Below are 70207 nucleotides of genomic sequence, written 5' to 3' on the forward strand. Positions count from 1 at the left end.
CTCCGTGCTCTGCCCCAGCAGCCCCTGTAGTTTCTCATAGTAGGTGGGACTGAAGAGAGCTTGATCTGGCAGTTTTCAGCTCCAGAACACAGCAAACCATGGGGCAGAGGTGCGGAGCGTGTGGAGATAGAGCCCGGCACTGGACAGATAATAAGAGACAAGACTTACCCATAGGTAGTAGCAATGACTCACCTCAGTTGAAATGGGGACAACATATCAAACAAACGTGGACAGTGACCTCTGTCTCTGGTGCTGGGGGGGCAGAGGGTAGGATGTGAACCAAAACAGAGACACTGGGCCACAGACAGGCTGTGCACCTGAGACTAGAATTGAGGAAAAGGAAGAGTAACAGGTAACCCAAAGAAATAATTTGAATATAGGCTTTTATAATGCAGATTTATCCTGTGCTACAGTTTGAAATTGCATAGAAAGCTATAATATAATCAAAATAATAAACTATTAATAAACCCTGTAAGATCCTCTAAGGTCACTTGTCTCTGTTAACCTACAAATATGTGGTTCTGGGTCTGTTAAAAGGAGCCTCCATCCCTTTTACGTCTCTGCAGGTGCATAGGAACACAGCCCAGTAGGGAGGCTGTGTTGTCCACCCAAAGGGGCCGGCATTGTGGTGTGGTGGGTAAAGCTGCGACTTGCCACACCAGCATCCTATATGCACGCCAGTTCAAGTCCAGGATGGTCCACTTCCAATCCAGCTCCCTCCTGATGTGCCTCGGAAGGCAGTAGAAGATGGCCCAAGTGCTTGGGTCCCTGCGCTCATGTGGGAGACTCAGAAGAAGCTCCAGGCTCCTGGCTTCTGCCTGGCACAGCCTTGGCTGCTGCAGCCATTGGGGAGTGAACCGGGGGATGGAAGACCTCCTCCCTTTCTCCCTCCCTCTCTAACTCTGCCTTTCAAGTAAATAAAAAAATATATTTTTCAAAAAATCCACAGACACTGCTGTCCACAGAGCGATTTCCTGAGGCGATGGTCCACGTTCCAGCTACAGCCTTGAGAAATGTTAAAACCGAGAGAAACACTGGGTGACTATGTCTCACAGAAGCTCTCCAAGTTCCTGTGTGGCATACCTGCAGCTCAGTGACGGACAGCTGCGGGGCTCCCGTGTCCTTGAACTCTGGCGTTTCAGAGCCATGCTGCTCGTCCTGGGTACTGAACACCAGACACCACGGGGCACTCTGCCTCGGCAGGTCTGGTCCCGCCGCCTCGGACACAGCACGTTCCGCTGGCGTGAGAGGCGTCCCTCGTGGACTCTCACAGGTAGAGAATGCCTTGGCAGAGGGACGCGGTGCTGTTCCTGAGCTGTCCTGCAGAGTTAAGGGGGCGGTGCTGAGCACACTGACACTCCCCGGGGCCGGTCTCCTGTTAAGTGTTCCCACACAAAACAGGCAGAAACAGGAGCAAAGGACACCAGGGGACGAGGGTGGTGCTGTCGCCGAGGTTGTGGTGGCGATGGCGGCCGTGTCCTGTTTGCTGTGCTCTCAGGTTTGGGCAGTGACTCTGTGTCCACGTTTCATGAGCGTCTTCCTGGGCTGGCATTTTACAAAGGCTCTGAGGAAAAGAAAGCCCGTGTTCAAGATCTGTTGGTAGAAGCAGCTGCTCCAGTTCCTGCGCATGTTCAAGTCCCAGCGGGGAGCTGCAGCAAACACATCAGAGTAAGTTCACGGGAAAACTGATGGTGGATAAATGTGGAGGAGGAGGGAGAGTGGCAGAGAAGCCGTTGACGTCCCAGGGAAACTAAAGGGCCAGCGAATGGCCCAAGCACAGCCCGAGACCCCGAGGGGCTTGAGCAGTACTGCTGCAGCAGCAGAGGGCAGCGCCAGCACCCTGGGCCGGAGCCACAGTTGCCTTCAAGGACCAGGAGCACCTGCTGTGCTCACTCCTGCTTTGGGAAATGATGACTCAGCCGAGGGCTTCCCCAGGCACCACTTCATTCAGATATTTAAGGAATGCTGCCGACGATCTAAAAGAAATTGTGTTTTTTCTATTGGGAATCTTTTTTCTGTTTAGCACATATGTGTGTTGCAGGTTGTTTTGGTGTTTGGCATGGGTTAAACAAGGGAGAACTTTAGACGTGATCTTAGGGGGTGCCTGGGATGAAACCTGTGCTAACCCCTGGGCCCCTGCAGGACGGAAGCCGTGGCTGTCTGAGCCACTGCTACCCCGTAACCAGGGCATCTGCCAGGAGAGCCGGGCTGGGGACCGGCGCCCGTTTCTGCCACAGCGCCAGTTCCCCTGAGCTGTGACTGCTGTCTGCTTGCCTGTCCTTCCACCAGTCCTAACGACTCCAGTGGAAAACCAGCGAGAACTAAGCCTTACAGGGATGTGCCAGGATCTCCCTCCGGAACTTTTCAAGTGATTTTTATAGGTGTAACAGTTATCACACAGTGGCTTTTGGTCATTGTGTTGTTTCATTTAAAAGTACCTGCTGACTACGTTTCTAAATTGTGCTTCTAACCATATTCTATAACGGCTTTTTGGTCTGAGTAGTGATTGTATTTTTTTGTCTGAGAAGTGATTCTATTTGCGGAACATATAAAATACACCCTGCTCAGCATATTTCTGTACATTTCCTTCTTATTGTTCTTTATGGCATTTGCTTAATATCTCTGTCCCTATTTATAAATGTCATTTTTAATTTACTGTTTTAGGTGTGTTTCTTATAGACAACAAACCACTGCAGGGTTATTTATTGAACAAAATTGGAGCAATTTGGCCGATTGATGTTTCAATGAGAACTTAATACCTGCTACTGTGCTACTGATGTTTAAAAAAAATTTAAATATTATTTATTTGAAAGTCAGAGTTACAGAGACATGGGGGGGATGGGAGAGAGAAAGAGAGGGAGGGAGGGAGGGAGAGAGGGAGGGAGGGAGAGAGCAAGAGGGAGGGAGAGAGGGAGAGAGGGAGGGAGAGAGGAAGAGTGAGGGAGGGAGAGAGGGAGGGAGAGGGAGAGGAAGCTCTGCGACATATGGCTGTCTCACACGAGAGAGGGAGCTGTGATAGACGTCTGTCACACAGGAGAGACGAATCTGTGACAGACAACTGCCACACATGAGAAGGGAGCTGTGACAGATGGCTGCCATACAGGAGAGAGGGAGCTGTGTGAAAGACGGCTGTCATACAGGAGAGAGGGAGCTATGTGATAGATGGCTGTCGCACAGGAGAGAGGGAGTTGTGACAGATGGCTGTCAAACACGAGAATGGAAGGTGTGAGACAGATGGCTGTCACACAAGAGAAAGCTGTGTGACAGACGCCTGTCACACACGAGAGAGGGAGCTTTGATAGATGCCTTCACACAGGAGAGAGGGAGCTGTGCGACAGACGGCTGTCATACTGGAGAGGAAGGTGTGCGACAGACAGCTATCACACACAAGAGAGGTATCTGTAAAAGATGGCTGTCACACAGGAGAGAGGGATCTGTGACAGCTGGCTATCCCACTTGTTAGAGTGAGCTGTGACAGATGGCTGCCACACAGGAGAGAGGGAGCTGTGCGACAGGCTGCTGACACACCGGAGAGAGGAAAGTGTCTGACAGACGGCTGTCACACACAATAGAGGAAGCTGTGTGACAGATGGCTCTCACACAGGAGAGAGGGAGCTGTGTGACAGATGGCTGACTCACACGAGAGAGGGAGCTGTGACACATGCTTGTAACACACGAGAGTGGGATCTGTGACTGACGGCTGTCACATAGGAGAGAGGGATTTGTGACTGACGGCTGTCACACAGGAGAGAGGGAGCTATGACAGACAGCTGTCACACGGGAGATATGGAGCTATGACAGAGGGCTGTCACATAGGAGAGAGGGAGCTGTGACAGATGGCTGTCACAGAAGAGAGAGGAATCTGTGACAGAACACTGTCACACACGAGAAGGGAGCTGTGACAGATGGCTGCCATACAGGAGAGAGGGAGCTGTGTGACAGATGGCTTTCACACAGTAGAGAAGGAGCTGTGACAGATGGCTGTCACACATGAGAGAGGGAGGTATGCGACAGGCGGCTGTCAAACAGAAAAGAGGAGGGAGTGAGACATACAGCTGTCACACTTGAGAGAGGGAGCTGTGATAGATGGCTGTCACACAGCAGAGAGGAAGGTGTGAGTCAAATGGTTGTCACACATGAGAGAGGGAGCTGTGAGACAGACAGCTGTACTGCAGGGGAGAGTGATCTCTGATAGATGCCTTCACACAGGAGAGAGGGAGCTATGCGACAGATGGCTGTCACACAGGAGAGAGGGAGCTCTGACAGAGGGCTGTCACAAAGGAGAGAGGGAGCTGTGACAGATGGCTGTCACACACGAGAGAGGGAGCTCTGACAGACAGCTGTCACACAGGAGATAAGGAGCTGTGACAGACGACAGTTACACAGGAGAGAGGAAGGTGTGTGACAGACTGCTGTCACCCTGGAGAGAGGAAGGTGTGAGACAGACGGCTGTCACACAGGAGAGAGGGAGCTGTGACAGACGGCTGTCACACAGGAGAGAGGGAGCTGTGACAGACGGCTGTCACACAGGAGAGAGGGAGCTGTGACAACAGCTGTCACAGATGAGAGAGGGAGCTGTGAGATAGATGACTGTCACACACTTGAGAAGGAGCTGTGACAGACGGATGTCACACGAGAGATGGAGCTGTGATAGACATCTGTCACACACGAGAGTGGAGCTGTGCGACAGACGGCTATCACATAGGAGAGAGGAAGATGTGTAACAGACGGCTGTCACACACCAGAGAGGGAGCTCTGTGACAGAAGGCTGTCACACAGGAGCCTCTGCGTAAGCCAAGAAGCTGGAACAGAGTTGTGCTCCATCAGAGAATGTGGTGGGTGCTGGCGCCCAGAATGCCCACACCCCGTCTGGGTGCTTGTTCCTCTCCCAGCTGCTGCACTTCTAATCTAGCTCCATGCCAGGAAGCAGCCGGCACCCCTCGTGGGGAAGAGACCCAGACCTGAGTGGTTGGAGCGGCAGACTGCGGCCACTGCTCCCGCACGCCTCCCGCACGCCTCCCGCACGCCAACCCCAGAACTCCTGCGACAACAGGACCCGACACGCAGTGTCCATTTGGCCAAGTGTCTGTTGACTGAGACTTGTATGTCCAAAGTGACCCTCTAGGTTCTGGGGCTGGGGAAATTAACACACAGAGTTCTGTTTTCATGAAATCTAGACTGTCCAGTCTTCTCCAGAAACGAGGGAAACTACTCCCACCAGCGCCGTGGCAGGAGAGCACCCGTGCCCAGCCCGTCAGCACTGGGCTCCGTTTCTCTCCTTCCACTGAGGATGGGCCAGGTTGGGGCGTGCTAACAGCCATCAGGGCGTGAGCCTCCAAGGCCCATCTCTTCTCAGGAGACTTGTCCTTGGCAGGGGATCCGTGGCTCTGTTCCTCATCTTCCCCGTGCACGACCCTCAGCGACGGAGCCGCGCATCCAGCTTCCTCACCACGGCGGCAGGGCTCAGGAGGGCTTCCCAGCAGCAGTCAGTGCTGAAGAAACCGTGGGGACTCGGGGGGCCCAGGGGACCCTGCTACGACACCCCGCCATCCTGCCAGGATCTCTGTCCTTTACACCAGCCTTCCCTCGCCTGGCTCCCACGTGTGGTCATCTCAGCACCTGTCACTTCCATGGGGTCGTGCCCGTTATTGGGTCTGTATCTACATGTGGTCCCAGGGTCCAGTCCTAGCCAGGTGCAACCCGGGTGGGGGAGAGGCTGCCGCTCCCTGGGGGGTGCAGTTTCCGGGAGCACGTGCTTGCAGACGCTGGGCTCAATCCCTGGGTGGAATGACCAGGCACGGACCACACCGATGTGGACAGGGGCTGGCCTCGGGGAGCCTCTGGGGAGCACACAGAAAACTGCACCCCAAAAATGAAGGGGAGCAAAGCCCTCCCTCCCCCAGCACAGCTTACGCACACTGTGGTCACACCACGTGTCCGATGAGAGTCTGACCTGCCTATTTACTTAAATGATGTTGAAGTTACAGCATTAACTTGCTTTTTCTGTTTGCCTAATACTTACATATCAGTAAATTTACTAATTTCTGGCCTTGAAGCCCTTTTTGGTGTTTGAATTCTTAAATTGACTGATAACATTATTTTGTACAACATGATGTTTTGAAGTATATGGGTGCTTTGAAAAATTCATGGAAAAATGGAATTAGAAAAGTTTTTTATGGTAAAAATATTTGAAATTCATACATCGTCCCAGCCCTGCTAACCTCCATTCTGCTACCTACTTGGGCTGCTCATAGGAATCTACGGTTTTGGGTCCCCGAGGTGAGTGAGGCCTTGCAGAATCTGTCTCTCTGAGCCTGGCTCATCTCACTCACGCTCACCCGAGCGTCTTGTCTTAAGTGACAGAATCTAGTGCCTTCCTACCCACTGTGTGTCCTCATGCAGGGATTTCCTTAGCCATCCATCTGGGATGGACAGTTGGGTTGGCTCCATGCCTTGGCTCTTGTGAGACGGGAGAGTGAGTGTGCTTCAGTATATCGGTTTCCGCTCCCCGCGAGCCCCTGCGTGTGGGGCTGCTGACCGTGGGCAGCGCCGCCTCAGCTGTCCTGAGGAGCCTCATTTCCGCCAGCAGGGGCTGGGTGTGGAGTCCCAACAACGATGGGCAAGCGTTCTTTTCATTATTAATCCTTCCAAGAATAAACCTTCACCTGTCAGGTCATTTTATTTTTCAATTTATAAGTTGTGATTGTATTATTTATGCAGTTTTGTGTACATTACAGAAAGATTAAATCCAGCTAGTTAGCTTACCCATCACTTCATCTCATTTCCTCTTCTTTTAGGGGTGAAGCTTGCAGTCTGCACCTGCAGCAGTTTTGGGAGCAGGACGTGTGCTCATTAGCTGTGCTCACCACTGTGCGGTAGGTCACTGGGCCTGCCCCTCCTGTCTGAGATGCAGTGCCCTCACCCTCGCCCTCTCCCCTTGCCCTTGAACCCCAGGCTCTCGTAACCACCATCCTGTTCTCTGCCTTTGTGAGTTTGCCGTGAGTACGTGTGACGTAAGCATTGTGAAATGCATGAGCAAGCCAGCACCCACAGCGCTGTCATTCAGGATAAAAATATCAGCAGAGGGGAAAAAACAAAAGTGAGCTAACACACCAAAGACATGTGCCTGGGTTGCCCGAGCAGTGTCAGCAAGTGACTGCGTCCTCAGGAGTCAGACCGGCCGGCCGTGGTTAAGAGGCAGGCATGGCGGGCTGTGGGGTTGATGACTTACACAGCCATCACCAAGCAGTCACAGGACTGTAGGAGATAAGAGCGCTGTGGGTCTCAAAGCCCTCCTCAACGCCTCTAAGACGTCTCTGTTTCTCAGGCTGTAAATGAAGGGGTTCAGCGTGGGGGTGACGACTGAAAAGAACACAGACACGGCCTGGTCCTGGGCGGGGCTGTGTGTGGAACCGGGGGTCATGTAGGTGAAGACAGTGGGACCGTAGAAGAGGCTCACCACCGCCAGGTGGGAGGAGCAGGTGGCCAGTGCTTTCTGCCTCCCCTCACGGGAACTCATGCGCAGGACAGTGAGGAAGATGACGGCGTAGGAGGAGAAGATGACGCCAAAGGGAACCAGCAGCAGCACAATACCCACCCCAAGTATCGTCAACCTGTACGTCAAGGTGTCCCCACAGGAGAGCCTCAGAATGGCCATGACCTCGCAGAAGAAGTGGTCAATCTCCAGGCGGCCACATTTGGGCAAACGCATGGTATACACAGTCTGCACTAGGGAATTGAGGCTGCCCCCCACCCAGGACCCCACGGCCATCGACAGGCAGGTCTTCCCGTTCATGAGGACAGGGTACCGCAGAGGGCGACAGATGGCCACGTAACGGTCGCAGGCCATGCAAGTCAGGAGCAGGCACTCTGCTCCCCCCAGCACGAGGCAGAAAAACAGCTGCGTCCCACAGCCCGTGCTGGAGATGGTCTTGGTCCCCAGGAAGAAGGCGGCGGCCGTCCTGGGGACGGTGGTGGATGTGAAGAGCAGGTCCAGCAGGGCCAGCTGGCTGAGGAGGAAGTACATGGGCTTGTGGAGGTGGGTGTCCAGCGTGATGAGGACGGTCAGGGTGGCGTTCGCGGCCAGGGCTAGGACGTAGCTCAGGACGGTGAGGCACATGAGGATGCCCGGGTGTGGCACGCCCGGGAAGAGTCCCAGGAGCACAAACTCCGAGCCTGTCGTCTCATTCCCTCCGCTCATGGGTCCAAGTCCACGGCCTCACTTGGAAAGGGACGGGTCACAAAGACCGCGAGTTCTAGGAACTGGCACCGCCCTGCTCCGTGTAAGCTGCAAGCCTCTGCCTCAAACCCGCGCTCAGGCGCCTCTGACGTGCCCTCGCGGAGCTGATGCAACGGAGCCCGTCCTGCATTCACCTGTGTACGGAGGAGCAGAGGGGCGCCCCGTGAGCGGCCGCTCGTCCCTCCGTGACTCCCTGCATCCCGCAGCTGAGTGGCCTCGGGGGCGCGCACACAGCTCTCCCAGCCTCGTTCTCCCCGTGCTCTGTAGCGGCCTCATCTAGTGTCTCACCCGAGCCACCTCTCTTTCGTCCGGGACACACCGGGTCTGGCCTGCCCCGGCTCCTCCTGAAGGCAGCTGTCTGCAGAAAACTGCCCACGAGGTGCCGGGTGTGTCCAGGCAGCTTGCCAGGAGCCTGGCCAGCCAGGCCAGGCTCGGTGTGGAGAGGGCAGAAGGCAGACTGCTGGCAAGGAAAGCCCTCACGGTAGAAAGAACGCTCCCCCACCGCCAGCTAAGTTCTGCCTAAGCCGCTTCCCTCTGGGTGCGAGGTGCTTCCTTGGGCAGTAGGGCCCAAAGGTGCGTCTGTGCATGTGGGCGTGTGCTTTTACCTTAAATCTGGACCTGAGGAGTCCCTTTGCTTGTCATTGTCAAGGCTCCTCTGACCTCAGTCTGCCCCAGCAAGGCCCCCAGACTCACCCCTCCCTGCTCCCCCACTCACCTCTCCCTGTTCCCCACTCACCTCTCCCTGTTCCCCCACTCACCTCTCCCTGTTCCCCACTCACCTCTCCCTGCTCCCTACTCACCCCTCCCTGCTCTCCCACTCACCCCTCCCTGCTCCCTAACTTACCCCTCCCTGACCCCTACTCACCCCTTCCTGCTCCCCCACTCACCCCTCCCTGTTCCCCCACTCACCTCTCCCTACTCCCTACTCACCCCGTCCTGCTCTCTACTCACACCTCCCCTGCACCCCTACTCTCACCTCGCTGTACCCCCACTCACTGCTCCCTGCTCCCTACTCACCCCTCCCTGCTCCCCCACTCACCTCTCCCTGCTCCCCCTCACCTCTCCCTGCTCCCCCCTCACCTCTCCCTTCTCCCCCACTCACCTCTCCCTGCTCCCCCACTCACCTCTCCCTGCTCCCTACTTACCCCTTCCTGCTCCCTACTCACACCTCCCCTGCACCCCTACTCTCCCCTCGCTGTACACCCACTCACTGCTCCCTATTCCCCTACTCACCCTTCCGTGCTCCCCACTCACCTCTCCCCTCTCCCTGCTCCCCCACTCACCTCTCCCTGCTCCCCCTCACCTCTCCCTACTCCCCCACTCACCTCTCCCTGTTCCCTACTCACACCTCCCCTGCACTCCCACTCATTTCTCCCCTGATCACTACTCACCCCTCGCTGCTCCCTACTCACACCTCCCTTGCCCCCACTCTCCCCTCGCTGTACCCCCACTCACCGCTCCCTGTTCCCCCACTCACCCCTCCCCTGCACCCCCACTCATCTCTCCCCTGCACTCCCACTCACCCTTCCCTGCTTCCCCGACTCCAGGCTTTTGTGCCCACCTGAGGTGCCTGACGGCATTCTGTAAGATGCCCAGTGGCCCCAATGACTTTACCAGACAGGGCCCTGGCCAGCGCTCCCCACATCTGCCTGGCTCACACGTGTGAGCAGCCACACCGGTGCTGCAGGAACTGGGCTCTCATTTACGCACCCCGACGGAAGCGGTGCTCTGAGCCTGGCATCCGAGGTGTGGAGGAGGAGGGGTGAGGCAGGACAATCAGGACACGGAGGGCAGCAGGGCCGAAATCCCAGAGCCTTGAGTGGGATGCCGTTGCTCCTTTGCCTTTCATTCTTACACCCATTCTGTTCTCAAGATCACAACGTGTTTCTCATTCATTGTAGTAATCAGGGTCGGGGAGAGGTGAGTAGGGAGCAGGGAGGGGTGAGGGAGGGAGCAGGGAGAGGTGGGGGGGTCAGGGGAGGGGTGCATTAGAAACATTCAGCCCTGTGCATAAACAAGCACCTCAGTTCTACCCCTCCCCACCAGGAAACCGGGGGAAGCTTTCTGGAACTGGATCGCAGTAAGGACTGCACGGCGCCGTGAGTGTGTGCTGTGCCAGGAGAGGAATGCTTAGACCCTCAGCATGTATTCCATGTCATGTGGTTGACCACAGTAAACAGAATGCTGAGTCCAGCACCTGAGACAGCATTGCTCTCAGTTTGCTAGTATTTGCATGTATGATTGCATGTGTGCATTTACACATATGTATTTGCATGCATGTTATTTGCAGGTGTGTATTTGCTATTATTTGCATGTGTGCATAAATGAGTAACAAAATATGAACACTTAAAATGGACAGCTCTGACCTGCTGCTTCAGAGGCAATTGACAAAAAGACCGCACCAGACCATTTTCAGGGGGCGGGCAAGAGTGTGCACACAGGGTTCTGTGGATCCACAGCTCAGCACGGCCTCGGCGTCGCAGCTGGCCACGTGCAGACACGGAGCACTCCGTTCTAACCTGTCACAAGCACACGCAGGGGACACCAGTGCAGAGCTGTGAGGTTGCTTACCTGGCTGGCCTTCACCTTGTCAGGGAGGGGCTGTGAGGACACGGAGCGGGGGTCAGCAGGGTCCCTGCTGCGTTAAATACCTTCAGTGCTCTGGCCTCGGCCGAGGTCTGTGCACCTGCCCTCACTCTGCAGTGGCCTAACTGTTGTCGCCGGGCTCAGCGGCTTCGGCAGCGCCTCTGCCCTCTGGCCACGGGGCCTGCGGGGGCTTTATGCAGCCTCGCTGGTAGAGCCGACAGGGACTGCCGACAGGGACAATCTGCGCAGCTCTCAAGTCAGCGGCTCGGGCTTGAGCACAAACCCCTATGGGATCCCTGAGGGACGATGACCTGCGGGACTCCAATTAAACATGGTAGCCTAAGGATATTTTTAGTAAGAGTTCTAGATGAACAAACAATGCAATGCACACACCGTTCTGTCAACAGTACGGGGCGTTTGATGAGCTCGGCCCGTCGGCGTCGCCTCCTCTGGAAACGCCGCCTGCTTTACCCTGTCCTGTGAGCCCGCTGCCCTCACCAGGGCCGGCCCCGCCGATGGTTCTCACACTGACCCTGCACCTCACAGGGACCCAGAAACCAAACGCCACTCCTGCTGGGTGTCTCCTTCTTTGGAACCTTGGATCTTGAAGCACTGGGCACCCGAGATCCTACTCTTAATTGTGGCTTCCCGCCTTGCCACGAGCAGTGCCCGGGCATGTGGCCCCGTCAGGCAACGCGCAGTCTCCCACCCGGGTTCCTGCTGGCTCAGCGCGGCCTCCCGTGCAGCTTCACGGCTTCCTCTCAGATCCGCAGCCAGCGCACCTGCCGACTACCTTTTCTGATACTAACACTCCACAGTGCATGTGCTTAATTTTACTTATTTGGAAAGCAGAGAGAAGCTATGATGTCTTCCATCTGCAGGCTCGCTTCCCAAGCACCCACAATAGCCAGGGCTGGCCAGGCTGAAGCTAAGAGCCAGGGACTCATCCGGGTTTCCTGCATGGGTGGCAGGGATCCACGTCAGTGAGCGGTCACCTGCTGCCCCCAGGGTGCACAGAAGCGGAGGGGGAGCTCCAGCCCAGGCCCCCAGGCTAGGGGTGCAGGCGTCCCAGGCAGCGGCCTCTTTGCCCGTCTGATGTTCATGCCGCATTTGTACTTCATTCCGGTTAACTTTCTCATTTGTGTAAGCTTTTTTCCAATCCATTCACATTTTCTGTGTTTTGTGCTATCTTTGGGATTCAGCATAGAATTTAGCTAATTTCTCAGTTAAGTCTTTCTCAATAACTGGTTGAACATATATATATATATATATATATATATATAGCTATGATTACATTTGTAATCCTTCTGTTTTATATCGCTAATTTCATATTTTATTTAGTATTTTTATAACTTCTATATAATCTGGATACATTAATCCTGTGTCACTGGATGTGCTGATGAGGAAAATGTGATGTACACACGTGATGTGGAATAATTAAGCTGATGATACAGCGTCAGCACTCTTTTACGATGAGGTGGTGATTTGTTGAAGCCCCACCGTCCGCGACCCGTGAGTGCAGGCACCCTGCCCACAGCAGGCCCGGCTCACTCTCGTCTCCCTGAAGGCTTGAGCCTTTTGGTCATCAGCTCTCCATCCCCTCTGGTCACCATTGTCCACTCCCTGGGTGGAAACCTCTTAGCTTTCCTGTGTAAGTGAGACTGTGGGTCTGTCCTGTGCTGGGCTTTTTAGAGTTAACGTGATGCCCGCAGCTTCCTCGTGTTGTCACGAATGCCAGGATGTCCTTATTTGTAAGGCTGAAGAGTACAGCAGTGCGTGTGCATGTGTGCGTGTGTGCATGTGTGTGTGCGTGTGTGCATGCGTGTGTGCATGTGTGCATGTGCGTGTGGAGTGTGTGTGCATGTGTGTGTGCGTGTGCATGCATCTGTGCATGTGTGTGTGTGCATGTGTGCGTGCATGTGTGTGTGTGTGTTTATTCTTTGTCTGTCAATTGGCCCCGAGACTGACTCCTTACCCGGCTGCTGAGAACAGTGCTGCAGACCGTGGGAGCGCAGGTGTCTCCTCAGCGGCCCGACCCGCGTTCCCGTGAACGCATGGGCGCTGGGGGCGTGGCTGGGTCCTGTGCTGGTTCTGCTCCGGCTTTCCGAGGAGCTCCGTGCCATTCGCCGCAGCGGCTGCACTCTGTACACTCCCCGGCGATGTGAAGCGTCTCTTCAGCTGTGAGCACCCAGCCTTTTCATCGCAGAATCCTGGGGACACAGGATGAAGGCCAGGGCTGCTCAGCTGCTTCCGGACACCTGCTCTGCCCCTCTTGGCTCCTGAGTGGGTGTCGGGGCTGCCTCACGGCTTCCAGGGCAGCAGCAGGGTGCGGGTGGGGCCACCCAGCTGTTTCCTGCAGCCCCTGCAGGTGGAGCCCCTCAGGGTGGGTCACCCAGGGGCCTCCCATGGCCCTAGTCAGGTGGGTGGGGCCATGGGCTGGTTCACAGGGCTGGGTCAGCAGAGCTGCACCTCTAGTCAGTCGTCCTGTTGACCTCCGATGACTGTTGCTGATGCTTGTATGTTGATTCTGTATCCTGCAACTTTACTGCCCTTACCGGCTCCAACTGGGAAACCCTTTTTGATGGAGTCTTTAGAAAGCTCTGCGTATAGCTTCATTTTTGCCTGTTAACAGAGACAGCGTCACTTCTTGCTCGTCCATGTGGATGCCTTACACTTGCTTCTGTTGCCTGACTGCTCTGGCTAGGACGCTGTGTTGACCACAGCAGGTGAGAACCAGGCCTGTGGCTTGTTCCTGATCTGCAGAGGAAGAGCTTCCTGGTCGTCACATGGAGTAGGAGGCTGGCTGAGAGCTGGCCGCTGCGCCCTCTATCGTGTTGAGTACCTCCCTCTGTACTTAGTTTGATGACAGGTTTTTTAATCATAAAAGAATATGGAAATGTGTGAAGTGCATTCTCTGCAACTGCTGATACTGTCATGTTTTTATTTTTCTGTTAGTGGAAGGGATCACACTTCCTGACTTACCTATGTTGAACTCTCCTTAAATTACAAGGACAAATCCCACTTGTCATGGTGAAGCGTCTTTGCTAGTATCCTGTTGAGGATATTTGCATATACGGTCATCATGGTTAATGATCCGTAATTTTCTTTTCTTGTGATGTCGTTGAATGGCTTAGGTATCAGGTGGTTCTGGCTTTATGACATGAGTGTGGAAGCGTCCCCGGCTCTGCCACGCCTTTCAGAAGAGTTCATGAAAGCATGGCATTAACTCTTTAAAAACTTACCCTGAAGCCAGCTAGCCTGGGAATGTCTTTGGAGGGTTTTAGTGATTTAATCCTGTTACTCATTATTGGTCTGTTCTGATGTTCTGTTCATGTGCAGTCTTGGCAGAGAGGTGTCTAAGAATTTTCCACCTCTTCCAGATTCCCCCGTCTGACAGCGCACACCTTTGCACAGTGCCTTCAAGGCCGCTGTGTCTTTCTGTTGCATCCGTTGTGATAGCTCCCCGCATTGCTGAGTCTGCACTTCTCTCTCTGTGTCCTCTGACTGACTGCAGTGTTGTCAGTGTTTTTACCCCTCTTTGCATTGTTGATCAGTTCTGTTGTTTTATTTGTTTCTGCTCTGACTTCATAATTTTCTTTCTTCTACTTACTCTTGTTCATTCTTCTTTTTTCTACTTTCTTGAAGTGGGATTTTAGTTTGTTTATTTGAGATATTCCTTCTCTTTAAAGTATTTGTTTTATTGCTTTCTATTCTTTCTTGGAATTTCTTTTACTGTATCCCACAAATTTGAATATCTTGTATTTCTGTTTTTATTGTCTAAAGGTTTTTTTTTAATTCCTTGTAATTTTCTCTTTACCTTATTGTTTATTCTGTAGCATTTGTCTTTACGTTCACAGATTGTCAATTTTCTATTTTTCAGAAGAATGTAAACCAGACCTAGGAAATCCGATGTGAGTCTATGGAGTATGTTTAGTCTCCTTACTAACTGAAGAATCCAGAAGGCAGCAGCTATCTTATTTGCCCTTACTACTCTGTTGTTGAACCATTTTATTTAGTTAACTAGCTAATTCTTTTTTCTGATTACATTTGCCCTTGTGATGTTATATAGGGTGTGTTGGTTGTGGTTAACTTTCTAATTTACTTTCTAGATTTCAGAATATTAAGATAGGATACTGTTATGGATTGAACAGAACTTGGCTTCCCAACCTGATGCGGTTGTTTAAACTTCAATGTTTTATGTTAACGGTTAACAGATGAATATTGCTGGTCGATGGATTAAGTTGGAAATTTCATCTAATTATTGTTAGTAAAATGGCATGGTCTTGTCTGTGGTCCAGTTTATGTCCCAGACACTATCCTAGGCTCTAGGCCCTGCCACCATTTCTGGATGGCAGGTGACCAGAGGGCCCAAGCACAGGTGTCAGCTCCACCCCCACCCTAATGGGATTCGCTGCTCCTGTTTCCCTGCACCTGACAAAGGGTATAACAGGACCCCCTTCCCACACACGCACTCTCCCTTTGCTCTTCTCTCTTCTTTGCTCCCTCCCTTGGGCCCATTGGTTTCCCCCACCCAACAATAAATCTTTCCCTTAAAAATTTCTATTTTTCTCCTGTGGTTGATGTCTATCATCATAGCATTGTGGTTGGAAAATGCAATTATCTCAGTGTTCTTGAACTTGGTGAGCCTTGTTTTGTGGCCTCCCAAGTGACCTATCATGGAGACTGTTCCACGTGGCTGACACTGCTGTTGGACAGCATGCGCTGCGTGTGCCTCGTGGGTCTCTTTGGTTCACAGTGTAGTTCAGTCCCGGTATTTCCTGGTGACTTTATGTCTGTGGCCTCTCCATTGTCCCCTATTGTTGCTGCATTACTGTGCTGCTGCCTTCCCATTTGTGGGTATTCAGTTGCTCCTGTGTTGTGTGTGTGTGTGTTCCCAGTTGTTTTATTGCCTCTTGTTTGTTTTACATTTTATTTAAGGTATACAGATTTCATGAATTTCATGCACAGATTTACTAACACAGTGATACTTTCCACCCCACCCTCCCTCCTGCCTAGGCTCCCACCTTCCCTCCCCCTTCCTCTCTATTCCCTCTCTTAGTTTTTACAATGATCTAGTTTCAATTTACTTTATACTCATAAGATTAGCCCTATACTAAGTAAAGGGTTCAACACATAGTAAGAAGAAAAATCACTGTTCCTCAACAGTAGAGGCAAGGGCTGTAAATAATCATCAAAGCTCAAAATGTCAGTTTCAGTCCTATACATTACATTTTTGGTATTTTATTAGTGACCACAGATCAAGGAAAACATATGGTATTTGTCTTTTTGGACTGGCTTATTTCCCTAAATATGATGGTTTCCAGTTGCACCCATTTTATTGCAAAAGGCAGGATTTAATTCTTTTTTATGGCTGAGTAATATTCCATAGTGTATATATCTCATAATTTCTTTATCTAGTCATCAGTTGATGGACTTTTGGGTTGATTCCATAGCTTAGCTATTGTGAATTGAGCTGCAATAAACATGGGGGTACAGATCACTCTTCCATGTGCTGATGTCATTCCCCTTAGGTAAATTCCCAGGAGTGGGATGGCTGGGTCATATGGTAGGTCTATTTTCAGCTTTCTGAGGTATCTCCATACTGTCTTCCATAGTGGCTATACCAGTCTACAATCCCTCCAACAGTGGATTAGGGTACCCTTCCCCACATCCTTGCCAGCATTTGTTGTTTGTTGATTTCTGTATGGAAGCCATTCTGACAATGAGGTGATCTCATTGTGGTTTTGATTTACATGTCTCTGAGGGCTAGTGATCCTGAGCGTTTTTCATGTGTCTGTTGGCCACTTGAATTTCCTCTTTCGAAAAATGTTCAGATCCTTTGCCTGTTTCTTAACTGTACTGTTTGTTTTGTTGTTGAGTTTCTTGATCTCTTTATATGTTCTGGATATTAATCCTTTATTAGTTGTATAGTTTGCAAATAATTTCTCCCCTTCTGTCAGTTGCCTCTTGACTTTGCTGAAGCTTTTGCAATACAGAAGCGTCTCAGTTGGATGTAGTCCCAGTTGTCTATTTTGGGCTTTAATTCCTGTGCGTCTGGAGTCTTTTCCAAGAAGTCTTTGCCTATGCCAATGTCTTGCAGAGTTTCCCCAATGCTTCCTCTGGTAAGTTGATAGTATCAGATTATAGATTCAGATCCTTGATCCATTTTGAGTTGGTTTTTGTATAAGGTGTTAGGTAGGGGCTTGTTTCATACTTCTGCACATGAAGATCCAATTTTCCCAGCACCATTTGTTGGAGAGACTGCCCTTTCTCCAGGGATTGATTTTAACTCCTTTGTCAAAGATTAGTTGATTATAGATGCATGGACTGATTTCTGGAGTTTCTATTCTGTTCCATTGATCTACATGTCTATTTATGTGTCAGTACCAAGCTGTTTTGATTAGAACTGCCTGGAGTATGTATTGAAATCTGGTATTGTGACATCTCTGGCTTTGTTTCTGTTGTATAAATTGCTGTAGTTATTTGGGGACTCTTGTGTTTCCATATGAATTTTAGCCTAGCTTTTTCTAGAGCTGAGAAGAATGTCATTGGTATTTCGATTGGCAGTGCATTGAATCTGTAAATTGCTTTTGGTGGTATGGACATTTTGATAATATTAATTTACAACCCACAAACATGGAAGAGTTTGCCATTTTTTGTGTCTTGTATTTCTTTCTTTAATGTTTTATAATTTTTATCATAGATATCTTTCTTCTGATTGGTTAAATGTATTCTAAAGTATTTAATTTTTTCTGTAGCTATTGTGAATGAGATTGATCTTAGAATTTCTTTCTCAGCCATGGCATTGTCTGCGTATACAAAGGCTAAGGATTGTTGTGTGTTGATTTTATATCCTGCCACTTTCCCAAACTCCTTTATGAGTTTCAAAGTTCTCTTAGTGGAGTATTTTATATCCCCTACATATACAGAATCATGTCATCTGCAAACAGGTGTACCTTGCTTCCTCCTTCCCAATTTTTATCCCTTTGATTTCTTTTTCTTGCCTGATGTCTCAGACTTCTAGGACTATATTGAATAGCAGTAATGAGAGTGGATATCTCTATCTGGTTCTGTATCTTAGAGGAAATTCTTCGAACTATTCTGCATTCAATAAGATTCTTGCTGTGAGTTTACCATAAATTGCCTTGATTGTCTTTAGAAATGATCCTTCTAGGGAGGAGAGAACTTCCACTTTGCTATGGTCCTGTCTAAATACTGACAGAGTTTGTGGACTCAAGAGGCTTCCACAGCCTTGGCAGTTCATGACAAGAGTCTCAGGTGATCCCTGACATCATACATAAGGTGTCAGTTGTTTAATCAACAACAGGAGTCACTGTGTACTTGCTCCCCCTGTAGGACCTCTGTCCTTATTGAGTTGTGCTGTGAGAATTAATGGTAAAACTTGTCATCAAACAGGACTTTACACTTGGGGTGTCTGTGTGGGTGCAAACTGTTGAAATCTTTACTTAGTACAGAGTTGGACTTCTGTTTATAAAGATAATTAAAAATGAATCTTAATGAGAATGGATGGGAGAGAGTAGGAGAGGGGATGGTTTGTGGGTGGGAGGGTGGTTATGGGGGGAAGAACCGCTATATTCCTAAAGCTATACCTATGATAATTATATTCATTAAATAAAGCTTTATAAAATAAATAAAAACAGAAACCAGTGTAATTTGCTTTATAAAACAATGAAATACCATCAGTGAGTAATGAAAATACCAATATTCTAATCTTAAAAAAAAGAAAGAAATGTTCTTTCTATACTCAGTTTGCTTAAGGTTTTCTTCATGAAAAGTTGTTATATTTTATCAAATACTTTCTCTGCACCTATTGAGATAATCACGTGGCTTTTGTTCTTCAATTTGGTAACATGATGTATCACATTTATTGATTTGTGAATGTTGAACCATTTCTGAATAACAGGGATAAATCCCACTTGGTCTGGTGAATGATCTTTTTGATGTCTTGTTAGATTCAATTAGCTAATATTTTGTTAAGTATTTTTGCATCTAAGTTTATCAGGGATTGGCCTATAGTTCTCTTTCTCTGTAGTATCTTTGTTTGATTGAAGATTTAAAGTGGGGCCAGCACTGTGGTGCAGTAGGTAAAGCCACCACCTGCAGTACTGGCATCCCAGCTGTTCCACTTCCAGCCCAGCTCTCTGTTGTGATCTGGGAAAGCAGTGGAAGATGGCCCAAGTCCTGGGGCCCCTGCACCCATGTCAGAGACCCAGAGGAAGCTCCTGGCTCCTGGCTTCAGATCGGTGCAGCTCTGGCCATTGCAGCCAATTGGGGAGTAAACCAGCGGATAGAAGACTTCTCTCTCTCTGCCTCTCCTTCTCTCTCTGTGTAACCCTGACTTAGAAATAAATAAATGCATCTTTTTTAAAAAAAGAATTAAAGTGATGATGACCTCATAGAAGGAGTTTGAGAGAATTCCCTCCCTTTATATTGTTTTGACTAGCCTGAGAGGAATTGGAATTAGTTCTTCTTTAAACGTCTGGTAGAATTCAGCAGTGAAGTCATTTGGTCCTGGGCTTCTCTTTGTTGGGAGGGTCTTTAATACTGATTCAATCTCTGTCTTGGTTATTGGTCTGTTTAGGCTTTCTATGTTTTCATGGCTATTTTAGTAGGCTGTATGTGTACAAGAATCTATTTCTTTTAGATTTTCCATTTTGTTGGCATAATGCTCTTTGCAGTAATTCCTGATAATTCTTTGTATTTCTATGGAATCTGTTGTTACATTGACATGAAAAAAATTTTTTTAAAGATTTATTTATTCATTTGAAAGTCAGAGTTACACAATTGAGAAGGAAAGGCAGAGAGAGAGAGAGAGAGAGAGAGAAAGAGAGAGAGGTCTTCCATCCACTGGTTCACTCCTCAGTTGTATGCAACAGCCAGAGCTGTGCTGATCTGAAGCCAGGAGCCAGAAGTTTCTTCCAGGTCTCCCACACAGGTACAGGGGCCATAGCAGAGAGCTGGATCAGAAGTGGAGCAGCTGGGACTTGAACCAGCAGCCATTTGGGATGCTGGCACTGCAGGCGGCAGCTTTACCCACTGTGCCACAGTGCTGGCCTCTACATTTACATTTTGATCTCTGATTTGGGTCTTCTTCCTCTCTTTTTTGGTTAGTTGGGCCAATGATGTCTCAATTTTATTTTTTCAAAAAAAAAGCAGTTCCTCATTTCACTGATCTTTTTTATTATTTTTGCATTAAGTTTTGTTTATTTCTTCTCTAATTTTAATTATTTCTTTTCTCCTACTAATTTTGGGTTTGGTTTGTTGTTTTTCTAAATCCTTGAGATGCATTTATATCTCACTTATTTGATGCCTTTCCAATTTCTTGATATAGGCACTAATTGCTATATCCCAGAAGTTTTGATATGTTGCATTGTCATTTTCATTTGTTTCCAGAAATTTTATTTATTTCTCTTTTGATTTATTTTACGACACACTGTTCATTCAGGAGTATGTGGTTCAGTCTCCATGTGTTTGCATATATTCTAGATATTCTTGAGTTGTTGATTTTCAGCTTCATTCTATTGTGGTCACAAAAGACAGATGGTATAGTTTCAATTTTTTTTTGAATTTTCTGAGACTTACTTTATGGCCTAGCGTGTGGTCTATCCTAGAGATAGTTCCATGCACTGATGAAAGAATGTGTATTCTGCACCCGTGGGATGAAAGTATCTGTAGAAGTCAGTTAGGTGCATTTGGTCATAGTGTCCATTAGCGCTGTTGCTTGTTTGACTTTCTGATCAGCTGATCTGTCCACTGAGGGAGGTGAGCGTTGCAGTCCCCCATCTCTATTTTTTTTTTTTTTGACAGGCAGAGTGGACAGTGAGAGAGAGAGACAGAGAGAAAGGTCTTCCTTTGCCGTTGGTTCACCCTCCAATGGCCGCCGCTGCAGCCGGCGCACCGCGCTGATCCTGGCAGGAGCCAGGAGCCAGGTGCTTTTCCTGGTCTCCCATGGGGTGCAGGGCCCAAGCACCTGGGCCATCCTCCACTGCACTCCCTGGCCATAGCAGAGAGCTGGCCTGGAAGAGGGGCAACCGGGACAGAATCCGGCGCCCCAACCGGGACTAGAACCCGGTGTGCCGGCGCCGCAAGGTGGAGGATTAGCCTATTGAGCCACGGCGCCGGCTTCCCCATCTCTATTGTATTAGAGTGTTAAATAGCCAGGCCCCTGGGGCTTATACATTTACTACAGTCACTTCTTCCTGTTGACTTGATCCCTTCATGATTACAAGGTGCCCTTCTTTGTCTCTCTTAGCAGTTGTATTAAAGTCTATTTTGTCTGATACTAGGATGTCTATGCCTACTCATTTCTGCTTTCTGTTGGTGTGGAATATCTCTTTATCTCTTTCTATCTCTTCACGTTCAGTTTGTGTGTATCTTTGTTGGTGAGGTACACTGCTTGTAGATGGTAAGTAGATGGATCTTGCTTTTAAATCCATTCAGCCAGTCTGTATCTTTTAATTGGAGAATTTAGGCCATTTACATTCAAGGTGACTAATGATGAGTGGCAATTTGGCCTTGCCATGTTATGTAAATATTCCTATTGTTTGTTTTGTATTTCCTTTGTACTCTTACTGTGAGATGTTCTGCCTTCAATTGTTTTATAATGATGACTATCTTTCTGTGTTTCTCTGTGTAGCACACCCTTAAGCATCATTTGTAAGGCTGGACCAGTTGGTGACAAATTTTTTGTTTTTGTTTGTTATGGGAGGTCTTTATTTCACCCTCATTGTTAAATGAAAGCTTTGCAGGGTACAGTATTTTGAGTTGACATTTTTTTTCTTTGAAGACTTGGACTAGGGGCTGGTGCTGTGGTACAGCAGGTTTAAGCCCCAGCCTGCAGCACCAGCATCCCACATAGGCACCAGTCCTGGCTGCTCTGCTTCTAATCCAGCTCCCTGCTAATGCACCTGGGAGAGCAGCAGAGGGTGGCCAAAGTGCTTGTGCCTCTGTACCGACATGGAAGACCCAGAAGAAGCTCCTGGCTCCTGGCCTCAGATCAGCTCAGCTCCAGCCAGTACATCCTTCCCCGTTCCGCCATCTTGAGGATGCCGTTTTATTGTTTTGATGAATGGACACCTTTATCATTATGTAATGACCTTTGTGTCACTTTACAGCTTTGAAGTAACATCTGTTTAGTGTGATACAAGCTCAACCACCCCTCTCTCGGCTTCTGCCTGTGTGGTGTAGCTTTCTCCAGCCCCTCCCTTCAGCCTGTGTGTTCAGAAAGCTGAAGTATCTCTCTTGGACTCGGGGTACACTGCTGGGTCTTGTTTTTCATTGGAGATTTTAATCCATTTATCTTTAACATAATTATTGTTAGGTAAGGGCTTGCTATTGGCATTCTGCTATTTTCTTTGCTGTTTTATAGTTCCTTTGTTGCTTTCTTCTTTGTTTCCTGTATTTTGTTATTTGTTCATTTTATTTAATTGTGGGCCATAATTCCTTTCTTTGTCTTGTGCATATCTACTGTGAGTTTTTGCTTTGTGTTTACCATGAGGCTTACACAAAATATCTTGAATATATCAGTCTTTTAAACTGAGAGCAACTGAACTTCACTGCAGTACAAAGTTCCACACTTTTACCCATTCACATATGATGTTGGCATGTTTATGCCTTCATCCTACACTTCCAGGCTCTCTTAAGTATCTAGCTTTATATGTTGTTTTCCTGATGCCCTTCGGTTCTTGTCCCCTCCCTCCCTCTCTCGCTCTCCCTCCCTCCTTCCCTCCCTCCCTCTCTCCCTCTCTCTCTCTCTCTCCCTCCCCACCCCCCAGTTCTTTAGCATATTTAAGGCAGTTATGTTAGATATTTGCCTAGAAAATCTAATGTCTTTGTTTTCACAGGTACAGTTTCTGGAACTCTGTTCCATTTCTTGTTTCTTTGCATGCTGTGGTGTGTGTGTGTGTGTGTGTGTGTCTGTCTGTCTGTCTATCTGTCTGTGTGCTTTAAGTTGGGCATTTCAGAAAGCACACACCTCCCCCAGTCCTTGCAGCCGGTGCTGTGCCGGGGCAGCCTTCCCTGGTGAGCAGCTGAGCATACAGCTGCCAGGGGTGCGCAGGCTGCTGTGTTGTCTGTCCCTCCTCCCCGTTTTCGTCATTCTGGCCACCACCGACCTTCTCACCATCTCTGCAGTTTTGCCTTTTCTGAAATGTCCTAGACTTGGACTCTTACCATTTGTTGCCTTTTGAGATGGGCTGCTTTGACTCAGTAACAGGTAACTGAGGTTTCTCCACTTACAGAAGGGGGAGCAGCTGGGCACAGCGGTGAAGACCCCAGTGAGCCTCCCCCCACCCGTACACCCTGGTGCCTGGTTCAAGTCTGGGCTCCAGCCCCCAGCTCCAGTGTCCTGCTAATGGAAGCCCTGAAAAGCAGCAGGAGATGGTTCAAGTACCTGGGTCCCTGCCACCCTCCTGGGAGACCAACATGGATTTGCTGGCTCCTGGCATCAGCCTGGCCCACCTCCAGCTGTTGTAGGCTTTTGGGAAGTGAATCAGTGGGGAGACATTTTACAAATAAAGTAAAATGTTTGCTTGCTGCAAGACTGATGATGACAGCAAAGCAGGACTCAGACACTCAGAGGGGTTTCCAGTACCGTGGATCCATAACTCTGTGGTGCTTTGCTTCAACCCATGGAGGCTTTTAGAATTACCCCATCAGTCCAGCATTGTGGTGCAGCAGGTTCAGCCACTGCTTGCGACACCAGCATCCCATACCAGGTGCTCCACTCCTGACCCAGCTCCCTGCTAATGAGCCTGGGAGAAGCAGAAGATGATCCAAGCGCTGGAGCCCCTGCACCCACCTAAGAGACCTGGATGAAACTCCTGGCTCCTGGTTTCAGCCTGACCCCAGCCCTTGCCACTGCTGCCATTGGGGGAGTGAACAGAGGATGGAAGACCTCCCTCTCTGTCTCTCCTTCTCTCTCTGTAACTCTTTCAGATAAAGAAATAAATGTTAAAAAATACAACATTTTTATTCTTGAAAAATCCAAAATAGTTTATGGCGAACTATCCAAGAATCCCCTCCCCCATTAAATCTCTGTTCTTCAAAATCAACTATCTGGAAATGTCTCAATCATGTAGATTCAAGAATTAGAGTTATTCTGTCAGTTGAAAAGTTAATGTTGATGTCCCAGCAATTATTTTTGTGCTTCTTTTATCATCTTGTTGTTAATTTTTTTATTTATATAAAGAGAACAGATTTCATGTATTTCATAGGTACAATTCCAAGAAGACAGCCACGTTCCCTCCCCCATCAATCCCCCTCCTCCATCCTTGCTTCCTTCCTTTTTTTCTTTCATTTTTGCAAAAGCATGATTTCAATGCGCTCTATAATCTCAGGCTTAATGTACCACTAACCATAGCATTCAACAAGTAAAAAGTAGTCAAAAAAAATTACTCCACCAATATTCTGAGCTCTTACTTCCCGTACTTTATTCTTCTCTGTATTGAGGCACAATGTGATCCAACACTAAGTGGCGTTCAGGCCCCGCGTCAGGCGCGGGCCCCAGTCCCTGCGACCCACAGTGCTGGGGGCGGGAAAGGGCGCAACCCCAAGCTGGAATCCAGGGTCTCCTGCATGGGGCTCAGGGCTCTCCCTCCTCTCCTGTTCTGGCCGGGCTGCAATCTCGCTCGCGGCCAGTAGGCGGCGACATCATCTGACAGTCGGGCTCCCCACACAAATCCTTTGAGCAAGGAAGTATTTTGTAAAGTAAGATCAGTCCCGTCGCTGCGGTTGTATTTAGGGAGAGAATTCGTGTTTAACCGGTTGCTAAGCACCCGATTGCTGGCATGTCTCCATCTTTGAATGATGATCTCTGCGCCCAAGGCAAAGCCCTGACTTCTCACCCAGAGCAAAGCTTCCTGCCTCCTGAGGGGCCAGGGGAACAGGTGAGAGGCGCTGACTGCAGAACCTCGGCTCTCAACTGTGGCTGAGTGGGGGAGCCCCGGCAGCGGACAGGACCCCCGACACCTGTTCTCACCCAGGAGGTCCTGGTGAGTTGGCCAGTGAGGCTGGGGACCAGGCCTCGCCCAGCCGCCGGGGGCCCCTGGTGCAGCCCAGGGGAGAAGCTGGCCCTGGGTCAGCTCCCGCCGCCCTGTCTGCAGCTGCTCCCTGGACGGCTAAGCCAGCGGCAGGCAGAGCAGTGGCCCCCTGGGCAGGCTGCGGCTGCTGCTTCCTGCATGGCCTGGGACCTCACGTCTCCCCCCACCCTGAGCCGTCCCTCCGGGCAGTGAGAGCAGGGCAGAGAAGCTCAGCTCCACTCAGCTCCACACACCAGCCCTGGGGACCTGTTTGCTTCGTTCTGTGACGGGGCCGCGGGGAAGCAGGTGTGGAGTTTGGCCAGGGCCAGGAGGGACAAGCAAAGGCTGCGTCTCCCTCCTGGCTCAGGGGCCAAAGAGCCAGGCGTGGGCCCTGGGGGCTCAGCAGCCAGTGGTGGGACAAAGTGCAGGAGAGGGGGTGACGCGGGGGTGCGCCCTCTGACCCTCACCCAGGCGAGGCGGCTTTCATTTTTCCTTCTTAAATTTGTGTGTTTGTTTTCACTTATTAGAAACGCAATTGCAGAGAGAGAAGCAGCTTCCACTAGCTGGTTCACACCTCAGATACCCACAGTGGGCCATGCCGAGGCCGGAGAGCCCGGAGCCCAGTCTGGGGCTCCCCATCAGTGGCAGAGACCCCGGAACTTGGGCCCTCGCCTGCTCCTCCTAGGAGCAAATTAGCAGGAAGCTGGTTGGGAAGTGGAGGAAGCTGGACTTGAACAAGGTGGGCACAATGCCCGCCCTGGTAAGATGGTTTTAACAGGGGAGGATATCCAGTACACAGTCTCTGCAGTGTGGTCACACCTGGGTCAGCACAGGCCCTGCACCCGTGGTCACACCTGGGTCAGCAGAGGCCCTGCACCCGTGGTCACGTCTGGGTCAGCACAGGCCCTGCACCCGTGGTCACACCTGGGTCAGCACAGGCCCTGTACTTGGTCACACCTGGGTCAGCACAGGCCCTGCACTTGGTCTCACCTGTGTCAGCACAGGCCCTGCACCCGTGGTCTGCTGGAGCTGGTGCTGCTGCTCCGGGAGGCAGCTGTGTCAGCTCCGCTCCAGTGAGAAGGCCTGGGGGCTGTGCAGCTGAGCTGGGGTGCCAGGATCAGCTGGGTGTTCCTGTGTCGGGCCCACCGCTGGGCAGGCTGGGTGGAGGTGCCCAATGCTCCATGTCACCCCGTCACTTCACACCAAGAGGCCTCTGTCTCACACCCAATCAGTTACAAGCCATTGTAGCCACAGTGAGTGCTGGGTAGATGGACCCACTGGCCTAGGAACAGGAAGCATGGTCCAACCCTGCGGTCAGACCTCAGAGAACTGGCGAGGCCCTTAGTTTCTAGTCAGCCAGGATGGGGATACCCCACACAGAAGTGGGGCCCTCTGAAGTCCACTCTGTGACATCCCGGCCTGGCCCATGTGTGCCCAGCACGTCCTTGGCCTCAGGAAGGTCATTTCCCCTGGGGCTGCGGACACTTGGCTGGGAGAGGAGCCCTCTGCTCTCCGGTGAGTGTCTTGCCTGCAAGTCGGGCTTTGTGATGGACTGGAGCCCAGAGGAGGCAGTCCCACCCCCAGGTACTGTCAGGGCGCCCAGCTGTGATTCACAGCCAGGAACTTGGTGGCAGGAAGACCACGGCCTGTGTCTGGAGAGCCTGCAAGGCCAGGGCACGGCCGGGGGCTTCTCTGAGAGAAGCTGCGGCCCCCCAGCCCACCAGGCCCGAGGGTGCTGGAGCAGAAGTATCTGCCTTCCCTTGGCCACTGGCATTTCTGGCCTCAGCTGAGGTGGGTAAAATATACAAGGTATTTGTGAGGCAGCTGAAGAGGTGCCTGTAGGCAGATTATTTAGGGGCGGGGGAGGTTGCTGTGGCGTAACAAGTAAAGTCACAGCTGGCAACACCAGCATCCACGTGGGAAACCTGGGTGCAGTTCCATCCTCCTGGCTTTGGCCGGGCCCAGCCCTGGCTGCTGCGGCTATTTGGGGAGTAAACCCATGGATGGGAGATCTCTTTCCCTCTCTCTGTAACTTTCAAGCAAATAAAATAAACCTAAAAATAAAAAGCAGCAATGTGTTTATTTTTTAAAGATTGATTTATTTACTTGAAAGTCAGAGTTACAGAGATAGAGAGAGAGAGGTCTTACATCCTCTGGTTCACTCCCCAATTGTCCTCAGTGGCTGGAGCTGCATGGATCCAAAGCCAGGAGCTTCCTCCAGGTCTCTACGCGGGTGCAGGGCCCCAGGACTTGGGCCATCTTCTACTGCTTTCTCAGGCCATAGCAGAGAGCTGGACCGGAAGTGGAGCAGCTGGGAATCGAAACCAGCATGCATATAGGATGCCGGCACTGCAGGTGTGGCAGCTTTACTCACTGAGCTGAAGTGCTGGCCCCAGCAACAATGTTTTAAAATAAATTAAAAATAACTACTTGTTTGAAAGGCAAGGTGAGTGGGAGATCTATCTGCTGATGGCCCCATATGCTTGCAGCAACTAGGGCTGGGCCAGGCAGGAGCCAGGAGCCCAGAATACATCCAGATCTCCGGTGTGGGCGGCAGGGACCCAAGCACTTGAGCGAGCGTCCGTTACCTCTCAGGTTGCACTAGCAGGGAGCCAGATGGGAAGCAGCGTAGCACACCAATATGGCATGCAGCTGTCCCAAGCAACGGCCTACCCCACAGCACCCCATCACGCACCCCTAAATGTCTCTATAAAAGAGGTTCTTCAGTGACCAACACCTGCAACAATGCTCAAGTTCTTTAGGAATCAGGTACACTCAGATGGAGCCCGAAAGCACAGAGCAGTCAGGCAATCACAATGGGAATGACAGCACCATTTGGCAGGGACGCGGCCATGCAAGGGAGCTTGTGCTGTGGGTGTGCAATGCTACAAGCGTTCCAGGAACCCGGCAGTGTCCCCCAGGGTGCAGAGATGCAGCTTCTACGCTGTAGCTCCTCCACTATGTACATACCTGACAGATCTGTGCTGTTTCAGCCAAACGTGTGCCAGAGTTTAAGTACCAGCACTCAGAGCCCCAACCGGAAAACACTGCCATGTGCCTGATGGTGACTACTTACGCAGTGATTCAACGGTGGCAAAGGTGAGACACAGCAAAGTGCAAGAAGACAAGTTCAAGTCAGCCTTTGGAATCAGAAAGGCCAGGTAGAGTCCCCGCCCTCAGACATCATTTACAGCAAACGTCAGGTGTCGGTTGGCCCGACCGTGTGTCAGCGCTGGTGCCTGAGGCCCTGGGACTCCCCTCAGGTGTGCCTAGCTTTTGCAAGGCTGGTGGCTCCCAGGTGTGTTGGGAACGTTTCCTAAGACAGCTCTGCCTGAGGGGACTTGAAGACAAATGTGCCGTCCACAGGCACAGGTGCTGACCCTGCAGCACTGCTGTCGCCTCGCAGGTTGAAGATGCAAGTTCCAGTGAAAATGTGGGGACATAGAAAAGTTAATACAGAGAAGATGGAGAATGAGAGACCAAAGCAAGTGTCAGGAAGGGGCACCTGCTGCCATGAAGCCCAGCCCTTAGTGTGTCCATTATTTCCAGAAACAGACGGCTTGTTCCTATGAAAATAAGCAACACATTCATTTGGATACTAGCCATTAATGTGTCCCGTAGTGATACAGATATCAAAACAAACTTTTATGATAAAGCATTTTGACATTGTGGTAGTATTTTTACCTTCCATCTAAAATGCTTTTTATTCTTTTTTCTATTTTTAAAGATTTGTTATTTTACTTATTTATTTATTTGAAAGCTAGAGTTAGTGGGAGAGATAGAGAGGTCTTCCATTTGCTGGTTCACTCCCCAAATGGCCACAATGGCTGGAGCTGGGCTGATCGGATGCCAGGAGCCAGAGTTTCTTCAGGGTCTCCTGCATGGGTGCAGGGGCCCAAGGACTGGGGCCATCCTCCACTGCTTTTAGCAGGGACTGGATCAGAAGGAGAGCAGCCAGGACTCGAACACACCCCTGATGCCAGCACTGTAGGTGGCAGCTTCACCCACTATGCCACAGCACCAGCCCCTCTTTTATATATTTAGAAGGCAAAGTGAGAGAGAGACCTTCCATCTGCTGGTTCACCTCCCATTTGCCCACCACAGTCAGGCCAGGCCAGGCTGGACCCAACATCCTAAACCCAGGGCAGCAAATGCAGGAGGAGTGAGGCAGTGTTTTTACACCAGGCATCACATGATCTGCCAGATCCTCTTAGGAGAAGAACCTCAGGGAACCACAACCAGCGAGGTGCAGCTCCAGGAGCTGCAACTAGGAGGGGCCCATGTCCGCAGCACATTTGCACGGGTGGAACACCGCTCACAACCTCAGTTATGGGGAAGCAATGACGAGGAATAATGAAACTCATGGTGCAACATATTTATGTTAACTTTAATAAAACTCTACTAGGGAGTTACTAACAGTGACTATAGTTAAATGGAGGAAAAGAGAAAACATAAGAGGGGCAATTAAACTGATACAATGCAGGCCTCAGCTTCACAGCAGGGAGGCCACTGTCTCAGGCACCAGGCTCACAATGAGCTCAGATCTGCTCCTGAGGTCCCAGGCACTTGGTCACGAGGGCATCACGATGGTGTTCATGGCCTTGAGGATGCTGTGGGCTTCTTGACAGGGGGCTCCAGCTGGCGGGACAGGGCGTAGCTAACGGAGAGAGAGCACAGCCATGAGTCCACCAAGAGCCTCAGCTCAGGCCTCCCTCCCAGGGCCTGTCCAGGAGCTGCAGTCCTGGGGCCAGAAGTGCCCATGGGACAGGGCCTGCTGCCCACCAGGGGGCCTGGGCGATGCTCCCTGCAGCTGCACAGCAGGGAGAGCCCTCCCTACCCCCACACTAGGCTTCACCTGTTTCCTGCCCATCACTCACCTCTCCTTCTCAGTGAGAAACTCCACAGACCGGAACCACACGCCAAACTCCTCATCACGCTTAAAATAATACTTGCTCGCTGCCACCTGCAGTAGTTGGATTTCTTGCAGGACTTTCATTTCCTGGGGATGGAGGGACACACAGGACACTGTCAGGGCCTGGGCTGGGAACGCTGTGGGGACCTGGTAGGGGAGGGGCTGTGGGGTTCTGGGTGTTTCCTCTTAAGAGGCCTCCTCCCCTCCAGCCCATGCAGGCCCCACCCGGGTCTCCGATGGGGGTGCAAACAGCCCCTCCCCAGGGGCTTCTCCTTGATTCCAGTCCTCTACCCGCACCCGCCCTAGGGATGGGTCTCCCCCTCATGTGCACCCAGCCCTCCTAATAGAGCAAAGCTGCAGGCGTGATGCATGGGGGTCCCGACCGGGGCCACCTGTGACCCCCAGTGCCCTCCTGCCCTGAGTGAGGCCACAGCTGCTCACCTTATTCAGTTTCTGGAAGCTGACATCAGCCTGCTGGAAGGCAGACAGAGTCCATAAGAACCGCCCCCAGCCGGGCCCAGCCCCGAACCTCGCCTTCATGAGGCCATCAAGGGGATGTGGGTGGGAAAGGACAAGGATCTGGGTGAGCTCTGGAGAGGGGACGTGGCAGCTGAGGCTCAGGCACCTGCTGTTCTCCCCTGCCTGGTGACAGGCGGGAAACAGAGGCTGGGATGGGCGGCAGTGCTTGGCCATGTCAGTGCTTCCTGACCTTGCTGGGCCCAATTTCTCTTCTGCCCATGGAGCCTACCCGAGGGGAGGCCAAGGAGGCTCAGCCAAGACCTTGTGTAGCTTTGTCCCTCCAGGAAAGGGAGGGGCACCCGGTTGGAGGCCCCGACACTCCCAGGGCAGAGGCAGTGAAGCCCCAGCCCCAGGGACGGCTGTGAGGTTCAGGAGAAGGGGGGGCAGCGCTGAAGGCTAAGAGTGCAGTCCAGACTCTCCCCACCCCGCCCCGCCCCCAAGCCTCAGGGACCCGGCCCACCCCATCTGCCCCAGGATCACTCACATGCACAGAGTCCCCCATCACAGTGTCCAACATCACCAGGTATTTCAGGTAGGTGCCAAGAAAGGGGACGACTCCCTGTGCCACAGGGGGTGGTGATGAGCACCTGCTCTCAGCTGCCCCCCGAGCCCTGGCCCCAGAGACCCCTCCACCCCAGCTCCTAGACCCTGGCTCATGTCTCCCCTGCGAGCCATCCAGGACCTTGGCAGCCTCCTCCATTCTCTATCCTCCCAGCTACTCCCAGGACAGTAGGCACCCCTAGGACTCCTGCTGGGATGTCCAAGGGCACACAGGCCGTGTGACCCCCAGCACCACCTCAGCCCCAAGTGCACTGAGAGCCCAGCTGCCCCAGGCCCTGGCTCTGGTCTCTCTGGTGGAGGCCACTGAGGCAGTGTGGGGACTGCAGGGAGGGCTGGAGGTGGAGGCCCTGCTCCTGTGGCTCGGGCCCCGGTGTGACGGAGGAGTCCCCTCACCCGGGGACACGCACCTTCTGTTGTTTCCGCAGCCTCATCTGAGCTCTCTGCGGATTCTTCTCCCGGGCAGCAAGCTTGAAGGCTCCCTTCTGCCAGGATCAAGGTCAGGGTCTTAGGGCCTGTCCTTCTGACCCCTGCCCACACCTGGGCCCTCTGCCGGGGCATGGCATGTCTGACCCCCTCCCCCAAGTGCACTCTATCTGGATGCTGTGGCTCCCACCCTCACTGGGGGCACCTTGAGCAAGGGGTCTCCCTGGGTCTGATCCTTGACTGGCGAGGGTGCTGGGCACCCCCCCACCACAGCTGTCCTGACTCAGCAACCTACGCCTGCCCTCCTCCTCCTCATTGTCCCCTGGGAGGAAGGCCAGGCCCTGCACTGTGCATTACCCTTCCTGGTGCCTCACCGACCCCCGTGAGCCCTGCACAACAGGCTCATCAGCCCCATCCTCTACTTGAGAAATCAGAGGCCATGGGCAATGACCAGCCCAGGGCCACACAGGAGAGCCTGCCCTGCCCCCAGCTGACCGCCACCCCACTGCTTCACCCCAACTCCAGCTGCACCCCTGGCCAGGAGTCCATCAGGGCTCTCTGTGTCCTGGTCCCTGGCCAGGCACCGCCATGGAGAGAGAGGGCCAGGTGGTCTCAGGAGGCCTGGCTGACAGGTGCTGGCCACCCAGCCCCACTGTATGCTCATCCAGCCCCAGCAGGGTTGAGGACGAACCACAGCTTCTGCTGCACATCTCCCCTGCCACTCAGGGAGTGGAACCCAGGGATCTCTAGTGACAGACAGGGCCTGCACAGGCTCTGGGTGGCGACACTTTGCTCCCTCCCTACCCCCCAAGCACTTGCCCCGCCTCCCAGCCTCCCTACCTTGGTGAGTCGATCTCTGCTCAAGCCATTGTCCTTCTCACAGAGGCGCTCAAATTTTTTGCAGCTTTTGCTGTGGAGATGGGAAACCAGGAAGAGCTACTCGGTGTGATGGGAGGGTGGTGAGTGCAGCTCCCTTTGCTGGAGAGCAAGGAGGATGCACACGGCCCAGGTGAGTTTCCCACTGAGTTCCCTAAGCCCTGGTGCCCAGGGGACAGGTGGGGAGCTCAAGTGGCTCTCCTGGGCCCCTCCCCTCCACTGAGCAGCACCGTTCTGCCTCAAGTTCACCTGCACAGGGAGCTCCGGTGCTGCCCAGGAGCACTATTAAAGAACTGGTGTCTGACAGCAAAGCAAATATCCTGTGGGAAAAATTAGGCAGAAGGTCTAGGGGTCTCAAAGGTGCCATTCCCCATGCCTCCCCTTAGAGTCCACGTCTGGCCCCTCCCAGAGTCATGGGGGTTAGTGCTGAGTCCTAGGGTCCCAGGTACACCCTGGTGCTCCTGTGGGAGAAGGCACCCACCTGGAGACTTCTCCCCACGTCTCTTGCAGGCGACAAATTGGGGAGGTCTGTAGAGCAGTGAGGATGGCATGGGCCGAGGAAACGTTCCTGAGGGTCTGGCACTCCTGGAGAGCAGAGCGGATGAGGGAGAAGTCACCTGATCCCCCTGGGCTGACGTCCCCCTCCTGCATCAGATGCCCATGGAGCCACAGGAAGGCACGAGGGCACTGTGGCCACCCTCACAGGGAGAGGATTGGGTTCAACCCACACGGAGGTTCAGGTGGGAGGTGAGCATGCACCCCTGGGGGAAGTGAGTCAGGTCAGGCCCCTCCCTGCCAGGAAGGGCCCAGGGTCTGTGCAGGGTCTTCAGCCACAGGGTGTACTCCCGAGGGCTGATAAAGCAAAGTGGCCATTCCCAGAGTGCAGTGAGTGAGGGCCCTGGCCGCCCGCAGCTGACCTTGGCCACCTTGATCCAGTGCTCCACCACACGGGCCCTGTCCGTGGCCTTCATGCTGGGGTCCCCCAAGCATGTGGTTACTACACAATTTGTCACGCAGTTGAACTGCTGGACGGTGGCATGGACAGTGGAGGCCAGGTGTTCCTTGCCTCTCTTGTTGCTCTTGGTCCAGACGGAGCCCAGGCAGTGGAAGGGCACGACCTTCTGGAACAGCTCCTGGGGAGGAGAGTGTCCCATGGGCACAGCCACCCCCACTCAGAGTGCAGGGGTGCTGTGCATGGGGCTCACAGTGGTGGGAGCAGCAGCCCACTGAGGGTGCCCAGAGCCCCACGGCCCAGAGCCCATTCTTGGAGAGAAGACACAGAGGTGTTTTCTCCCGGGCATCCTGGACAACTCCCCATCCCTCAGCCCATCTCCATCAGCCCTGTGCTCCTTGTGTCCATCCCAGCGCACCTCCCTGTGGCAGCTACAACAAGGGCTCTGTTTGCATGTCTGCTCTGGGACCCCGTCCAACTCTGAAGCCTGATCAGTGCTGAGACAGGTAGGCATTCTGGGCAGACTGGCAGGGATGGGGGTCTGGCTGCACCTCAGTGAGTGCCCTCCACCACCACTGGGCCACACCGTGCCCAGCTTTCTGTCTGTCACTCTGTGCACCTGGCATGAGTGTGTCCCATCTCTGCTGTGCACAGGGGACAGGTGGGTTAGGACATGAGAAACGAGCCCGGGTCACACTGGGGCTGAGACATGAAGCCTGGGCTGACTCAGAACACTGGACTCTGGCCAGGGCTTGAGTGGGATGGCAGGTGCCACAGGGACGCCGTGGTCCTGGCCCTGCCCAGCAGAGCCGGTTGCTCACCGCATCCAGAAGCGTGAGCTGTTCTGCCATCGTCCTGGGGGAGAAGGCGGTGATGTCAACCATCTCCGCCCCAGGCAGCTCCTCTGCAGTCCCAGCCCAGCCAGAGGAGGCCTGTGGAGCTGGCCCTGGTGCTGATTGTGCACATGGGGGCAGTCCTCGTGGGGAAGCTGGCCCTGACTCTGGAGCAGGTCCTGGCTGAGCCAGTGGTGCTGCAGCTGGCTCCAGAGCCAGTGCGCAGAAGGGTGCTGGCCCTGCACGCAGAGCAGGAGCTGGAAGAAGAGAAAGGGTCGCCAACGTGAATCACCTTCCAGTGACCTCTGCAAACCCCGAGAGGTCGCACTGCCTGGAAGGGGATTCCAGCCCCAAACACCACCCCTGAGAGACCTGCAGACTGCGCTGCCCCTCACCGTCTGCTTTGGCCTCAGGGTGCTGGGCGTGTCCGGGCAGGGCATACAGAAAGTACACCTGGGTCACCAGGTCTCCTCCAGGCAGGCTGACAGGCTTGCAGCCCACCTTCATCTTCAGCAGTGGAAGGCTGGTGTTGCCATGGAGCTCTGCCTCGTACAGGGCTCTGCAGCGTCCCAGGAAGGAAGCCATGTTGCTGGGGATGCAAGTGAGGCAGCGGGGTCAGAGGCTGGCCTAGGCCGTCACACTGCACTGCCTGGGGCCCCTCTGTGGTTCTGGGGCCCTGGGCATGCCTCAGCCTGTCCAGAGCATGACCCCACCCCCCAAGCCCTCCTGGGCTGCCCCGGCCGTGGGAGACCTGGTCAACAGGGCTGGTGCACACCCCATGGTGACAGCCTCCCAGTGACCTTCTTTCCTGAGGGGAGGGCCCCCGGCGCTCAGCATGGAGACTCCAGGCAGACTTAGGAGCAGGTTTCTCAGCATTTCTGCAGGTCTGGGACTCCTGGGGTGGGGGCTGGGAGCATGGTTGGAGCTGGGAAGCACCTGTGCTGGGCATGGACCCCTGGCTGCTCTGCACCCCAGCCTCCCCTCTCCTTTGCAGGTCTGGGACCCCATTCCCAGCTCTGTTCTCCTTTCCTTTGTGGGGAGTACCTGGGCCTCGGTACTCTCAGAGGAGTCACAGGAAGTGGGAGATCCACACCCTGTCTGTCCCTCCCCAGCCACAGCCCACATTTCACTCCCACAGTTTGCAGAGACAGAAGGCCTCTGACTGGACCCACAGTCTGTGACGTCCTAGTGGGGCCTGGGCTCTGACATCCTGGCAAGACCATGGGAGGACGATCCTCTCCCCCTCTGACCCTGTGGACAGGCCCCGGGCAGGCATTCAGCTGGGAGAGTCTGGGTCCTCCCAGGTCAAGAGCCCTGGGAATGCTATCTGCTTTGCTCGCTGAGCTGTGACATGTGTCTGCAAAGTGACTGCCCAGTGCTTAACATTCACTTGCTGTGGGGATGAACCACACATGGACCCTTGCCAGAGAGCTGAGGGGCCTGGGCCCCACACCCAGTGCCTGTGTCCTGCTCTGTCTGAATCAGGGACTGGGGCTGGGAGGCCTCCTTTACAGATGGGAATGCAGGGCTGCTCTCTGTGGGGTCTTCCAAACCTCGAGGGCCGTGGGCTATTGAGTCCCGAGGGTGCAGAGACCAGAAGAAGAGGGATGAGTGCAGCGCCAGCAGCCCTGGCCACAGAGCAGGCACCAGGCCCCTGCCATGTCTGCAGTCACATGGTCCCTGTCAACCCCTGAGGCTCACGCCCACACCACCCCACTTCTCAGAGGAGCACACAGGCACAGAGAGCCACGGCTAGGGGGCGGCAGAGGCCTTGTGTTCCTGGAGGGCACAGAAGCTCACCTATGGAATATCTGGTCCAGGAAATACGGAACAGTGCTGAAGTCACCATATGAGCACAGCAGAGTGGACAGGTGAGCGATGGTTCTTCCTGGGGAGGCCTGGACCAGGGACTCCTCCAGCTTCACCCCAGTGCCTGGCTGCAGGCTCCGCAGGGGCCAGACCTCCGCCAGGTGCAGTGTGGACACACCTCCAAACTAGAGGGGACCAGCAGGGACAGGAGTCAGAGGTGGCTCCAGGGACCCCCGACCATGGGAGTCTGGACTGGGAGAAGACCCCCTCACAGAGGGCATCCAGCTGCACCAGGTGACCCCTCACATCCCTGAGGGTTGGGAATGAAAGGCCCAGAGTGACTTTGTTGGCCACACAGAGAGCAGCGTGGGAGAGTGGGGAGGGCAGAGTATCCCCCAGGGAGGCCAACAGCTGGGAGCAGCAGTTCAGAGATGGAAGCTGGTGGTGTCCCGGCCACAGCCCTTCTGCACGGTGATCTGACTGTGGCTGCTCCAGGGGACACCTCAGCCCCTCTCCCCAGCAAGTGCTGTCTGGGCCTCTGTCTCAGCAGGGCATTAGCTCCTGTGAGAGCGACGGTGACGCTCTGACTCTGCGTCCCTGAGTGTGGTTGCATGTGCCATGTGCTCCTGAGGAGGTGATGGACGTTAGGCCAGGCCATGGTGTGGGCCCCAGGTCTGCCGTGCAGATAAGGAGAGGGGACAAGGACACAGAGAAGCACGGGAGAACACGAGAACATGGGAACAGAGATGGACATGTACAAGCAGGAGACACAGGCACATCCAGCCCCCAGCACTGTGTGCAAACTGCTGTGTGAGAGCCGCCCTCGAGTGGGCCCTGGGCTGTGACTGCCCAGCAGACCAGGCTTCCAGGGGCACTCTCTGAGGCTGTGACCTGCAGCAGGGCAGCCGGGGACGAGCACTGGAATCCCAGCTGAGCCGCAGGACAAATGTCCTTTCTCATGGAACAGGATGGAGACGGGTGGGGGCTCCAGGGCTGACCGAGAGACACACTGCTGACACGTGCATGGAGTAGTCTCTCTCTCTCGAGGGTAAGCCTCACCCCTGTGTGTGGGGTTTGGGTTCTCCTTCGTGGGTTGTGGGGAGGTCTGGAAGCACAGCGGAGCTGACCCCTGCCCGGGATTCCCGGGCTGGGTGGGAAAACAGTGCTGTCCCACACGTGGATGCTCTTGACTTCATATCCAGGGAACCAGTAGTAACCTGTCCCCTGAAAATCCCACCAGGACCCGACATGGGGTTGCCATAACCCAGCTGTCAGTGGGCAGCAGAGGGGCGAGATCTCTTAGGAACGAGACTGGGGTCAATCACTCGGGTGGGAAACACCAGGACGGGGCCCAGAGGTGCCTATATCCAGGCTCTGGTCCTCGGCCCAGCCTGCTCATCTTGAGTCCCCGCCTGTGTATCTCCCTAGGCCCCTCCCTCAGCCCAGCCCAGCACTGTCCACGGCTGTTGGCCTGACACACCTGTCCATTGCCTGAGAAGATGAGTTCCTCATGGGAATCATTGCTGATCTCCAGCGTGGAGCCCTGCAAACAGAGTGCCCGGAGCCAGGCCAGAAGGTGTCAGTGTCCCACAGGAGACACCCTGTGAGTATTTCCACTCTCCAGGTCACATACGTAGGGACATCTGGGTATACCCCCAGCCAGGAGGACTCCAGGTGACACAGGAGAACTCAGGCGTAACCCCTGAGTACACAAAAGGGCCCCCAACACCCACTTTCCCATCTGCCATCCCTGGATGGGTACGGACGACACCACAGCCGTCCTCCAACACCTGAATCCTGGTGCTGTGCAGGAAGGGCACCTCCTCTGTTCCCTTCGTGGGGACGGGAGAACAGCCCACGAGGGTCACCAGAGACTCCGGGCCTGGACGGGACTTCCCGGGGCTGCTAAACCCTGTTACCTGTGGCTGCCTCCTCCCCTGTGGCCACAGGCGTCCATAGTGAGAGCTCAGCCAGCGTGTTACACGTTGGAAGAGACCTTCATTCTGGGCTTTGGCTCTGCGAGAGCCTCGCCTTGAAGGACAGCAGCAAGGGAACATAGTTCTCCCTGCAACGTTTCCTATCAAGTGAGCTGGCAATGGCTACCACTGGAATGTGGGTGCCTGGTTACCAGAGTTCCATGTTCTGTTGTGGCCCGTCACCAAGGAAGTGAGGTCACTTCCTCCAGGTCCAGTACATGGACCCTTCCAGCAGGAAGAGCTCCCAAGGCCCTCTGGGCTGCTGATTGTTCCTCTCCTGCCCGATGCCATCCCCTTGACTGTGCACAATTCTGCAAACACAGCCCCATCCCTCAGTGCCTGGGAGACCTGGATGGGGTCAGGATCCCAGGTTGAAGGGCACTCAGTTGGAGTCTAAACCTCCTTTTCCTATCATTTCCCAAAGACAGTAGCCTGCTTCTTAGGAAGGCCCCTAAAATCCAAGCTAAGGTCAGTGAGGAAAGCCAAGGGCAGTGTCTTAGACGAGCCCTAAGTTCTTAGGCCATCTTCCGCTGCTTTCCCAGGCACATTAGCAGGGAGCTGAATCAGAAGTGGCACAGCTGAGCCACACACCGGCACTCCTATGGGATGCTGGCAGAGCAGGTGGTGGCTTCACCTGCTAAAGCACAGCACCAGCTCCTGTGTGAGCTTTTATTTAGAATGCTGAGATTGAATGGTGGAACTCGTGGCAAGGTCATGGCATCAGCTGGAGTTTGAGTGAGCCATGGAAGCCCCAGCCTGGGCCAGGGTCTTCTCCACTCCACAAGGGTGGCCCTCCATCCTGAGTCGGGTCTGGTCCTGGTTGTTCCCATGCTCAGACGCTGCCCCCCAGTCAAAATCTCTGAGCTGGAACCTGTGTTTGCACTCTGGCCTGCTGTAAGGACAGAGCTGCCTTCCCACGTCTCAGACACCCCCAAGCCTTCAAACACGAGTGTCAGCTTCAGCAGGCTCCTGAGCACCACATGGTTTCTCTCCGAGCCCCATGCTGCAAAGTCTGGCCTGCTTGCCATGGAGCCCCACTGCCCTCCAGACCCTGACCCCTCCAACGGCAGTGTGTCAGAGCCAGCAGAAACCTGTAGCCTGATATCAGGGGTCTTTCCACAATTCTTTCCATCCATCTTTTTTTTTCAAAAAAAAAAAAGATTTATGTATTTATTTGAAGCAGAGTTACAGAGAGGCAGAGATAGAGACAGAGAGGTCTTCCATCTGCTGGTTCACTCCAAATGCCCGCAACAGCTGGAGCTGCTCCAATCTGACCAGGAGCCAGGAGCTTCTTCCGGGTCTTCCACGCGGGTGCAGGGGCCCAAGGACTTGGGCCATCTTCTATTGCCTTCCCAGGCCATAGCATAGAGCTGGAGGGGAAGTAGAGCAGCCGGAACTTGAACCAGTGTCCAAATGGGATCCTGGCACTGCAGTAGTCTTATGTTTCCTTCTCTGTCTCCTAATGAACTGGTCACATTCTGTTTTTACTGAAACTTGTGTTTTTTATTTGCTTTACACTTTTTATTGAAAACAGTTGCAGATAAAGTAATTCATATTTTCCAGATCCTATTTCCCTTTCTCTCTCCTCAGAGATATTCAGTCACATTTTCAAATTTATTGCCTTTAAATATCTCAGAGCATTATTTTATTTTTTTAAAGATTGATTTCATTAATTTATGTGAAAAGCAGAGTAACAGAGAGAGACAGAGATTGTTCATCTGCTGGTTCACCCTGTACAATGCGTGCAACACAGGGCTGGGCCAGGCCGAAGCCAGGAGCCAGGAGCTCCATGTGGATCTGCGACGTGGGTGCAGGGCCCAAGCATTCTGGCCATCTTCTGCTTTCCCAGGCTGTGAGCAGGAGCCAGGAGCCTGTTCTGGATCTGCCACATGGGTGCAGGGGCCCAAGCCCTTGGGCTGTCTTCTGCTGCCTCCCAAGTGCATTAGCAGGGCGCTGGATGGGAAGCAGAGAAGCTAGGACTGGAATCGGTGCTCTGATATGAAATGCTGGTGTCGCATGGCAGCAGCTTAACCCACTGCACCACAATGCTGGCCCTAGAGCATTATTTTAGACTTTGTTTTGTTTTTTGAAAGTTCCTTTTACCAACTTAAATGTAGGACTTTAAAATCAATTACTGGCAGGTTAAGTGTTTGGCTTAGCAGTCACTATACCAGTTGGGAGGCCCAAGTCCCACTTTGCAGGGCCTGGGTTCAAGTCCTGTTTCCACTCTTGATGCCAGCTTCCTGCTGAGGCACGCCCTGGGAACAGCAGTGGTAGCAGATGTGGTCAAGTCCCTGCTGCCCATGTGGAAGAGCCAGACGGAGACCCAGGCACCTGGCTTTGTCCCTGGCCCAGCACCAGCTGATGTGGGCATCTGGGGAGTGAGTCAGCAAATGGGACAACTGTCTGTGTCTCAAATACATAAATAAATGGATTAAATCTGTTACTGGTGATTAAACTATTCCATCCACTTATTAATGAAAAACATACTGTCAAGTTTATTCATTCATTCATTTTATTATATTCTGCCTTTCTCCCCTTATTATGTGGAGGGAGAGTTTTTTTTTCTTATTCAGTGATTTTCCTGATTATATATAAACAGTGCCTTCCATAGTTGCTTGGCAAGTATTTGTTGGATGAGTAATATGCTTTCAGTTAGTTCAATCCCCAACCCTTGTCCCAAAACAAGTCATAGAAGCCAGATTCCTCAGGACAGGCACTGTGGTGTAGTAGGTTAAGCATCTGCCTGAGGCACAGGCATCCCATAGAGGCACTGGTTTGAGTGCTGGCTATTCTACTTTTGATCCTGCTCCCTGCTGATGGCTTGGGAAAGCCGTGGAAGATGGCCTGAGTGCTTGGGAGCCTATGTGGGAGACCCAGAAGAAGCTCCTGGCTCCTGGCTTAGGATCAGCTCAGCTCTGGCTTTGTGGCCATTTGGGGAGTAAACCAGTGGATGGAAGACCTCTTTCTCTCTCTGTCTCTCCCTCTGTCTGGCCTCTCAAGTAAATAAATAAATCTGAGAGAGAGAGAGAGGGAGAGAGAGAGAGAGAGAGAGAGAGAGAGAAGAGAGAGAAAGATTCCTCTTCCAACCTAGGAAAATGCCTCTCTATCCTCTCCCTGGAGAACCTCAAGTGACAAGTGCCATGCCATGTACTGGAGCTGGGTATGGACTCCCAGAGGCTGAGAGGGGCTGAGCAGCAGGGCCAGGCTGGGCCCCCTCCGTTTGTTACCCTTTGAGCCCAGTCTTGCTTTCCAGTTGCTTCTCTACAAGGCTGTGCATTCTTCACTGAGTCTAAGCCTTAAAACACACGGCTGTGGGGCTGGCGCCGCGGCCCAGTAGGCTAATCCTGCATCCCATATGGGTGCCGGTTCTAATCCCAGCTGCTCCTCTTCTGATCCAGCTCCCTGCTATGGCCTGGTAAAGCAGTGGAAGATGGCTCAAGTCCTTGGGCCCCCGCACCCACGTGGGAGACCCAAAAGAAACTCCTGGTTCCTGGCTTCAGATCGGTGTAGCTTGGCCATTGCAGTCATTTGGGGAGTGAACCATCGGATAGAAGACCTTTCTCTCTGTCTCTCCCTCTCACTGTCTGCACTCTACCTTTCAAATAAATAAAAAAAAATCTAAACAAAACAAAAAAACACGGCTCTCCCTGGGTCTTTGAGCCATCCTTTCTGACCAAAAGTATAAATCATATAAATTTCTTATTAAACAAATTTATCATGTTTTTGTTTTGCTAACCTGTCTTCTATTGCACAGATACCGGCCACGACCCTTGTGACTGGTGGGAGAAGTGCCCCACTTTTCACCCCACGGTCTCTTAGGAGGCAGACTTTCTTTTTTTTTTTTTTTAAGATTTTTTTAAGTTGTTTTTTCTTTTTATTTGACAGGTAGAGTTACAGACAGTGAGAGAGAGAGAGAGAAAGGTCTTCCTTTCATTGGTTCACTCCCCAAATGGCCGCTATGGCCGGAGCTATGCCAATTGGAAGCCAGGAGCCAGGTGCTTCTTCCTGGTCTCCCATGCGGGTGCAGGAGCCCAAGCACCTGGGCCATCCTCCATTGCCTTTCTGGGCTACAGCAGAGAGCTGGACTGGAAGAAGAGCAACCGGGACTAGTACCTGGTGCCCATATGGGATACCGGTGCCACAGGTGGAGGATTAGCCTAGTGCACCATTGCGCCGGCCCCAGGAGGTAGACTTTCAGCAGAGGCACACTTTGCCAGGGGACTCGGTCTCAGTTAAAACATGTTCTCCTATGTCCTTCCAACACGCAGCCTTCCCCACCCCATTCACTTCCAAAACCAGGAAAGGTACCCAATGATGGGAACAGGGAGGTCTGAGGGCAGCCGTTCCCAGCCCCTGCCTTCCTCCTTGGGGAAGAACACAGCCCCAGCCCGCTCCTCTGCCTGGCTCTGTTGGCCAGCCCCCAACTGCAGCGTCTAACCCCAGTCCTGGGAAGTGGGTGAGGGGAAATGAATCTTCCTGGGTGCATGGCTGAGAAGGCAAGGCCTGCTTCTGGCTCCTTAAGGATGGGGTCTTTTGGAGGGAAATTAAAAACAAAAACGCTCTAATTATTGTACCCCAAGGTTATTTTTCTCTGAAACTCTAATTCTGTGGGACAGCACCTTGAACATGGATCATCACGGGACTTCTATAGCTTTACTCAAACCCTTTCAGTCCTGGTGAATCAGACGTGGCATCTTGTAAGTTAGCAGCTTCCCCTGCCATCTGCATCTATTACCATACCTCACCCACAAAAGTATCATGTGGGAATAATGGCACTCTCATTTCATTATGATTTCATGTATTTTCCTGTCCTAGTTCTTACACCCCAGATTTACAAGGTGATAAAAAAAATCTTACAAAGAATGAGAACTTGGAGTTTTTGTAATGCACGCTTCACACTGAGTATGTGTCCCTAATGTTATAAACAAAACTCAAAAGAAAACCCACGTCAATGTATGACTATTTTGCTTGGACAAGCTAGTTTGCTTCTATCAAAAACTCCTATTCCCCTCCTGCATGAGAAAGGAGAGCTCCTGCATGCAGTGTTTCCCTTGATAGGTCTGATTTTGTCTTTCAGGTGTTTCCCCTTTGTTTTCTCCCCCCTGGAACAAAGAAGCATCCCTGTCACTCTGTGGTGCACTTGGAGCCATGATCAGAACACCTGCCATGCTGCAGGAATGTAGAGCCCTGCAGTCTGGGGGCCAGCACACAGCACACCTCCCCGTCACACCGTGAGGAGTTTACCTCCTTTCCACTTTCTCAGCAGACTCTCCGTCACCTCCTTGTTCTGGAGCGTGTAGATGAAGGGGTTGAGAACGGGGGTCACCACGGTGTTCAGGATGTGGATGGCCTTGCTCAGGTCCAGGGCGTCCTTGATGGAGGTTCGCACATGCAGGAAGATGGTGGACCCGTACCACAGGAGGACCACAGTGAGGTGGGAGGAACACGTGGAGAAGGCCTTGCTTCGGCCACTGGCCGAGGGGATCCTGAGGATGGTGCTGATGATGTAGACGTAGGAGACCACGGTGATGAGGCATGAACTCAGGATGACCACACAGGCGATCACGAAGGCCACGATCTCCACGGCTTGTGTGCTGGTGCAGGCCAGGGCGATCCAGGGCGCGATGTCGCAGAAGAAGTGGTTGATGGCACGGGGGCCGCAAAAGGACAGGCTGCTGACGAGCACAGTGGGTGCCACAATGGCCAGGAAGCCACAGGCCCAGCAGCCCAGGGCCAGCCTCAAGGAGAGCAGGCTGCTCATGATGGCCCCGTAGTGCAGCGGGTAGCAGACGGCCAGGTAGCGGTCGTACGCCATGACAGCCAGGAGGAAGTACTCTGTGCAGCCTAAGGAGAAGACCAGGTACATCTGCAGGAGGCAGCTGGAGAACCCTATGTCCTGGCTCCTCCCCAACAGCATGGCCAGGGCTTTGGGGACCACGGCGGTGGTATACCAGATCTCCAGGAAAGAGAGGTTGCTCAGAAAGAAGTACATGGGAGTGTGTAACTGGGGGGCAGTACCCACGAGCACTACATTGCATTACAAGAAGAGGGACAGCTGGAGGGCCTGGGGCCCCGGGAAGCCCAGCAAGACAAAGTCCTGGGCTAGTGTCTTGTTGTCCGCGTCCATGATGCGTCCCTGTCTCTCAGTCCTAGAAAGATGTTGACTCGTGAACAAGTGCCAGCCAGCAGCCAGATGCACAGAGTCTCCATGGGATTTGCCAAGTGCCTGCACTGTGTTCAGAGGCAGAAGGCGTGGACACCACCTGTTTGATGACACATGGAATCAGGTGCTGTCATAACCGATTAGCAGTTTAGGGAAATAATGTGCAAAGAATTTTACACTTCAGGTCCAATATTGAAGTCCAGCCTGTGCCTCCATCATCCTACGTCAAACACAACCCAATGCTGTCATAAAAGTACAACCAAACCCACAAAGGTGGTCATTCCACGTTGACTCCGTTCTTCATATTTTAACCGGATTCCGCACGACCTTTGAATATAAGCACACAATTTTGTCTTCATTCAGAACTCTGTCTGGTTTCACTCGTGTGTGAGAGTCATGACTTCCAAATTGATTTTCTAATTTATAATCTTTGTCTTCAAAAAGAACGTGGAAAAGTGAACTAAAAGAATTTAAAAAGTAATCAGTTTCAGAATGATGCTTTGGCTCCTCGGATCCTGCCCCTTTTGTGTTTAAGTTCACGGCTGTGGTCACTCCTCTCACATAAACGGTCTGTGTCCCCACATGGGACGGGACCCTCCTGCACCAGCTTGCTACACCAGGGACCTCCTGGTGCTCACTTGGAACTGGCGTGCTGAGTGCAGCTGGGCAGAGCATCGCTTTGAAACCAGGCCCCATGGTTTGTTTCTGAACACCACCTTTGGGGCGACATACTCTGCACATTCAGAGAGCAGTGGAAAGCTCTTCTGCTGTTGTTACCGCAGGGGACTGGAGCCTGCATTTGGAGGCAGATGCTGGAACCAGAGGCTGGTGCCTTCCCGCCAGACCGTCTGTCAGGTGTAAGGGCATGCCCACTGTCCACACCCTAGGATCAGGCCTAGGACATGCCCACTCTCCACACCCTAGGATCAGGCCTAGGACACACCATCTGTCCACACCTAGGATCAGGCCTAGGACATGCCCACTGTCCATACCCTAGGATCAGGCCTAGGACACACCCACAGTCCACACCCTAGGATCAGCCTAGGACACACCCACTGTCCACACCCTAGGATCAGGCCTAGGACACACCCACTGTCCACACCCTATGATCAGGCCTAGGACACACCCACTGTCCACATCCCAGGATCAGTCCTAGGACACACCCACTCTCCACACCTAGGATCAGGCCTAGGACATGCCCACTGTCTATACCCTAGGATCAGGCCTAGGACACACCCACTGTCCACACCCTAGGATCAGCCTAGGACACAACCACTGTCCACACCCTAGGATCAGGCCTAGGACATGCCCACTGTCCACACCCTAGGATCAGGCCTAGGACATGCCCACTGTCCACACCCTACGATCAGCCTAGGACACAACCACTGTCCACACCCTAGGATCAGGCCTAGGACATGCCCACTGTCCACACCCTAGGATCAGGCCTAGGACACACCCACTGTCCACATCCCAGGATCAGTCCTAGGACACATCCACTGTCCACATCCCAGGATCAGTCCTAGGACACACCCACTGTCCACACCCTACGATCAGACTTAGGACACGCCCAGTGACCACACCCTATGATCAGGCCTAGGACACGCCCACTGTCCACCTCCTCGGATGAGGCCTAGGACACGCCCACTGTCCACACCCTAGAATCAGGCCAAGACACGCCCACTGTCCACACCCTAGGATCAGGCCTAGGACACACCCACTGTCCACACCCTAGGATCAGCCTAGGACACACCCTCTGTCCACACCCTAGGATCAGCCTAGGAGACACCCACTGTCCACACCCTAGGATCAGCCTAGGACACACCCACTGTCCACACCCTAGGATCAGGCCTAGGACACGCCCACTGTCCTCACCCTATGATCAGTCCTAGAACACGTCCACTGTCCACACCCTAGGATCAGTCCTAGGACACACCCACTGTCCACACCCTATGATCAGGCCTAGGACATGCCCACTCTCCATCCTCCTGCTCCCTCTCCCCAGCACCAAAGGTCATGGTTGGTCAGGCACATACCCTGTGTCAACAGCACCTGACTACAGGGTGGTCCACACAGCACGGGTCTGAGGGGTCTGACCCTCGCATCTTGAACCTGCTGTGGTCAGAGACCTTTCCCCCAATAGGTTCCTATGCTGCCTATCAGCAGCTTCAAAAGTGATAGTTTAATTTATCTTCAAAAAGAAATCTATGTTCAAAGTACTTTTGAAACTCCACTACTAGAAATGATTCTATCTTAACCTTCATAAGCTATGTGAAACAAAACCATTATATTCATCTTTCCATTTTCAAAACTTAAAATCCAATTTGATTACTAAAATTAGAGAATAAATAGAATGTTTATTAATAATGAAATGATATTTTCAGACTTTATTTTCAGTTAAGCTGCTTAGTTTGTCAGACACCCTGGGGTGCGATTTATTTGAAGTGTATGGTGCTTGTGCCTCCTCTGATGGGACCTGTGTGGCTCAGTCATTCCTGTATCAATTCTAAGACTTAGTAAAAGTTAAAAAAAGAAGATTTCTTTAGATAAATAAAGTTTCTATTTTTAAAATTAATTACCAGATTCATCTACTTTATAAGAGGTAGACTGATCATTCAACAATTTACCTATCAAGTACAATAAGGCATGTTAATTTCTTATATGTGAGCACATATATGTTTTTCATTGAAATAGGCAGCGTCTATAAAACAGCTGCATGCAGACTGCTTCTGACTCACAGGAGAGTCAGGGCATTGATCCAGGGCTGTGGGGATCTACTGAGGAGCGCGGATCTGTGCTCACAGAACTGCTCACTGATCTCACCTTGGATGGAACCTGTCAGCAAAAGACTCACCCGGTTGCGGTCCTTTCTGCCACAAACCCCACGGACTCCACAAGCTGCGTCTTTCGAGCTCAGCCTTGGTTACCTCCTTTTTCATTCCATGGCTTTCTTCATTTGAACATATTGTGCACTGACTGCTGTCACGCCCACCTTCCTCATTCCTCTCTAGACGGCCTTCACTCTCTGGTCATCTCAGCCCTCCATGACCTCTGCCACTCTTCTGCCTCCTTCGTCCTTCTGATGAGGCCCCAGCCTCCCTGTGGTCTCCACTCCCCTTCCTTACATCTTCTCTTCCTCACCCTCAGCTCCACATGGAGAATACTGTGTGATCAGGTAATTGCCAAGAGCGGATGGATCTTCTGGGAGAAGGGCTCCCTCTGGGATACTCAGGCTGGCACGAAGATGTGACCTGTGTTAACTCTTCCTAGTGGGTGACAGAATCTCTTGATCCTTGGATTTAAAGGCCTGGATTGTGAAGTCTGCGGCACAGGAAAGGAATGTCTCTTGGGTTCTGTGCATGGTAACCTGGGCCTTTTGCCTGGCAGAGAGCTTCAGCCGATGCAAATGTAAAAGGAGTCCAACAGATGTGTGAAGAAGTCTTTAAAACAAATCAAATTACCTTAAATAAAAGCACAAGAAACACAAGGCATGGTGCAACTGGAAATTACAAAGTAGCCCAGCATTAAAGGAAGTAGCAGAGCAAGGGAGAAAAAAAGACAGCTAAACATAGATTAGGGAACAGTTTCTCCTGAGGACACCATGCAGTTAAGTGCCATGTGATGATGCCTTCTTTAAGTGATTCCTACTTCCTTCCTGAGAAACTCTCTTCTTTAAAATCTTAGACATCAGGAATTTTGTGGATTTGGAGTGTATGAGTGAGAATAAAATTTCCCATCCTGTGGGCAGCACCTGCTCCCATTGGTGCAGATGCACATCTCACTTTCCACCCCAGCCCCAGAGCTTCAGGGATGGAGCTTTTGATGCCAATTCCTGGTTCATCACGACTTTGTAGTTCCTAAGGAACCAAAACATGTAGGTCTGGTTCACAGTCCAAATCTGGCGTTGGCACGTGACCCTGAGCCTGAGCACATTCCTTTCTTTAAACTTCACATCAACTGCACCCATCACCAAAGCCCAAGAAAGCCCAATCCCTTACTTTCTCTAAGAAGGCGCCCCATGATCTTTGGGGCTCACCATACCCCTTGTGGCCTGGGTGGACAAACCTCACCCTGCTGGACCATAGGGCGCCCGTTGGTGGTCTTAGGATAGGGACGGGACAGAACAGTAGGAATCTGGAAGTGTTTCCTGAACTCCAGAATCACTTGAAAGCTTTCAAATTGTTGTGAACAGTTGACTTTACTCTCAAGATGTTGATGATTGCGCATTAGGAAGCCACCAGGACTGAAAACACCAGGCGAAGTGATCCAAGGGAGAAAGCACGAAAGACTTCCCAGCTCCCCTTAATGCTTATTTCTAACAACTTTAGTGTGAGAGTGTTTGTGTGAAATTATCTGAACCTCTACAGTACCCCACACATGCTTCATCAGAGCAGGCTTACTTTCCAAGTGTTGGAAACAGCTAGTCGGCGCTGCCGCTCAGATTAGAGGCAGGCTGCCATCGAGGATCAGGGACTTCAAGAGGCTTCAGAAGAGGGAATCTGAGACTATTTCCAGAGGAAGCACACCATCCTTCGTAAAGACGAGGTACTTAGGTTTTGTGTGTGCATCTCTAGTGAATGGCCCAGGCGAGAGAGCCACGAGGAGGGAGAGCTCCAAGAGCATCTTAGCATCAAGGGAGGGCGTTTGAATGTAACAGAGGAACTGCTGACGTTCCAAGGTCAGATATCTGTGAAGGGACCCGTGTGGATCACGACTGTTTCTCAAGATTTCCCACGACTCAGTTTTGAGATGTTCTATTCCTGGAATGTTCACAATGAGAAGACTTAAACCTTTATCTTCCAAAACTGTGTTTGATACTGGAGAGGTCTCATTACTCTTAAATGGAGCTGGCTTTTGTAAACACTCCTGAGGGCAATGGGCTGCAGAAACAGATGTCTCTGCTCCATTCCATGGAAACCGGCTGTGTCTGGTCTTGGCACAGTTGCTTGCAGAGTTAGCGTGCTTTGCTTTCCACGACTGCTTTCCTGAGGGTTTCCCCCATGCGGGCTTTCCCTGGTGTCTACGGGTCAGGATTTGGTGCTGTCGCGGGTGTGGGCTTCGTTTACTTGGTAATGAGCACTCCAAGAAGGGCTGCAGGTTGACAACCTTTGTTTTCACTATTTTTTTAAAAAAATATTTTATTTATTTGCAACAGTTACAGAGAAAGGCAGAGCCAGAGAGAGAGGTCTTCCATCCCCTGGTTCACTCCTCAAATAGCCGCATCTGCCAGAGCTGAGCTGAGCCTGCCTTTTCATTGGTTGAAGCAAATCTTGAAGGTGTTGGCAGGGGCCTTGGTGCTGTCTCCGCGCTGTGTCCTTGCTTCTCTCGTTATCTCTCAGTGCACATCAATTTATTGCTCTGGCCAGCCTCTGTCAAAGAGGGACTACAAAGAGGGCAATTTACCCAGTGGCCTCTAACTTAAACTCCTCCGCCCTCCCAGGCCAGAAGTCGCCCAGTCCTGAGGTCATCTCCGCTGTGCAGATCCCTTAACAGGTGTCACTGCTTTGCATGATGCCCTTCTTATGTCTAGTTCAAAACACTCCAGAAATTTTCCAAAACACTCTAGGCATATGCACCAGCCTTGTGTTTCCAGAACACATGGATGACAGAAATAAGTTGTGAGCCAGGGAAACTAAGACAGTGTGGCTTGCAGCTCACTTTGATGTTCAACGGTGAGAGTTTGGTGCCACAAGGGTAGACAGCAGAAATATGCAAATAACCAGTGTCAAATAATTCACAGAGACAGTTTCAAATTTAAGACTATTTATTAAATAGAAATTAAACCTATCAAATTGTATTGCTTTCAAGAATTTTTTTTTAATTAAGAAATTCCCTACTGGGAATGCAAGCATCTTTTTTTTAATGGTCAGAAAGCAAATTCTGTCTTCTCATAACTGCACCATTCCTGGTTGTGTGAGGCAAGCACAGTCTTTGCTATGTGGATGTGCAGTGAGAATCGTCCCGTCTACCACCCATTATCACCACTCTCAACATTGTCATTTTGTGGTTAGCCAAGGGCACTTGCTGCCCACATACTCCACTCACAGACTCTCTTAAAGCTTATCCTGAATGTAACGTTTGAAAGCATACAACTGAGGAAATGACTATTTAGTTAATCAGTATTTTAGATCATGGAAACTTTGTTGCTAATACAAACAAATGAAAGGAAAAATAATGACAGATGGTCCAAGTCCCAGCGCCTTTGTCATCTTAGGCAGGTTATTTACCTGCTTCAACCTTAAGCTTTGAGCACCAAGAGACGAAATGATGCCGTGTCAGCAGTCCTGGTCCAAAACCACCTTCCAAGAGCTCGGCTGAACCTGGCTGTCCGGAGCCCCGCATGTGTACCACAGCTCTGGTTGCTAGAGGCCGAGGTTTCTCTTCACACAAGGTCAAGCCAACTGAGAGCAGAGGCGGTGGGTTGGCTGGTACTTCGTTCTGTTGCTTGATTGCTCGAAGCACCCAGTTCTGGGTTGGGTGGGACTGGTGACCTGGACAGCCTTGTTTAGCTCTAGGTCTCAGAGGAAACATTTTCAGCTTTTCCCCGTTTGGCGTGATGCTGCCTGTGAGTTGGGCGCGTGTAGCTATCCTCATGCTGATGTGTGTGTGCCTATCCCTTATGTGTTGAGATTTTAACCACGAAGTCTGGTTGGGTTTATTGAATTATTTTTCTGCATCTGCTAAGAGGATCATAAGACTTCTGTTCTTCATCCTGTTGATGTGATGATTACATGTATTGATTTGCATAGTTTTATTTTTAAATACATTTTTAGAAATTATTTATTTATTTATTTGAAAGACACAGTGACAGAGGGAGGGGAGAGACAGGGAGAGGGCAACCAGAACTCAGGCCTTGAGCCACCAGCACTCTTAACAAGCTGCACCCCAGGAGTGGCTCCTGATTTGTATGTTCTGACTGGCTTTGCGTGCCTGGGATCAGTCCTCTTTGACCAGTCTTGGATGAGCTGTTGGATTTGGTTTCCTGTGTTCTCATACATTTTTACATCTGTGTTCAACAGGGATATTTGTCTGTGGTTTTCTTTATTTGTTGTCTCCTTGTCTGGCTTTGGTATCAAGGAAATGTTGACCTCATAGTCGAGATTGGAAGGATTCCATTTCTTTCAATGCTTTGGGATAGTTCTAGAAAAATTCGTTCTCCTTTTAAAGTTTACTAGAATCCAGCAGTGAAGCCATCCGATTCTGGCTTTCTTTGCTAGGAGAGTTTATCACTGGTTAATTTCCTCGCTAGTTGTTCATCTGTTCAGGCTTCCTGTGGCTCGTGATCACGTTGAGAGATCACCTCCATTTCCTCCAGGTTTTCCCATTTGTGGGAATGCACTTGTCCACAGTCATCCCGTAGGATCCTTGGTTTTCCTGTGGTCCCAGCTGGAAGGCCTCCTTTTTCCTCTCTGAGTTTATTTACTTGGATGTTCCATTTCTCTTGGTTGGCCTGGCTAAACAGCTGTCAGTTTCATTCATCTTTTCAAAATGCCAGCTCTTTGGTCCACTTGTCTTTTGTATACATGTTCTTTTCAGTTTCTATTTCATTTCTCTTCTGCTCTGGTATTTCTTTCCTTCTAGTTCTGAGTTTGACTTGTTCTTGACTTCCCAGGTGCTTGAGTTGTTTATTTAGAATGTTTCCTTTTTTTCATGTGTAGGTACTTACTGCTATAAACTTTCCTCCTGATACTGTTTTTGCTGATTCCTACAGGTTTTGGTATGTTGTGTTTTCATTTGTTTCAATAATTGTTTTTAAGATTTATTTTATTTATTTGAAAGGCAGAGGCAGAGAGAGAGAGAGAGGTCTTCTTCCATCCACTGGCTCACTCCCTAAATTGCTGCAATGACCAGGGTTGGGCCAGGCCGAAGCCAGAAGCCTCTTCTAGGTCTCCCATGTGGGTGCTGGGGTCTAAGCCCTTGGGCCATCTTCTGCTGCTTTCCCAGGCACGTTAGCAGGGAGCTGGATTGGAAATGGAGCAGCCAGGATTCAAACCGGCACCCATATGGGATGCTGGTGCTGCAGGCTGGGGCTTTAACCCTCTGTGCCACAGCTCTGGCTGCTCAAGAAATTGTTTAATTTCCCTTTTGATTTCCTCATTCAAGAAAACGTTGTTTACTTTCCATGCATTTACATAAATTTCTTAATTTTCTCTTATTGATTTCTAGTTTTATTCCATTGTCATCAGAGAAGATATATGCTGTGATTTCAATTTTTAGAAAATGTTTGAGACTTGTTTGTGGTCTTTCATGTAGTCTAGCCTAAAGAATGTTCCACGTGCTGATGAGAAGAATGTGTGTCCTGCAAGTGTTGGACGTTCTCCAAACGTCTCTTAGGACCTTTGGATCTGCCTTGTAGTCTAATTCATGTGGCTCCTTGTTGATTGTTTTATCTGTACATTCTGTCCATTGATGAAAATGAAGTGTTGAGGACCATAACAGTTTCTGTGTTATGGGCCATCTCTCCTTTAAGACCTGATTTGCTTTATGTAACTCTCTGCCCCACCACTGGATGCATATATATATATGTGTGTGTGTGTGTGTGTGTGTGTGTGTGTGTGTATATATATATACACACACACACATATATATGCACTTGTTATTCCTCTTGTTTAATTAGTCCCTTATCATGGCCTTCTCTGTCTCTTTTTACAGTTTCTGATTAAATTCTGTTTTGTCTGATGCGAGCTTACTCCTCTCTGCTCACTTATTTCATTTAATTGTCTATCTTCCTCTGCTCTTTTACTTTCAGTCCACATGTGTCTTTACTGGTAATTGAGTTTCTTGTAGACAGTGTATCATTGGGTCTTTAAAAAAAAGAAGAAAAGATCCACTGGGGCTAGTGCTGTGGTGCAGCAGGTTAAAGCCCCAGCCTGCAGTGCCGGCGTCCCCAATGGGCGCCAGTTCAAGTCCCGGATGCTCCACTTCCATCCAGTTCTCGGTTATGGCCTGGGAAAGCAGTAGAAGATGGCCCAACTCCCTGGGCCCCTGCACCCACGGGGGAGACTTGGAAGAAGCTCCTGGCTCCAGCTTCGGATAGGCTCAGCTCCGACATTGCAGTCATTTGGGGAGTAAACCAGCGGACAGAAGACTCTCCTTCTCTCTGGCTCTATTTCTCTCTGTCACTCTGTTTTTCAAATAAATAAAATAGATATTTTAAAAAAGATCATTTTGGCTAGTCTATACATTTAAATTGCAGGATTTAATCCATTGATATTAAAGCTTATCATCGACATTAAGACACACTCCAGTCATTGTGGTCATTTTCTTCGTTTTTTTATAAACTTTTTTAAAGATTTTATTTATTTTATTTGAGAGTTAGAGTTACAGGAAGAGGTAGAGACAGAAAGGTCTTCCTTCCGGCACCATAGGTGGAGGATTAACCTACTGCGACACAGCGCCGGCCCTGGTCATTTTCTTCTAATTATCTTGTGCATCCTCTGATCCTTCTTCCTCTTTGTTCATCTGTGTGGTTTGGTGGTATTGTGTGTTGGACCGTGTGATTGTGTGGTCTGGTGGTATTGTGGGTTGGACCATGTGGTTGTGTGGTCTGGTGGTATTGTGTGTTGGACCGTGTGGTTGTGTGGTTTGGTGGTATTGTGTGTTGGACTGTGTGGTTGTGTGGTGTGGTGGTATTATGTGTTGGACTGTGGTTGTGTGGTGTGGTGGTATTATGTGTTGGACTGTGTGGTTGGTTTGGTGGTATTGTGAGTTGGACTGTGTGATTGTGTGGTTAGTGGTATTGTGAGTTGGACTGTGTGGTTGTGTGGTTGTGTGGTCTGGTGGTATTGTGTGTTGGACTGTGTGATTGTGTGGTTGGTGGTATTGAGGGTTGGATTGTGTGGTTGGTCTGGTGGTATTGTTTGTTGGACAGTGTGGTTGTGTGGTCTAGTAGTATTGTGAGTTGGACTGCATGGTTGTATGCTTTGGTGGTATTGTGTGTTGGACTGTGTGGTCTGTTGGTATTGTGTGTTGGACTGTGTGGTTTTGTGGTCTGTTGGTATTGTGTGTTGGACTGTGTGGTTGTATGCTTTGGTGGTATTGTGTGTTGTACTGTGTGGTCTGTTGGTATTGTGTGTTGGACTGTGTGATTGTGTGGTCTGTTGGTATTGTGTGTTGGACTGTGTGGTTGTATGCTTTGGTGGTATTGTGTGTTGGACTGTGTGGTCTGTTGGTATTGTGTGTTGGACTGTGTGGTTGTGTGGTCTGGTGGTATTGTGTGTTGGACTATGTGATTGTGTGATTGGTGGTATTGAGGGTTGGACTGTGTGGTTGGTCTGGTGGTATTGTATGTTGGACTGTGTGATTGGTCTGCTTGTAATGTATGTTGGACTGTGTGATTGTGTCGTTGGTGGTATTGTGTGTTGGACTGTGTGGTTGGTGGTATTGTGAGTTGGACTGTGCGGTTGTGTGGTCTGGTGGTATTGTGAGTTGGACTGTGGCTGTGTGGTCTGGTGGTATTGTGTGTTGGACTGTGTGGTTGTGTGGTCTAGTAGTATTGTGTGTTGGACTGCGTGATTGTATGCTTTGGTGGTATTGTGTGTTGTACTGTGTGGTCTGTTGGTATTGTGTGTTGGACTGTGTGGCTGTATGCTTTGGTGGTATTGTGTGTTGGACTGTGTGGTCTGGTGGTATTGTGTGTTGGACTGTGTGGTTGTGTGGTCTGGTGGTATTGTGTGTTGGACTGTGTGATTGTGTGGTTGGTCATATTGTGTGTTGGACTGTGTGGTTGTGTGATTTGGTGGTATTGTGAGTTGGAATGTGTGGTTGTGTGGTATTGTGTGTTGGACTGTGGTTGTGTTGTTTGGTGGTATTGTGTGTTGGACTGTGTGGTTGTGTGGTCTGGTGGTATTGTGTGCTGGATTCTCTCCTCTTTCTTTCTTGTGTATCTGCTCTCTGTTGCGTTGTGCACTTCCATGTGCTTTCGTGATGGTAGTTACACTTTTGCTTCTGGTATGTGACTCCCTTAAATTTTTCCAGTAGGGCCGGTCTGGTGGTGATGCAATCCCCCAATTTTCTTGCCATAGAAAGTATTTCTCCTTCATTTCTGAGGGGTAGCTTTGCTGGGTGTAGTGTTCTTAGTTGGCAATTGTTTTCTCCCAGGGCTGTGAAGAAATCTGGCTCTCTCCTGGCAGGACGGTTTCTGCAGAGGCGTCTGCTGCTGGCCTTGAGGGGATCCCTTGTAAGTGACTTGCTTTGCTCCTGCTGTTTTTAGAATTCTCTCTCTGTCTTGTACTTTTTGGTTTGGCTGTTACACACCTTGGAGAGCATCTTTTCTTGGTTGAATCTATTAAGGGTGCTTTGAGCTTCCTGCACCCAGATGTCCATGTCTTTACAGAGACTTGTAAAGTTCTCACCAATTGTCTCGCTGCATAGGTTTTCTATGACTTTTCCTTCTCTTGTCCTCCTGGAAAATCCACAGTGCAAAGGCTTACTCCCTAAACAATGTGTCATAAGTCTCAAATGCCTTCTTTGTTCTTTCAGGTCTCCCACATGGGCGACAGGAACCCAACCAATTGAATCGTCACCACTGGCTCCCAGGTCTACACTGGGAGGAAGCTGGAGCCAGGGCCCAGAGCTGGGTTTCAAACCCAGTGACTCCAGTATGGGATGTGGGTGTCTTAACCAATGGGCTAAATACCATACCCATACCTCTTTCTTTCTTTTAATCTGACTGCGTTGTTTCAAAAGACCTGTCATCGAGCTCAGAGATTCCTCCCTCTACCTGCTGCGTTCCTGTATTTTTAATTTCAGTTCTTGAGTCCTTTACTATGAGGGTTCCCTGTTGAGGGCCCTCTCCGCGGTGCTTCCTGGGACCGAGGGCGGAGAGTGCCTGGTCTGCAGGCCCTCGGCGTCTCCATCAAGAAGTGACTCAGCTGCCTGTGGCCAGGGTGGGGACAGAGGGGGCCTCCCGCTTACCCTTTCCCCACTGCAGGAGGACCCTGTGGTTCAGGGTTGTGCCTGGTTCCCTGCTGGGTAAGGCCTTCTAGCCTCTACCTGAATATCAGTGAGGTAGCCAGTGGTGTTTCTGTCTGAGAGTGCATTGTGATTCAGTTAGCCAGGAACTCTTGATGTGTACCTGGGCTGTTTTCTACTTTTGTTATAACAGCAGTGCTGCAATGCAGAGTCCTACACATAGTTTATGGGTGTGTGTACTAATTTAGTTGTATCTTAAACTCCCAGAAATGTGATGACTAGGTTGAAGGGCAAGTGCATTTGACAAATATTGTCAGATTCCTGCATCGATTGTGCTGTTTCTTACTCCTTTCCCATGGCTTTGCCACTAGAATGTGTTGTCACACTTGGATTTTTGAGGATAAATGAGAAACAGTATCATAGTGTCGTTTCAAGATACATTTTTCATTTATGATTTGAATTAAATAATTTTACATGTAAAACAATAATGATATTTATTTTTCTATGAACTCCCTATTACTATCTTTACGTCTTTGTAAATTTGTTGACCTTTTATTTGTTTATAACTAAGCAATATTTGGAATTAGAGACATTGTCTCTTGTGATACGAGTTACAAATCTGCATTCCAGGAGTGCCATTTCTCTTGGGTCTCACTGAAATCTGCCAGACAGGAGTCTGTATTGTTGTGATTTAGTTGTTCTTTTACATTTCTGAATGCTGAGTCCTAGAAAGTCCTCTCCAAACCCAAGGTAATAAAGGAATTCTTCTATTACTTCCACTTTTATATTTCCAGGTATCAGTTTCATCATTAGAATCTACTCTGTGGTTTAGTCTGGGATGTGGATCTAATTGTATGTTTTCCAACTGCCCAAGCACCATGCATTAAAAAGTCCAACTGTTCAGGATTTTCGATGTTCAGCCTTTAGGCCTTATTCATTCTCAGTGTGAATTTAGCTCTGTGTCTAGACTTCCTGTCCTTTCAGCAGAGTGTAAAGTGGGAGGCAGAAGAGACCACTGCTAACGTATCTGAAACTCAGCTAAGCTTACTACTTGCTAAGGAAGATTGAAAACACGTTGTTAGGACACCGTCTTTCTGAATAAAACCAAGAGTGACCCTTGCAGAGCCTGGGGAAACCTGGGAGTCCGGGGCTGACGTAAGAGAGGCTGAGGACTGGCTGCGGCTGGCCCGCTGGCCATGTCTGGAAGGACCCTGACCTCCCAGCGGTGCCCTGAGCCAGCGCCCGTTTGCTTGTCTGCAGCCTTAGACCAGGGACCATGCGAGAGTCAAGTGTGCAGGGTGGGAACTTCTCTTTCTCTGTTCTGTTTTCTTCCATCTACACAGGTCTCGCCGTGGGCCTCTCGGGAGGGTGGTGATCACGCAGCCACACGAGACGTGGAGGCTCTGTCTGGCCCCTGCACAAATGCCCACAGGTCATTCTGGCCTCCAGTTTCCCCCACTGGCTCTAAGCGCTGTGAGCAGAATGGGGGACGGTTGGCATTTGGGGGTTTACAATCTCATGTAGAATATATTTTATGAAATGTGTGCTCTGATTCTGTTACTAGTCAGGGAAATTACCAGCCTCAGAGGAAGTCGTGTGGATGCCAATTGTGTGCACAGATGTGCACCTGGCCGTCTCGGAGAGGAGCACACATCCAACCCTTCCAGCATTTCAGTGGAATTAATACTTCTCACTTGAAGAAATACCTCAGTATCAAAAGAAGCATCTCTAGGGGCCTGCACCGTGGCTCACTTGGTTTATCCTCCACCTGCGGCGCCGGCATCCCATATGGGCACTGGTTCTGTCCCAGTTGCTCCTCTTCCAGTCCAGCTCTCTGCTGTGGCCTGGGAAGGCAGTGGAGGATGGCCCAAGGGATCGGGCCCCTGCACCCACATGGGAGACCAGGAAGAAGCACCTGGCTCCTGGCTTTGGATGGGTGCATCGCCGGCCGTAGTGGCCATGTGGGGTGTGAACCAGTGGAAGGAAGACCTTTCTTTCTGTCTTTCTCTGTCACTGTCTATAACTCCCTGTCAAATAAAGAAAATTAAAGAAAAAGCATCTCTAAATGGGAGGATGAGTTACGCTATGTCTGTTCCGTGTTTGCAACCCTGGCAGTCTCAGCAGACTGGAAGGGGAGTTCTCTGGAGTGGCCCTAAGTTGATGAAATCTCAGGTTTGCTGTTCTTTACCATGCAGCCTTCTGGGTTTCATTGCTGTAAATTTCCTGAGCATAATTCTTCTTCTGTCCTGTATTCCATGTAGGCTGTACCTTCGGAATTAGTGATCTGTTACTATGACTTCATTGGGGTTCAGTTGGGAGAAGGGATCCATGGGAGTGTTCATACACCTTCAACTGGAAACTGCCCCTTGTGTGGTCATTACTGTCTGACTCACCTGTCTCTTTGGCCAAGTGACTGTCCCATGAGAGAACACCTGTGACGTATTCGTTTTGTGTGGTCAGAGTTCCAGCCCACGGTCAACCTCCGTAAGTTTTCTCCAGATGATTTTATTTTCACTTGGGCCCGGGAAGTGCAGGCACGTGGAGAAGGGACTCGTTCCATGTGGTATTAGCAGCAAATCTCCCATCAGGGGTGTTGTGCCCTGAGTTGTTTGGTTCTGATGGGAGTCCAACTTTTTCTGTTCAGTTCTCATTATCTGTCTTAATCCATTTATTCTCCATATAAGCAGCTGGCTTAGATTTGAAATAAGATTAGATCCTACCCAGAGGAAAACAGAACAGGGCAACAGAGCGAATTGCTGTCATTTTATGTCAAGGAAATAAGTTGTGTATTTTGATGCTAGGTGGCACACTCTAATGAATTCCTGGCGAGATCACTCTGGTTTGAGGAAACAAATCGTAAGCATCCCTTCCAGATACCTGCTTTCTACCACAAGAACTGCATCTTCCGGATGGAAACCCAACACCCACCCATTGCAGTGGACGGTGGATCGGTTCTCCGTTCACTGAGAAAGCGAGAGGAGCGAGCGGATCATTCTTCTGGATGTTTGCACTAATGTTTCTTAACTCCCAGTGCCGCCTCTGACTCCAAGGGTCAAAGAGCTGGCCATGTTTGCATTACACTGCTCAGTCCACAGGGGGCGCTGTTAACCACGCTAGGAAAGTGAACATTGCCTCTGTGAAGAAGACCAAGCTCTTGATGCTATCTCCTGGTGAAGGCCCACGGTCACTGCTCCTTCCTGCCCAGCCTCCTTCCACTGCTTCCTTTCCTCACGCTCCTTGAAGGCAGAGGAGGACGTAGATATACGCCCACTGAGGCTGAGCGGGTCAGGCCGCCGACTGCAACGCCGGCATCCCACATGGGCACCGGTTCAAGTCCTAGCTCTGCTCCGCCTCCTGGGAAAGCAGCAGAAATGGCCCAGGAGCTCGTGCTCCCTCCACCCATGTGGCAGACCAGGACGCAGCTCATCTGGAATCTCTCTCCGTATTTCTCTCTAACTGTGCCTTTCCAATAAATAAATATAAACCTTAAAAAAAATGGGGAAGGTGGTCTACGGCCCAGAGGCAGCTGCTGCTGTGTGATTCCAGGTGTACTCTCACCACTGCGCCCGTGTGTGTGCAGACATCACACTTCTTATTTTTCTCAAATGTGTGCAGATCACAATACATTGTGCACCTCCGATTTCACTTCGTATCACAGTAAGAGATTCCACGCTTAGACAAGTGCTGCCCCAGAGCTGGGTCTGCCGTTTCACATGATCAAGTCCACGGAAGAGGTCATGGATAGTTTTGTGGTTTGTGTTGCTATTTGGGGTGGGGGGGTTGGTGGGTGAATCGGGGGGGAGGATGCACACACACACACACACACACACACCTGGAAGCTGCCTTCTGTCCAGCCAGAGGACTAGCTGGGCATGTTGTATTATCATCCCCACTTACTGATGATGATACGGGGTTCCAGAAGGGCCAAGTATGTCAGCTGTGACATGCTGGTTAACGAGCTTGTGGCTTTCAGTCTTTGTAACCAAGGGCAGGTGTGTCTCTCTGCTCGGTGAGGTTTTCTCTTGTATGCTGCGGTTGGCTTCCTAGTTTTGTTCCTGTGGATCCCACACCCTCTGAAGTTCTTTCCTCAGCTGTACCTCGGGTTTTCGCCACTCGTCGTGTCCCGTGATGGACTCCTGCTCTCACCATGGGAGGCCAGGGCACTGGTTTCCAGTTTGCGTGGTGCCCCCTCTGAGAGCTGGACTCGCGTCCTGAGGTTTCTAGGAATACGGCTTTCTTCTCCTCCGCTAATCGGTTCGCCTCTCCTGTCCATCGCTCACCTGGCATCTACCTGTGCATTGCACTTCCACAACAATGCGGCCTGTGCCCTGTGTGGGTGTCCTCACTGCAGATCTCCGCTTGCGTGAGAGCGCTCGGTCAAGAAGGAACCTCAGACGTCGGAAGGTCTTCTCTCTCCCGTCTGCTAGCCATGGCGTGCTTGTGGTCAGTTTGTTTTAGGATTGCAACCCCAAGACTGGGTTTAATTGCTGGGACGTGATAGGTGCTTATCAAATTTGTACTGTCCACAGAAGTCAGCTGGAGGCTGGACCGACACACAGCACCTGGGGACGTGTGTCCTGTTGTCTCAATCCTCCTGATTATTTTTCTCACTGAGCTGCTTTTTTGCTACCACATGTTCTGCCCTTGAGGCTTGTTTTGTTTCCATACGTTCACGCCTTTCCTGTTGTCGGTAACCTGCACCCTGTCTTCCATAGTCTATGTGCTGCGGTCCCACCCTACCTATGGACACCCAGTCTCCACCATTCTCCCGATGCTTGCTTTTCTCTCTGAGGCCATCCTCCCCTTCCCCCACACACTGGTTCATTCCCACCACCGTGTCTGCACTGTGGGTTCCCTTGAGGGCTTCCCCAAGTTCTTCACCTTGCCCTGTTTCCACCCAAGTCCTGTTCACTCTTCATGTTGTGAGCTCAAGGTTCATCTCCATCAGAAACATTCCCAGACTCCCAGTCTTTGTTCCCGTGTGTTTTTCTTTTTTTTAAGATTTATTTATCTATTTATTTGAAAGAGTTACACAGAAAGAGGAGAGACAGAAAGACAGAGACAGAGGCAAAGAGAGAGAGAGGTCTTCCATCCGCTGGGTCACTCCCCAATTGGCTGCAACAGCCAGAGCTGCGCCGATCCAAAGCCAGGAGCCAGGAGCTTCTTCCCGGTCTCCCATGTTGGTGCAGGAGCCCATGGCCATGGGCCATCCTCTACTGCTTTCCCAGGCCATAGCAGAGAGCTGGATCAGAAGAGGAGCAACCAGGTCTCAAACTGGTGCCCATATGGGATGCTTCAGGCCAGGGGTTAACCCACTGCGCCACAGCGCCAGCCTCATCGTGCATTTTTCAAAACACATCTTTAGGGTAACACTGGGTACCTTAGTAACACTTTTTTAAGTTTTTTTTAAATGTATTCATTTGTTACAGAAAGAGAGGAGAAGAGATGGAGCGAGAAAGATCTTCCATCGCCTGTTTCACTCCCCAAATGGACTCAATGGCCAAGGCAGGGCCAGGCTGAAGCCAGGAGCCGGGAGCTTCTTCTGGGGCTCCTATGTGGGTGCAGGGCCTGAGCACGGGGCTGTCTTCCTCTGCTGTCCCAGGCAATTAGCAGGCAGCTGGATTCCAAGTGGAGCAGCCTGGACTTGCGCCTGCACCCTATGGGTGCCAGCGTTGCAGGCTGCGGTTTAGTCCACCGAGCCACGGGCCTGCCCCAGCACTCTTCTGTTCATCATGACATCCGAGGTAAACTGTGACCTCCACGAAGACAGCATCTCGGGCTGTCCAGGAGCCCTCGGGCATCTTCCCAATGCTCAGGGTGCAGGAGGCTGGGCTGCCAACTGGTGGCTATCAAACGCCTGTGAACTTGATCTTGTCTGTGGGCTGAAAGCAGCTCTTTAACAAGGGAGCATGAACGCTCTAGGCTGCGCCTGCTGCCTGCTGTTTGTCCCAGCATCCCTCCTGTGCCGTGATGAGGCTGGCTGTGCACACCGGTGTCACCTGGCTGGCGCGACAGGCAAGTTCGTGATATTGCTGTGACAGCAATAGATGCAGTGACAGCCAGACGGGCATAAAATGCGGCACTTTCTGTCTCCAGTCGGAAGCTGGGTTGGGTCCGGGTGCTCTGGCTCTGCTGCTTGGATGTCAGCACAGCAGAATTCTGCTTCCATAAATAAGCAACGGGGAGGGCCACACTTGTCCTGTCCCAGGGGAGGCTGGGAGACGGAGGATTTCTCACGCTGACCCTGAGCGAAGATGGGACTCTTCAGTTAGGAAAGAGAAAGTGGGGGTGGGTGTTGGCTGCAGCAGTTAAATCCTGCCTGTCGTGTGGGAGTGCCTTGTTTGATCCTGGCGGCTCTGCTTCTGACCCAGCGTCCTGCTAATGCACCCTGGGAAGCAGCAGATGATGGCTCAATACTTGGGTCCCTGCCACCCACGTGGGAGACCCAGATGGAGCTGCGGGCTCCTGGCTTTGGCCTCATCCAGCCCTGGCTGTTGTAGCATTTGGAGAGTGAATCAGCAGATGGAAGATCTCTCCTCTGTTTCTGTCTCTGTCTGCCTTACAAATAAAATTAAAATGAATTGACTACTTCAAAAACAAACTTTTAAAAGAAAGAAAATAGATATTTATTGGGTAGGCAACAGCAACATGTGCCATGTATAACCATTTTTAAAGTGAGAGCAATAAAAGTAGACATGGCTCACAGTTGGATAACTTAGAGACTGTTAGAACGGGACTGGTTATCTGTATAGAAAAGTAAAAACAAGGTGTGTTGACTAATTCATACATTCAGTGAGTGTGCTTAAGAATGGACCCTGCAGGCGGGTTGCTGCACCTTTGTAGATTTGAGAAACAAGTCTCAAACAGAACAAGACGGCCAACTAGATGAGACCAGAATAACCATGTAGAATGGTATTCTTGCCATGTTATTTAGTTATGGTGAGATCTGGGCATCTTAGAGTGACAAACACAGCATGTGCCGTGTGCAGCCTTTTAGTCAGCATGGGCTGTAGGTGTCATGGTGACGGCATGAGACTGTACCTCCTGGTGACGAGGTCTGATCTTAGCCTGTGAAAGTCCAAGTGTGTCCCACGAGGTCCACACCCAAAATCCACTGAGGACCCACTTCTCAGAGCATGGCCTTGTCCTTAAGTGCCTCGGGACTGTAGTAGGTGGTAATGAAGTTGGGTGACATTCGTGAGTTAGAAAGGAGAGAGGAGTTCTTGTGTTCCAGTGAACACAGGGGTGAATGTAGATAACAATAATGCACTGCATTTTTTACAAAAATGCAAGAAAGGATTTGTAATATCTCCACAGTGAAGAAAAGGTAATTGATAGAGGCAGTAGATGGGTTTGCTCTGATTTGACCATCACACGATGTATCCACGCATCAGGACATCACATGGTACCCCAAAACATGTACAAATTGTCCCTACTCTGTGCCTTGCCTTTTCTGTGTCTTAATCGTGATTTGATTCACAGAAATTGGGTATTTTTTTAAAAGATATATTTATTTCTTTGAAAGGCAGAGTTACAGAGAGAGCCAGAGGCAGAGAAAAAGAGAGGGGTGGCGATCTTTCATCCACTGGTTCAAGGCTGGGCCACGTCAAAGCCAGGAGCTTCTTCGAGGTCTCCCACGTGGGTGCAGGGGCCCAAGGACTTGGGGCACCTTCCACTGCTTTCCCAGGAGCATTACTAAGGAGCTGGATTGGAAATGGAACAGCCAGTACTCGAAGCTGCACCCAGTGGAATGCCAATGCTGTAGGCGGTGGCTTCACCCGCTAAGGATAGCACCAGTCCCAGAAGTCATCTTTTTTTAAGAGTTTAGTGCGGCCGGCGCCGCGGCTCACTAGGCTAATCCTCCGCCTAGCGGCGCCGGCACACCGGGTTCTAGTCCCGGTCGGGGCGCCGGATTCTGTCCCGGTTGCCCCTCTTCCAGGCCAGCCCTCTGCTGTGGCCAGGGAGTGCAGTGGAGGATGGCCCAGGTGCTTGGGCCCTGCACCCCATGGGAGACCAGGAAAAGCACCTGGCTCCTGGCTCCTGCCATCGGATCAGCGCGGTGCGCCGGCCGCAGCGCGCCGGCCGCGGCGGCCATTGGAGGGTGAACCAACGGCAAAGGAAGACCTTTCTCTCTGTCTCTCTCTCTCACTGTCCACTCTGCCTGTCAAAAAAAAAAAAAAAGAGTTTAGTGCATCCTTGTTTTCCTTGTTTTAGGACCAGTTTAAGAAATATTTGCTCATTTCACAGACATAAGTTACCCTCCTGAGGTTGTCTCTGATTGCCTTGTTATGTTACTGTTAAACACAGAACCTGTCAGACTCTCCGCTGTGAGGCGGGGATCAAGGCACCTCCGTGTCTACACGGACGGCAGTCGATGAAGCGTGTTTGTTGAGAGGACTGCCCGTCCTCGTGCCTCTGAATGAGGCTGTCGCTCTGCACCGCTGACACTCGAGAGCTGTGGGGGTGCTGGTGCTCCTCTCCCTCCAAAGGGGCTCCAGGCTTCCACAGAGAGAGATGGGCGGGTGGGCAGCCGACATCCACTGGGGCGAGCCCAGTGATCGGATCACTGATCCCACTGCCACGTGACTGTCGTCCTCGTACGCTGAGGTGACCGACGCTCTCGGGTCCTCGCTCCCTTGAATTGTAAGATCGTGCTGTTCTGCCGTGCTCAGAGCTTTGCACGAGGAAGATGGACACTGTGAGTCTGGGGCCGTCGGGCACAAAGCTGGTTTCCAGCGATACTGCTGCCGTGTTTATTCCAGGGAGAGCCCGACAGGAAAGTCGCGTGTACACTTGGAGACAAAGCTGGACTAAACACTTGCATATTCCCATCTACATGGACTTCTAGAATTTTCCAAAATTACTTTGTGTGTAGTTTCTTACTAGACTAGTACCTGAAGACAAGTTCTATTTGAAGAAAAGTCTGAGATTAACATGAGCCGGGACTGAGAGGTGACCTCGTGCGTGGACGCTGACAACACCTTCCAATGTGTGTGAGGTAGTTTAGGTCTCACGGATCCCTAGCTGATTCCGTACATCAGGTTTTCTCTGGAAAAGTGACCATGCTTCCTGCGTCCATGGCTGGGTTCTGGCCGATAGGTTATTGTGGTAGGGAAGCAGGAAGCTCTGTGAATCCTGTGTAACCATGTGAGCTGCCATCCTGGATTTGGGGACTGGGACAGAAGATTCCATTGGCAATATTGTAGGCATACTACAAATGAGGTGATTTCTGCCGTTTGGGTTTGTGGTATGAACTTGCACGGAGGCGTAAAGGCCTGATGGGTGGAATTTGCATTTTTGTCCTTTTGGACGACCATGAGTGCCAGCACTGACCTGCGTGATGGGATGACTCACTGTGGTGTGCACGGCCCGCTGTCCCCACCTGCGTCTGGCCAGGCACGTGACCCTCAGCCAGTTCCCACGGCCTGGTTCCCACAGTAACTTTTCTTGTCTGTGACTCAGCACCCGCGGCAGAGCTGGCAGGATGCTCCCTGACCTTCTGCAGATGTCGGAGCACGGAGCGCCCCTGTTGGACAGCGCGCCCTGGTCCAGGCTTCTGGATGAGCACAGGCTGTGGTTTTACTGTAGCGTACAGCCGGAGGGAGTGCTGGCCATCTCCAGAGCTGTCTACTGTGACCTCTGGTCACTGTGATGCAATCAGCTCCAGGCTGCCTGCCGTGACCACTGTCCACTGTGATGGTGGTTGTCTCTGTACTGTCTACCACAACCACTGTCCACTGTGATGGTGATTGTCTCTGTAGCTGTCTACTGTGACCATCGTCCACTGAGATGCGATCAGCCCCACGGCTGTCCACCATGACCCTATATTTTAGCTGTGGTATAGAACCCTAAGGTAGTGATATCCAAGAATCCCCATAACTATTTAACATAATTTTGACCACAGCAACAGTCACAACCTCGTCTCCCAGATCTGTGCTGTCAGTGCATCAAGCCACACGCCCCATTCACTGCTCTAAAATGAGATGAGATGCTGAAACTATAAAACATACTTGGTGGCCAAATTCTAATGAAAATAGAGAATTGCTCATAAAATTATAGCGATGTAAATATTAAATACAACTACAGCAGAAACCTTCCTAAGGAGGCTAATTATAAAGTTTTCTTTTTTTGGATTTATTTATTTATTTGAAAGAGTTACAGAGAGAGAAGGAGAGACAGAGAGAGATCTTCCATCTTCCGGTTCACTCCTGAGGTGACCACAAGGGCCCCAGGCTGGACCAGGCCGAAGCCAGGAGCCAGGAGCTTCATCTAGGTCTTATGTGGTTGGCAGAGGCCCAAACTCTTGGGCCATCTTCTGCTGCTTTTCCAAGGCGATTGGCAGGGAGTTGGGTGGGAAGTAGAGCAGCAAGACGCAAACCAGCCCCCATATGGGATGCCGGCATCACAGGCGGCAGCTCCGTGCTCTGCCCCAGCAGCCCCTGTAGTTTCTCATAGTAGGTGGGACTGAAGAGAGCTTGATCTGGCAGTTTTAAGCTCCAGAACACAGGAAACCATGGGGCAGAGGTGCGGAGGGTGTGGAGATAGAGCCCGGCACTGGACAGATAATAAGAGACAAGACTCACCCATAGGTAGTAGCAATGAACTCACCTCAGTTGAAATGGGGACAACATATCAAACAAACACAGACAGTGGCCTCTGTCTCTGGTGCTGGGGGGCAGAGGGTTGGATGTGGACCAAAACAGAGACACTGGGCCACAGACAGGCTGTGCACCTGAGACTAGAATTGAGGAAAAGGAAGAGTAACAGGAAACCCAAAGAAATAATTTGAATATAGGCTTTTATAATGCAGATTTATCCTGTGCTACAGTTTGAAATTGCATAGAAAGCTATAATATAATCAAAATAATAAACTATTAATAAACCCTGTAAGATCCTCTAAGGTCACTTGTCTCTGTTAACCTACAAATATGTGGTTCTGGGTCTGTTAAAAGGAGCCTCCATCCCTTTTACGTCTCTGCAGGTGCATAGGAACACAGCCCAGTAGGGAGGCTGTGTTGTCCACCCAAAGGGGCCGGCATTGTGGTGTGGTGGGTAAAGCTGCGACTTGCCACACCAGCATCCTATATGCACGCCAGTTCAAGTCCAGGATGGTCCACTTCCAATCCAGCTCCCTCCTGATGTGGCTTGGAAGGCAGTCGAAGATGGCCCAAGTGCTTGGGTCCCTGCACTCATGTGGGAGACTCAGAAGAAGCTCCAGGCTCCTGGCTTCTGCCTGGCACAGCCTTGGCTGCTGCAGCCATTGGGGAGTGAACCAGGGGATGGAAGACCTCCTCCCTTTCTCCCTCCCTCTCTAACTCTGCCTTTCAAATAAATAAATAAATGAATATATTTTTTAAAAAATCCACAGGCACTGCTGTCCACACAGTGATTTCCTGAGGCGATGGTCCACGTTCCAGCTGCAGCCTTGAGAAATGTTAAAACCGAGAGAAACACTGGGTGACTGTGTCTCACAGAAGCTCTCCGAGTTCCTGTGTGGCATACCTGCAGCTCAGTGACGGACAGCTGCGGGGCTCCCGTGTCCTTGAACTCTGGCGTCTCAGAGCCACGCTGCTCGTCCCGGGCACTGAACACCACGACACCACGGGGCACTCTGCCTCGGCAGGTCTGGTCCCGCTGCCTCGGACACGGCTCGTTCCGCTGGCGTGAGAGGCGTCCCTCGTGGACTCTCACAGGTACAGAATGCCATAGGGGAGGGACGCGGCGCTGCTCCTGAGCTGTCCTGCAGAGTTAAGGGGGCGGTGCTGAGCACGCTGACACTCCCCGGGGTGGTCTCCTGTTAAGTGTCCCCACACAAAACAGGCAGAAACAGGAGTAAAGGACACCAGGGGACGAGGGTGGTGCTGTCGCCGAGGTTGTGGTGGCGATGGCGGCCGTGTCCTGTTTGCTGTGCTCTCAGGTTTGGGCAGTGACTCTGTGTCCACGTTTCATGAGCGTCTTCCTGGGCTGGCATTTTACAAAGGCTCTGAGGAAAAGAAAGCCCGTGTTCAAGATCTGTTGGTAGAAGCGGCTGCTCCAGTTCCTGCCCACGTTCAAGTCCCAGCGGGGAGCTGCAGCAAACACATCAGAGTAAGTTCACGGGAAAACTGATGGTGGATAAATGTGGAGGAGGAGGGAGAGTGGCTGGGATGCCGTTGACATCCCAGGGAAACTAAAGGACCAGCGAATGGCCCAAGCACAGCCCGTGACCCCGAGGGGCTGTGGGCAGTACTGCTGCAGCAGCAGAGGGCAGCGCCAGCACCCTGGGCCGGAGCCACAGTTGCCTTCAAGGACCGGGAGCACCTGCCGTGTTCACTCCTGCTTTGGGAAATGATGACTCAGCCGAGGGCTTCCCCAGGCACCACTTCATTCAGATATTTAAGGAATGGTGTCAACGATCTAGAAGAAATTGTGTTTTTTTCTATTGGGATTCTTTTTTCTGTTTAGCACATATGTGTTGTTGCAGGTTGTTTTGGTGTTTGGCATGGGTTAAACAAGGGAGAACTTTAGACTTGATCTTAGGGGGTGCCTGGGATGAAACCCTGTGCTAACCTGGGCCCCTGCAGGATGGAAGCCGTGGCTGTCTGAGCCACTGCTACCCCGTAACCGGGGCATCTGCCAGGAGAGCCAGGGCTGGGGACTGGCGCCCGTTTCTGCCACAGCGCCAGTTCCCCTGAGCTGTGACTGCTGTCTGCTTGCTTGTCCTTCCACCAGTCCTAACGACTCCAGTGGAAAACCAGCGAGAACTAAGCCTTACAGGGATGTGCCAGGATCTCCCTCCGAGACTTTTCAAGTGATTTTTATAGGTGTAACAGTTATCACACAGTGGCTTTTGGTCATTGTGCTGTTTCATGTACAAGTACCTGCTTACTACGTTTCTAAATTGTGCTTCTTATCATATTCTATAACGGCTTTTTGGTCTGAGTAGTGATTGTATTTTTTGTCTGAGAAGTGATTCTATTTGCAGAACATATAAAATAAACCTTGCTCAACATATTTCTGTACATTTCCTTCTTATTGTTCTTTATGGCATTTGCTTAATATCTATGTCCCTATTTATAAATGTCATTTTTAATTTACTGTTTTAGGTGTATTTCTTATAGACAACAAACTGCTGCAGGGTTATTTATTGAACAAAATTGGAGCAATTTGGCCAATTGATGTTTCAATGAGAACTTAATACCTGCTACTGTGCTACTGATCTTTAAAAAATTTTTAAATATTATTTATTTGAAAGTAAGAGTTACAGAGACATGGGGGGGATGGGAGAGAGAGAGAGGGAGGGAATGAGGGAGAGAGGGAGGGAGGGAGAGGGAGGGAGGGAGAGAGGGAGAGAGAGGGAGGGAGAGAGGGAGAGTGAGGGAGGAAGAGAGGGAGAGAGAGGGAGGGAGGGAGAGAGAGAAGGAGGGAGGGAGAGGGATGGTAGAGAGAGGGAGGGAGGGAGAGAGAGAGAGGGAGGGAGAGGGAGGGAGAGGGAGACAGTTCTTTGATTTGCTGGTTCACTATTCAGTTGGCTGCAATGGCCAGGGCAGGACCAGGAGGAAGCCAGGAAACAGGACCCTCATCTGGGTCTCCCACATGGGTGCAGGGGCCCAAACACTTGGGCTTCTTCTGCTGCTTTCTCAGGCTGACAGCAGGGAACTGGATGGGAACTTGAGTAGCTGGGACAGGAGCCGGTGCCCAAATGGGAGGGCAGCGCTGCAGGTGGCGGCTTTCCCCAGTATGCCACAGCGCCGGCCCCTACCGCTTCCTTTACCTGTGCTCTTTCCTCCTTTACCTTCCCTTGTTTTTCCGGGTATGATCAAATTAGTCTTCATCCTGTCTCCTCTTGTTCACTGGAAGCTGCGCCTCCGCTGAACCTCACCCACCGTGCTGGGAGTCCCCTCCCTGTTTCACAGGGAGTCTCACATGGGGAATCCAAGCTGAGCGCCCTTCTGCAGTTCCCTGCCTGACTCTCCCCTCTGCAGGAGCTGAAGTGCAGGCCTCGTGATTTTGGCTGCTCGTTTTTCTCTTGGCCAGGAGCACCAGGGGAAACCTGCGGGCTGGGGTAACATAGCAGGAGCCATCTGGGGCGGGGCTCCCAGAACAGGAGCACAGCTGCCCACACCCCGGCAGCTTTCCTTGGTCAGTAAAACAGAAAACTGATGGTTGGCAGTTCTGTGCGTCTAGCAATTTCTCTCACCCTATGTATAGCATAAGGACAATCACCCACCAAGAGGCAAGCAAACAGTAGGATATTTCATTAGAATGAAACCAAGTAATTGATTTATAATTTATAAAGGCAAATTGAAAGAACTGATTAGAATTTCCTTCATTTTTGCCCCGATGCACAAAAGTTGTTAGCTAGGTCCCACGGCTAACATGAGCAGTGTACAGCAGCTTAAGCCTGTATTTCTAGAAATGGGTGTT

General features: G+C 51.2%; 2 protein-coding genes and 1 pseudogene across 2 annotated transcripts; all 3 read right to left on the reverse strand.

Moving 5' to 3' along the window:
• Window positions 1–7249: 7249 nt before the first annotated feature.
• LOC100347384 (olfactory receptor 2AJ1-like) lies at window positions 7250–8200 on the reverse strand. Its single transcript, XM_089335802.1, has one exon. The coding sequence runs from the start codon at window positions 8198–8200 to the stop codon at window positions 7250–7252; it is 951 nt and encodes a 316-aa protein (XP_089191928.1).
• Window positions 8201–29457: 21257 nt separating this feature from the next.
• On the reverse strand, window positions 29458–37497 carry LOC149125949 (ral-GDS-related protein-like). Its single transcript, XM_089335821.1, has 14 exons — window positions 37483–37497; window positions 37230–37292; window positions 36144–36187; window positions 35741–35935; window positions 34336–34529; window positions 33929–34197; window positions 33073–33288; window positions 32637–32740; window positions 32120–32189; window positions 31264–31338; window positions 30780–30854; window positions 30218–30250; window positions 29742–29863; window positions 29458–29521 (listed from the first exon to the last, which is right to left on the reverse strand). The coding sequence occupies exons 1-14, from the start codon at window positions 37495–37497 to the stop codon at window positions 29458–29460; spliced, it is 1539 nt and encodes a 512-aa protein (XP_089191947.1).
• Window positions 37498–42952: 5455 nt separating this feature from the next.
• LOC100339447 (olfactory receptor 6F1-like) lies at window positions 42953–43855 on the reverse strand (annotated as a pseudogene).
• Between the last annotated feature and the right edge of the window lie 26352 nt (window positions 43856–70207).

The sequence above is a fragment of the Oryctolagus cuniculus genome, chromosome 6 (genome assembly GCF_051225735.1).
Source record: "Oryctolagus cuniculus isolate XC-2025 breed Fujian yellow rabbit chromosome 6, ASM5122573v1, whole genome shotgun sequence".
Classification (NCBI taxonomy): Eukaryota; Metazoa; Chordata; class Mammalia; order Lagomorpha; family Leporidae; genus Oryctolagus; species Oryctolagus cuniculus.

What these genes read in the sequence shown, in the direction of transcription:
- LOC149125949 (XM_089335821.1), bottom strand. An exon ending in CAGCTGTTGGCCTCCCTGGG is followed by an intron (nt 35,936 to 36,143) that starts GGATACTCTGCC and finishes TGGTCCCCTCTA; the next exon opens with GTTTGGAGGTGTGTCCACAC. An exon ending in CTGGACCAGATATTCCATAG is followed by an intron (nt 34,530 to 35,740) that starts GTGAGCTTCTGT and finishes TTGCATCCCCAG; the next exon opens with CAACATGGCTTCCTTCCTGG.
- LOC100347384 (XM_089335802.1), bottom strand. Translation starts at nt 8,200, where the DNA reads ATGAGCGGAGGGAATGAGACGACAGGCTCGGAGTTTGTGCTCCTGGGA.